At 34.8% G+C, this 72,089-nt stretch overlaps 1 protein-coding gene and 1 pseudogene across 2 annotated transcripts; both read left to right on the forward strand.

Moving 5' to 3' along the window:
* Positions 1 to 24,672: 24,672 nt before the first annotated feature.
* Positions 24,673 to 58,977, forward strand: LOC120071288 (callose synthase 3). 2 transcript variants are annotated; one of them, XM_039023480.2, is made up of 44 exons: positions 24,673 to 24,857; positions 24,955 to 24,992; positions 25,198 to 25,428; positions 27,407 to 27,507; positions 29,558 to 29,682; positions 30,364 to 30,457; positions 30,684 to 30,794; positions 30,887 to 31,003; positions 31,175 to 31,267; positions 34,064 to 34,155; positions 34,327 to 34,453; positions 35,442 to 35,579; positions 35,766 to 35,842; positions 35,940 to 36,033; positions 36,636 to 36,758; positions 36,848 to 36,965; positions 46,426 to 46,763; positions 46,847 to 46,899; positions 46,981 to 47,041; positions 47,235 to 47,316; positions 47,393 to 47,442; positions 47,538 to 47,624; positions 48,882 to 49,016; positions 49,132 to 49,226; positions 49,368 to 49,452; positions 49,549 to 49,709; positions 49,844 to 49,967; positions 50,055 to 50,155; positions 50,252 to 50,381; positions 51,018 to 51,169; positions 52,878 to 52,987; positions 53,093 to 53,218; positions 53,310 to 53,378; positions 53,490 to 53,679; positions 54,421 to 54,571; positions 54,833 to 54,952; positions 55,026 to 55,144; positions 55,254 to 55,337; positions 56,049 to 56,161; positions 56,238 to 56,467; positions 56,599 to 57,402; positions 57,507 to 57,557; positions 57,899 to 58,084; positions 58,455 to 58,977. In XM_039023480.2, the coding sequence occupies exons 3-44, from the start codon at positions 25,239 to 25,241 to the stop codon at positions 58,701 to 58,703; spliced, it is 5,856 nt and encodes a 1,951-aa protein (XP_038879408.1). In that variant the 5' UTR covers positions 24,673 to 24,857; positions 24,955 to 24,992; positions 25,198 to 25,238; the 3' UTR covers positions 58,704 to 58,977. The 2 variants fall into 2 exon arrangements, with proteins under 2 accessions (XP_038879408.1, XP_038879409.1); XM_039023481.2 differs by having other exon boundaries at positions 24,681 to 24,857; positions 25,205 to 25,428.
* LOC120071289 (choline/ethanolaminephosphotransferase 1 pseudogene) lies at positions 32,519 to 33,328 on the forward strand (annotated as a pseudogene).
* Positions 58,978 to 72,089: the final 13,112 nt, after the last annotated feature.

Raw genomic sequence — 72,089 nt, forward strand, 5'->3', positions numbered from 1 at the left:
AAAAACCCTTCAAAAGAACATCCAGAACCGAATTAAAACTCAAAATCACCACTATGACAAATGTGCAGCTACCATGGCCAGCAGACTAAAGGTTGAACTAGGTGGCATTCAAATGTAATGGCCCAAAGTCCACTTGAAAAACATCTATAAAGTGTTTTTATTACCTTCAAATTTAGAACTAATATTGCTAGTTTTGTTTAGTTTGACGTGGTTTATTGAGTAATTTCAGGAAACTGAGTATCATGAGTAATTTGTGTGAAAATGACAAAAAAAACTCGGGGCAAAACTCCAATTTTAAGCAGTTGTGGGTTGGATATAGAATTAGGAAGAAACATGGGACCCAAGATCAAGAAAAGAGGCAAATTTGCAAGGAAATTCAGGGGAGCCAACGTTGGAAGAATGTTGCAACGCTGCTCCTTGACGTTGTAGACCCGAGACCAATTGGAAATAAGGCAGCATTACATCGCTACGACTTTGATGCACGACTGGCATGACGTCAACTTTGCAAGCTGCGAGTATATTATAAATAACAGTGTTGCACCGCCAGGTCTGAAAGGGAGAAAATAGAGAGTTGACGTTGATCAATTTTACCTAAATTCTAGTCCGTACAAGATCCAAAACATAGCAATTTTGATCGTTTATTATTGAAGAAAGATTTTGATTGAGAGTTAACCTGAGAGCGTTTCTGGATTGATCATGACAGGAAGATTGATCGTGATCGTGATCGTGGTCATGTAGTTTTATTGAAGAACAATTCACTATTCCTGGCAAGAGTCAAGAAGATCATGATTGGGATTCAAACCTATCGAAGGGAGATCTTCTTCTTTGTTAATTTATTTTTCGCCATAATGATTGTTTGTTTGTTGAATACTATTATCGGAATCATACGTGGCTAAGCTCTGTTTCTAAGATGTTTATGGATCTTAGGGATGCTACTTTAAATATTGAATTTACAATTGATTGATTTTGTATGAATTTATAAATTATTTGTGTTTAATGCTTTTGATTAACTGACCACTAATTGAATGAACTTAAGTTAATTAGATGTCTCGAGCGAGAATTTAATTCGTTGGACCCAATAATTTAGATTGTTATTCGAAATTGCATGAAAGTGAATTTAGAATAATAAGGGGTACGATTGAAGGGTCTTAAAGTTGTAACTATTCAAGTGATAGAAGAGATTCGGGTCGATGGGTAGTTATTAGGATGGTTTGAGCTCAAGAGAGGATTTTCTTATTTTAGAACTTCTAGCATCAATCTATTAATTTCAATCAATTTCATGTCATATTCATTGTATTCCAAAAATGAAACAACACCCTGGAATTGTTTTGCTCTAAATTATTCTTGTGTGTGACTGAATTTTTGTTATCTGTAGTTATAGATAAAAATCATCTTTGGGTTATCTGGATAAAATTGACGAAGAATTGTGATAGCTAAGTTAGGAAAATTTTGCTCACGCTGGTTCTCCCGAAGTCTCGTTGTTTGTAATTATACACATTGTTTTATGAATAAAATAACTGTTATCTTCTTATGGCATTTACTCATATCTACTAAACAAAGCTTCGTGGTTATCTTATGTAAACTTAAGCATGTATATGTGACATACAAGTGGATCATGATTTAAGTGATAACCTAGATAGGTATGTAGTATAAGGATTAAGGTGGGATACCTGATCCTAGTGACACTACGGATACGACCCGCTTTGTAGAGGTTTGCAAGTATTGTGAACTACTACAGATGGTAGATCCTGACCATTTATGTGGAGACATGCAAGCGACAGTGTCCTATACAAAGAGTTTGTATAAGACCCAACCACGAGATAACTAGACTTTGTATATAATGTCGTTGTTACCAGAGGCTTACATCTCACCTAAATGGCCATAGGTGACACGACCTCAATCCTGAGTGTTTTGGTAACTCCTGCCTTTGAGAACGGTCCTTTGATTAGTATGGGTGAGAGTGGCCATATTGCCAACTCAACAAGCCTACCTTTTTTAGGACTTGTTTGATTTGGGAGTTGGGAACTCGATACACAATATGGAATTTATTCCTTCCCCGAAGCAAGGGTAAGTAGATAGATTGCTCCCTTAAGGGCTGATTCCGAGGCTTGAATATCGCGGCCACAACTTCTCTTTGGAAAAGAGGACTCAATCATAGTAGGATTATGACTTATGTTCATTAGAGAATTCAGTGGTACTTAAGGAGTTAGATGTAACTACAGAGGCATAACAGTTATTGGCCGAGTTGTACTTATGAGCAATTTGTGAAGGATTGTCGCACTATTGATTAAAGATGCACACATAATATATCTGCAGTAAGAAGAGTTCAACTGTCGATCTTTAGTGGAGTGTCTGGTAGTTACTAGATGGTGGATCCTGTAACTAAAGAGTTTAGTCAGTTATTCACGTACTGTTGGAGCTTCGAGCTACAGGTCTATAGGGTCCCCTTGATAGCTCAATGGATTCAAAGTTGAGGATCAGTTCTTGGTGTTGATCTGAAATGTTCAAATTGACAAAAGGTAATTCGATTATATATGATATGATCGATATGGTGTATGAGATACATCAAGCAGAGGATTAATGTAAATGAGATTTGCATTAAGTGTCATGGAATAGAAAAAGAGCTATGGTTTATATGTTCCATGAGATGAAATATTAAAACTATAGGTTATAAATATATTATAGTAAGTTAGTTATTATTTATATTTATAATAATATTAATTATTGGATAATTATCTCTTTTTCTTTAATAACCAATTAAGTGGGAAGTTATTGGTGGTTTCATGGTAATCGTGAGAAAAAGGAAAAATGTTTTCGTAATTTTAGTAAGAAAGGAATTTGTGTTTTTGAGAATTCCATTCTTGGAAAATTCTCACGGAGAAGTTGTCAAGTAAATCAGATTTACTAAGCGACAACTTAGAGGTAGCTAAACAATCATGGAGTATACTTACACGATAGACATTCAGCTAGACGATGAGCTAAACGATCGCATAGCTTTTGTTAGACGATCGTATAGCTTTTCCTAAACGATCGAGCATCAACCTATATGATAGGTTGTTCCATCTCCCACTTGCTCAATCGTTTACATGATTTTGGTTCCTCCCGTTTTTTGCCTCAAACCAAGTCCACATAAGGCCCACCCTCTGAATTCTCACACCGAGAATACCAAAGTAACCTTCTTGGTGGTGTCATACTCAACTCATATAGAATTGCAGATAACTCTTCAGAAGATATTCTAGAATAAAACCAACTTGGCTTCTCTCGTCCATCATAGCGTCGTTTACTTCTGCCACATTAAAGTGGACCATCATGTCCAGGACATGTTCACGAACTGAGATCCCTTTCTTTCATGCGACTGTTATAAACATATTTGATACAATAAAGCCTCAGGATGAATGACGGTTGTCTAAACCTCCCTCTCAGAGATTCCATAATCTCTTTGGCAGTACTCATATTCTCGTGTTTTTTCCACAAAACGTCATACAAGCTGGTAAGAATATGAGCACGGGCTTTATCATTCGCCCTGATCCATCTATCAAACACTTTCCAAACAGTTCAGTTGGAATTAAAGCTAGGAATGGGAGGAAATTCCTCCGTCAAGACAAATCTCAAATCATGTATCGTAAGTATCGTGTTCAAATTTGATTTCCATGTCACATAGTTATCCCTGATCAGTTTGTTTGAAGCCAACAATTGTATAATTGAACTCGTCATTCTGAAATTATAAAAAATTCTATAAGTGAATTACATTTAAATCCAATCAAGTTTTAGCAAAGTGATAATGTACCCATAATAATTATTTTTGCAACGATATTTAAGTGATTTAGAACAAATGCTACCGAGGGGCAATCAAGAATTCCTTCACAAAAGCAAGACAATTCTTAACCAAATACTATATCCAGAATAACTCATATTCTGATAGTCATTTAGTTATCGTTTTCGGTCAAGATCTTTACTAACGGTTAGTAATTCTTATAAGTGTAGACCCGCCATTTTCAGATCTTATAGAACGGTATGAGTATGCCTCCGAAATAGAAGACTAATGCCCAAGACGGAACTATAAGACTCTATTCATTTTACTGAAGCCTGGGTTGTTCTGGATCCTATGTTACAACCTTCCGAGGGGTTCGTCACGGTTAACGACTAGCTAATGCCGCCTAAAAACGACAGTAGGCGCAACATAGAAATCTGACGGTTCAAACTAATGGAGGAGACTGTAGGACAATGTTGACACGTTTCTTTCACCCACTTACTATGAACTACTTCCCTCATTCACCTTGTTATTGACCCATACAAACACTTTTCGAATGGAGCAGTCGAGGTAAAATCGACATGAAGCCGAGCATGAATCTCACGGTGTGAACTCTTGAGGACGTGAGAGCTAATAACTTTTATTCTCCCATTGAAGTGTTATAAATGTTTGGGTAAATTTATACTTAGGTTTTTTTTTTTTTTTTTTTTTTGCTAATAAAAACAACCCTAAGTCTAGGTGTTTATCCAAGCATAACACTTATACATGAATTTTAAACCTACGATGTCTAGGTGATAAACCGTTTTTATTACCCCACACCATTCACATATGCTCATAAAATCGATTACCAACGCTCAATTATTCAGCTATAATCCCCAGGAAGGAGGTGTTCCGTAGACCGTCAACTTAGGTACCCCCAACCTTAGATAGGATTATATACTGATTGAGTTTATAACCCTAGTTTTACAACTTTAACGACTTATTTTAACTATTAAAACAAGTGGTTAACCTAAGTGTGCATGCAGTTGTTCTTCGTTATTGATTTTAAACGTCTAACCCAATTTTATAACAGCTTACAAAATTTTAGACATGCTAAACATCCACGACAAACAATATAAGCATTCAATATCTAATATAACTATTATATTAAATAAAGAAACTCTAACATGCATACTATATATTATAACATTTTATAACATACTTTAATTGCATGTAACTGTTGAGGTTGATGCCCTAAAGTCTATGTTGTATTGTTCATTAGAGGAATTAGTAGTACTTAAGAAGTGAAATGTAACTACAAGGGCAAAACGATAAATTGGCCCAGGTGTATTTACGAGTATCTGTGAAGGGTCATCGTACTCATGATTGGTTATATGCGATGGACATAGAAATATATCTGTGGTAAGAAGAGTTCAACTAGTGGTCTTTAGTGAAATGCCTGGCAGTTAACGGATGGTGTTTCTCGTGGCTAAAGAATTTAGTCAGTTATTCACGTACCATTTGAGATTCGAGCCACAGGTCCAAAAGGTCCTCTTGGTAGCTTGGATAAAGTCGAGAATCAGTTTTTGGGTCAGTTTGAAATGTTCAAATCAACAAGAGAGAGTTCGATTATATATGATATAATTGAACTGGTTAATTATGTATGATATAATTGACTAAATGTATGAGATACATTATTTTGGAGGAAGTTAGATATAAATATGGTTTATATCAAATAGAGGAGAAGTTACTATAGTAGATATATGATATCAAACTATAGGTTAAGAATATAATATGATTATATTCATTATTTAATTAAAAAGACGGTTATAAAATAATTGTCGGAGAATTTCTTCTAAATCGTGCGAAAGTGGAAAGATCAATTTCGGTTATTGTAACTAAAGAATAAAATGAAAATTGTTTTCATTTTTGTAAAGAGTTCAAAAATTCGCTCACCGTGTGGAAATTTCACGATCGCTTAGTTGAGAGCCTATACGATAGCGCCCATTGCCTAAACGATCACAAACCCGCGTACTAAACGATCGCTTAGCACGTCGAGCTCATCTAAACGATCGCTTACTAATTACTAGACGATCTCTTAGTCTAACCTACACGATCGTGTACCTTTTCCTAAACGACAAGCACCCGACTATACGATAGTCATCTACTATCTCCCAGTTGCTTGTTCATACTACATGATTGTCCTTTCCTCCTCCCTCTACCAATTCCATCAAAGTCCACTCTTTGGATTCTCACTCCTAGAATACCAAGGGCTTCGAGTGGTGGTGTTGTCCCCAGTTGCTGCTTGTTCGTGCGCTGCCGTTCGTGTAGACGATTGTGATGCTGTTAGGCGACTGATTGCTGGGCTATAAGAACTGTAGAGGAGTGGCTTCCGTTTGATTAAGTTCGAGTAAAGATTGTCTTCAATTGGTATGATTACTCAATCTGTTGTATTTTAATTGTTAGAGCATGCCTATAATTAGTGTTATAATGCTTATCTGTTTGTTAAAATGTATGTGTTACAATGAAATAGGAAAGATCTGAACCCGTTCTGGATACTCTTGTTTAAGTGCTCATTCAATTGGTATCAGAGCCAACACCTCTACTTGGGAACTTACTTAGAAAAGTGAATTAGATAGATTTGATGCATGCATGCAAGTTAAGGATAGTCCATTAAAGTGTTTAAATGTGACTACATAAACCTGTTCATTTTTCATAAACAAAAGTTGTTTATGAGCAGACTTAAAAAGATGACTTAGACTAAAATCAGTAGTCGGATTGTCTAGGTTAATGAACCTCTAGGTAGAACATTCAGTGGGAGGTACTTGTGGCATATGATCGTTTAGTGCCAAAGGACGCTACACGATTGCTTAGTGTCCAATACTATCGTGTAGCTCCATCATTTAGCACGGACAATTACTACACGATCGCTTAGCGCCTTCGTCTAACACATGAGGTTGATCGTTTAACGTGCGCACGAGGTAAGTGATCGCTTAGTGCTATCGCATAGCTTCGCATCGCCTAGCTGTCGTATATAGGTAAACGATCGCGTTGTGTTATCGCTTAGTATCTCAACGCATCACTTAGCTGCCGTATAGAGGTAAACAATCGCTTAGCATATCAACGCATCGTTTAACTCCCGATCAAAGGTAAACGATCGTTGTAAGCGATCATGCAGTGCTATCGTATAGCTGTTCACCACATCGCTTAACTCCCACCCGAAGCTACACGATCGTGTGATGTCATCGCTTAGCTCCCATAGGTACACGATCGTCTAGCGCCTAACACCTCAACGATCAAAGCCCGGACCTACACGATCACTTAGCTTTTCTTCACATCGTCTAACGCATAAAGCTAAATGAACGTTTAGCTATTGAAGCTCAACTACGATATTAACAGAGGCTGATTTTCTAGAATCTGCAAGTCGGCCTATTCGTTTGTTTCTTCGATTTACAGCTTAATTTCAACTCTAATTACTCCAAATAAATTATAGACTATTGGGAACACATATAAGCTCATCAAACAAGAGCCAATTACAAATTTAATTGAGAAATTAAAAGCAAAAATTCAAAGAACCATATCAGTATAGTCGTTTTATATTTCTCATATAAAACACCCACCAAACCAAAATTAAACCGAATTGAATGCTTATATGAAGCTCTGATACCAGTTGTTGGATCATACCAATGCATAGCAGAAGTGACCAAGGTCCATAAGCACTCAAATTCATTAATTTTGGCATAAATAAAAGCATGTTTCAACATAAATAAATGAGTTTCATGACATACCTTTGAAGAACTTCCTCAAAGCTTGAATTCAGCTGCAAATCTCCTCTGAATCTTGTTATAGACCACCCCAAGATCATTCATACTATCCTCTTAGTGTTATAGATTGAGTAATGGGACTCGAAATAAGCCTGAATTAAGAGAATTCAAAGAATACTCACAACAACAACCCAACGTAAAGAACACCCTTCTTCTCTCGAATTTTTCAGAAAAATTTGATCGATTGCCATTAACTTATCACGCTTCTCTAGAGCTAATCCATTTACGAGTTAGTAGGGGGACCTCGCGGACCTACAGATGATGGGCTCCAACAATCTGAGATTAATCGGCTAAACTCATTAGACTGATCTAAACCTCATTCATTAACTAATGAGTGATTCCACTAAAGCCCATAGCCGAACTCCCTTCACTATAGATATATTATGTCCACTCGATATAACCATGATTAGTAAGTTAACCCTTCACAGGTTGGTCATAATAATGGTTGGGTCGAATATCTGTTTTACCTCTGAAATTACCTCTTGTTCCTTAAGTCCCACTGATCCCCTAATGAACAATTAATTTATGATTCAATCAACAAATTGAATCCCTCTCAGGGCAACGAGAGGGTGAGGCCTCTAATTTAGCACTTGAAGGGAATAACCTCTCTACTAACCCTAATCGGGTAGGAGTGAATTTCGTCTTGCACCCTTGTCCCCAACTATTCATCCGATTTTATCCCTAAAATGGGAGGCTTATTGAGTTGAGGTAGTTGGTCTACTCTCACCATTTGCAGATCAAATGATAATCCCGAGCAAACAGGAGTTCATAGTTAGCTCAAGATTAAGGTTAAGTTACCTAGGTCATCGCTTTAAAATAGTCAGTCTTAAACAGCAAACAACGTTATAAAGTAAGAGTGACTAGTTTCGTGGTCCGATCTTGCACAAAACTCATTTGCACAGGACACCCCCACTTCTCATGTCCCAACATGAATGAATTAGGATCACTTCGTTTGTAGCACTTTACAACACTTTGTAACAACTACAGAGTAGGTCACATCCAATAGTGTTACCAGAATAAGACACCCAAACTTATTCATATACTATAGATCATTTTGTCTATTAACTCGAACCCGATCCACTTGTATGTCTCCACATAATGTTCAAGTACTCATGTAATAGTCAAGGGACTTAGGTTTATTGGATTTCTAAAAAACAATATATTCAATAACAAATTTATCGAATTTTCAGCATAAATTCTATTGTTTACAAACCATGAGTTTTAGGATATAAAATCCAACAAGAATATCCTTCTCCATAGAGTTGGTAAATTCATTGTCCATGCAAGAGAAAACATACTAACTATAGCCCCTCAAGTCCAAGATTCGAAATTCGAATTCGGCACCTAACGACCCCGTTATCCCATGCGACCTAGCTACGCTACCATGTTCAACTCTCAAGATAGTTTATACATAAAAAAATGGATTTCAACTCTCTTCTTAACAAACAAAACTATTGTGTTCAACGACAAAACATTAGGGCTCTGAAAAGAAAGACTTCTATAAATAGTGCATGTATCTGTGACTTGCTATACACTCTCTAAGGAGCCTTAAAAATGAAAGTGCTTTATTCACAAGTTCATCTTGTGTGCCAGTGGTCATTCTAGAAGTTCTAGATTACTTACTTATCCTTAACTATCGCGATCATTACATAGAGCCATATTACTTTCACCTTTAAAACAAATTGATGGCTTCACTAGTTTCTTGTTCTAACTTGTGCCCAAAATCAAAATTTCTTAAACTTCACCTATACCTTTAATGATTTACCTTCTTTATAACAAAGCTTTGTCTTTCCGCATCAATAGTTTCTGACAGCTACTGTTACGAAACGCCCTCACATAAAATATCATTTTCTCCAACTCTCTTATAATCTAAGGAAGTTTATCAAGCACTATTCCAACGCTTGATTGCCTTGCTTAATCTTTCATTTTGAGAAGAAAATTCTCATGTTAATACTAAGTTCCATGATAAATAGCTTAAGTAAGCTATCCTTTAAACCAACACATGCTGGGATCCAAAGTTGTAAATAGTGACAAGATTGCTTATACCAGTTCTAAAGGCTCGTAAACATCCATTCCAAATTAGAAAGCCAAATCAAAGTTACATACCTGTAAACTTAAAACATTAATTTCCCTGATCTTCCCAAAATAATAAAATCTTTCCTATGTACTCTTATTTTCCCCGCACTTATCTTTGTTAGGACTAATATATTCAAGGTGCTTTCCTCTTTAGTGTGACATAAAATCCATACTAATTGGGACTATACTAAACTCCTCTATAAATCGTACCTTTTCAACTCAAATTTTCCATCTTGTGTAGAATTCGTCTTCACTACTTAGTTTTGCTTTAAACTTCAAAAGTTTTTCTCTCGATCCAATCGATCAGTTTCAAACCTTCTCACTCTAACAACAACGTGAGTAGGACCCATGATAATATGATGTAACTTCTCAATAAAAAGGCCACAATATTTTTCCACTTAAAGTCTTCGATACTTTGTTTAGTCCATCCACCTTAACTTCACAAGAGTGATTATAACCTATCAAAAGCTTTACTCAAAGGCCAACGACTTCAATAACTAGCAACCTAAAACTTGGTTCTCTTAAGACAATTTTTTCTTCTTTTCCCCATGATTAAGATAACTACCTTAGTTAAAATGTAAGCAGGTACTTCATTGTGACAAAGTTTCTATTAGCACCATCACTTCACTTTCTACTATAACATACCACAATTTCTTTAATCGATTCTCATATAGACATGTAACTTCGTTTTCTTGCATAAACAAGTACATCCTTTTCGATCTTCACTACCATACTGCCGCAGAGTTTTATTATACATTAAGATATTTGAACTAAAACATATGTTTCTTTCAAAAAGTCCTTCAATGAGATAAACTAGTGACTAGTGACCTTAGTTTTTTTTTTCCCATATTGTCATAGTTGAACAATAATCTCATACTAGTTTATTTCAAGTCATTAAACAATCAATAGAACATAATTAGTGTATAAACGAAACAAATATTTTTATGCACTACTTTTCATGAGAACTTTACTTACAAGACGTATCTGGCGATGATGAAAAATCCGTTAATGAGCCAGAAGGGACATATTGGACTTACAATATAAGTCAGTCTACAGAACCTAAAACTTAGGCTTTTATACTAACTATAACAACTCGACAATTCGAGATCTTATCTCGGTCATTATGACATGCATGTGTAAATTCAAAACAAAACTACTCTTAACACATTCAATCAAAATTCAACATTTTAAGCAAAAAAGATAATTTAAATAAAACATAAGTTCATTTTTAAAAAACCAGGTTGAGGGTACCACTAGGAAACAATAAACAAAACTTAGAAAAACACAAGTATGTCATTACATTCTCAGGTGCAAACACTAAAGAAATTTACAACATAAACATATTAAAACTAACTTTTAAACCACAAAGGAAAATATGTGCGGAAGTGTTGGTCTAGTCCCCTAGGCACGATCACAGATTCTTCCTGTCAGTCGCTAATGTATCCTTGCCTTTACCTGAAAAAACATAACATAAGAAATGATGAGTATGAAATACTCAATATGTGACTCACTATTGGGCTTACTAGGTAAATATGTTAACCTTTCTATCCAGGCATCAGTGTACATCCTATCGCATATCAATCATGGTGATCCCGAAGGATAACAAATAAAGCATGAACCCAAAGGAACACATGTCAGTCACATGTGTGAACTTGAAGAAACATAAATCAGTCATAGGTATGAACCTAAAGGAACACAAATTAGTCATAAGTGTGAACCCGAAGGAACACAAATTAGTCATAGGTATGAACCCGAAGGATCATAAATCAGTCACATGTGTGAACTCGAGGAACACAAATAAGTCATAGATGTGAACCCAAAGGATCACAAACATAAAATGTACACCGCTCGATAAGAAGGTTAACAATTACCATCTATTATAGCATGCATCAGTCAACCAATAAACCTCGTATTACAATCACAGTCACATCAACACAGTCATCATATTCAATGTGCAGAATGTAAACATAAGATCCTGTATCATGTTCAGGACAACATAATTTAAGAATTACCATAACGCCCACAATCGTTGCATAATCGAAGCGTAGCAAACCATTCCATAACATTCTATTTAAACGCACATTATTATCATCATCATTTTTGTTAGGACGACTGGTTCAAAGGCAAACTAGTAGTAAGACACTTACCTAGAAAACTTCCCGTGATCGAGCAAATTAGTCCAGTTTTGGCTTAGAGAAAACTTGACCCAAATCCTAAACAAGAACCAAAATTGAATCTGACCATTAAAGCCTAGATTTATTCTAAATAACTCCAAACACTTGGCCTAAAGTGTGGCTTGCTCCAAATTCACTTCAAAACTCCAAACCATACTTTCAAACTATGCAAAACCCACAATTAAGGGTTATAAACTCAAATGTACAACACCATTGAATCAATCTAAATGAATTAAAAACCTTAAACATTACCAAAAAGTCACTGGAAACACTTGAATCTTGATGAACAACATGCTAAGGGTCGAACTAGATGGCACAATCTACAAATAACGTCGGCAGTTGGAGCACCTTGATAGACAGTGAAGCGTTGTGGCTAGACGCGCGTGAGTTAAGCAGTGAAGCACAGATGGATGCGTGAACAGCAACCTAAAACCACAAATCAACGGCGAACGATAGATCTAAAACGACTCGATGGGCATGAAGAAATGGACGACATGAAGAATGTTAGGATTATTACCAACAAGGAAGAGTCAAAGAAGCCACGTCAGATTGAAGAAATCATGTCACAATCGAGTGCCACCCAAGAAGACTGATGAATAGGAATTAATTTCTGTTAGGCCTTCTCAATTGATTTTATTCTCCTGTAGCTTCATTTGGGCCATATGTCAAATGTAATTAAATTTATTCTTTTACACTTATTTTATTCAATCATTATTGTAACCCTAAATTGGGGAAAGTGTGTATAATTTGGGGCTGATTTCACCGTTACAATATATAGAAAACAGAGAAGAAAGGCATTCCAATCGTTTCATCATCTTCTTTTTTTTTTTTTAATTATGACTAACGACGTTGATGCTCGCACGGAGATGACGAACGATAAATGATCGTGAGTGACACGCGAGTAGAACGTGATGTGGCCCTGTGTTGGGGTCGTGCCAATGGAGATGAACACTGACATGGTGGCAGTCACACGCTTATGCTAGAATAGACATATACGTGATGGGGGAGGGATGGTGGCAGCTATCCTGTTATCCTTCTTTTACCTTTTTTTTTCAAACCTAATTCCTATATTAAAACAAATAACCTCTCAATAACCAAAACCCTTAATTTGACTAATTCGAGTCCGTATATAAATACTTATAGATATTCCTTTTCCTCCTTAATTTCTCAATCTTCCACATTTAAAGTCAAAATCTAAATCTTTTACCAAATTACCTCCAAAATTGGTGTCAAAGTAACTTAATTTGGCCCAAAAATCTTTTTAAAAAAAAATAAAAATAAATCCCAAATTCCTTAAAGTAATTCCAATATCTCAAATTGTTTAGCAAATTAACTCCAATAATTTCATGATGACAAATTAATCTAAATTAATTATCTTCTCAAAATTTGCTTCAAAACCCAAAATTAAAGAAAACATAACATCCAATAAATTCAGGATAATTAATTTAAATTCACCTGAAATTTTGGGATACTACATCTCTGGAGTTTTTTACTTTAAGAGTTTCAAAAAGTCTTATGATCTTCTGGAAGTCTTCAAATCTTTAGTCTTTAGATCTTAATGAGAGCAAAACTTGATATTTGAAGCTCTAGTCTTCATATCTTTGGACTTTCTTTTGATCTACAAAGTTTTGAGGGAGTTATGTTCTTCATATCTTTTGAGCTTCAACCTTTGGATCTTCGGAGATTTAAAGCTTTAGTCTTCAAAGCTTAAGAACTTCAACCTTCAGTTCTTCCCAGCTTTGGATACTTAGAGCTTTGAAGATTTAGAGATTCAGTCATTAGAGATTGTGGGCTTTACAACTTCAGTCTCTAGAGCTTGAGAAATTGGGAGTTTCAGTATTCATAACTTGAGAGCTCGGGAGTTTTTGTATTCAAAGCTTCATAATTTGAGAACTTTAGTCTTCGATTTCTTCTGAACTTGAGAGCTCCAATCTTTGGAGCTTGAGAACTTGGGAGCTTCATTCTTCGTAACTTTCCTTCTCCTCTTTCAAAATGAAGGGTAAGATTTCTATATGTAGAGTTTCCACATGCCTTAAGTGGGCTTAGTTGGTCAATGGGTCTGACCCTTGGGTCTAATTAATTAATTTTGGGTCAAATTAAATCTATTTTTAGGCTCAATTGAATTTGTACCCAAATATTAATATTTAATTGGACAAAATTAATTAATCTGATTCAATGGTTGAGACGAAAACACATAACATCATCGGGATCCACCAACTTTCTTTTTTTCTTTTATTTTAATTTGGGACATATGTTAACTTTTAATCAATGCCAAATTTGATAATTTATAATTTCATCATTAATTTGAGAAATGATGTGGCAATTTGTGATTGATCAAAGTTCTCATTCAACAAATGCCTTCCTTTCGAAACCTACCATTGAATTAAAATTAAATTGAAATTTCATGAGAATGGCTTACAAAAATTGTGTAATTAGATCAATTGAAATGATGAAGAGACTACGCCGAGAGCAGTTGGCTGTTGCTGGTGCCAAAGTTGCAAGCAAGGGAGTGGTTGGCTGTCACACCTCGCCCCGAGCCTGCCTCTTGAGCCCGAGGGGAGGTGTGAGGACGGCAGATACCACCCTTTTGTGATACCTACTGCCCACCTCTACCTTACTACACTCAATAAACTTTAAGCTAAAGATATAATCAACAATTGTTTCACCAACCTCCTTTTATTACCAACAGTACAACGTTTGCACAACTCTCAGGCTTAACTACAAAGTTTACACCAACAACTTTAAAAACCGAAAGTGTGATTGTGGTATGGCGGACTTTGACCTTAGCAACATCCTGAAACTCTTCAACCTCAACTACCTGGGGGGAGGGGGGATAAAACATGGAAAACGTGAGCTACAAAGCTCAGTAGTGGTAGCTTTATACGAAAATAGGTTTGATTTCAGAAATTCATTTTTGGGAAAACAATTCCACAATCAAACAATGATCGTATAATAAATTGTAACCTTTCCAGCCTGTCAGCTAGACAACCCTAGCATAGTCATGTATTTTCTCCAGGTACTCTCTGCGAATAACCCGCAATGACTAACGTGGACACAATCTTATAATCCACCGAATATATCAATAATGCTACACATGATTGGGTATGTTGACAATCCCAGTCAAGTACCTTGATAATCTCAGCCAAGCGTCCACAAGGCATGCTAACAGTATCCCAGGTACAAATCCCGTTCCAACACAATGACACACACATTATGACAACAAACAACAACAATCAAATCCAAACAAGACACATTTTTCGATCATGCAAATATTTCAAATCCAACATATATATATATATATATAATCATACACATATATATAAGTCAATCATACAAGAAATAGAATAACCACTCATCTTGGTTGGGTAGGAACTTTCCTTTCCGACTCGAACTTTTTGAATTACATACTCAATTGCAAAGTTAATTTCACCCAAAAACACAGGGACCCTTACAATTAACACTTTGTAATAACGAAAGTTTTAACAAAAAGGTAATTTAAACCCGAAACATTCGTCACATTCGTCCACAAATGCAGAAAACGGTTAACTACAAATGCAGGAATCCACCACGACTGTAAAAGCGTTTAATTCAGATCTGTAATTTGGAATATCGGATAACCTGGCTTTGATACCAATTGAAGGAAATTGAACTCGAGATTTCCATGAGTAGCAGAACAAGACTATTCCAAATTACAATCATGAATCAAAAAATCATTTACAGTCGATTTCAACGGTTATGTAAATATACAAAGAAATTACAGCATGAACAAATACCAAATGTATAGAGGGAAACTCTACACACATATGCAAAAGCGTCTCCACGCTTCGATGCGCACTCTAATAGAACACAGCAACCACGAGCGCCTGATCTACACGACCGCAACATTGCACGAACACTTCGCACTCGCCCTCAACGATCTCCTCAGTCACGATCTCCCCCACAACACAACGGACTCCTCCGCAACACCATGAACGGCCTCTAGAAAACCTCGACAGTGTCGAGTTGAGTGTGACACCACCAACAAAGGCGACCTTGGTATTCTCGGTGTGAGAATTCAGAGGGTGAACTCTGTTCGAACTTGGTATGAGGCAAACAAACGGAGGAAAGAACGATCGCGTATACGACTGGGCAAGTGGGAGAAGTCGGAGACCTATCGTATAGATCGATGCCCAATCGTTTAGATAAAACTATGCGATCGTCTAGCAAAAGCTATGTGATCGCTTAGCTCTATCGTCTAGCTCGGTCTATCGCCTACAGACTCAACACGATCGTTTACCTTGGGCCAGCGATCGTCTAGCCTATGCGATCGTTTAGTAAACATTGCACGATCGTTTAGCTCGCTCAGCCGTCGTTTAGTAAATTTGTATTTACTTGACAACTTCCGTGAGTTTCTTTTCGCCAGAGAGAAAACTCAAATTCCTTTTCAAACTTTTGTAAAAACCTCATTTCAAAAATAGGAAACCACTTTCCTTTCTACTCACGGTTACCATGATCTAATAAACACCCACTACTTTGATTATTTAAAAGAAGAAATATTAATTATCTAATAATTAATATTATTATAAATATAAATGATAACCAAGTTATCATACTATATTTATAACCTATAGTTTTAATATTTCATATCATGAAACATATAAACCATAGTTCTTTTTCTATTCCATGGTACTTAATATAAATCTCATTTACATCAATCCTCCACTAGATGTGTCTTATACATCATACCGATTATATCATATATAATCAAAATACCTCTTGTCAATTTAAACATTTGAAATCAACATTAAGAACTGATCCTCAACATGAATCCAAGCTACCAAGGGGACCTCATGGACCTGTAGATCTGAAGCTCCAACGGTACGTGAATAACTGACTAAACTCTTTAGTCACGGGATCCACCATTTGTTAATTGCCAGACACTTCACTGAAGACCGACAGTTGAACTCTCCTCACTACAGATATATTATGTGTCCATCTTAACCAATGAGCAGTGCGAAAATCCTTCACAAATCGCTCGTAAGTATAACTGGACCAATAACCGTTATGCCCCTGTACTTACATCTGTCTCCTTAAGTATTACTGATCCCTTTAATGAACATAAATCATAGTTCTACTATGACTGAGTCTTCTCTTCCAAAGAGAAGTTGTGGCCACTATGTTCAAGCCCCAGAATAAGCCCTTAAAGGAGCAATCTCTTTACTTATCCCTGCTTCGGGAAATAAGTGAATTCCATATTGTGGATTGAGTTCTCAGCTCCCAGATCAGACAAGTCCCCAAAAAGGTAGGTATGTTAAGTTGGCAATCTGGTCATTCTCACCCATACTAATCAAAGGACCGTCTTCAAAGGCAGAATTCACAAAACACTCAAGATTGAGGTCGTGTCACCTATGGTCGTTTAGGTGAGATGTAAGTCTCTAGTATCAACGACGTTATTACAAAGTCTAGTCATCTCGTGGTCCAGGTCTTATACAAATTCTTTGTATATGACACCCTCGCTCCACGTCTCCACACGAATGGTCAGGATCTACCATCTGTAGTAGTTTACAACACTTGCAAACCTCTACAAAGCAAGCCGTATCCGTAGTGTCACCAAGATCAGGTATCTCACCTTAATCCTTATACTATAGGCCGATTTAGGTTATCACTTAAGGCATGATCCACTTGTATATCACATATACATGCTTAAGTTCACATAAGATAACCAATGAGGTTTGTTTATTGGATATGAGTAAATGCCAAAATTAAATGACACTTATTTTATTCATTGAATAATGTGCATCTTTACAAAACAACGAGACTCCGGGAGAATTAGGACACCAATCCCAACAGTTTCCTCACATCAAACATATGGTTTCCTTTTTAGTTCACATTTAGCCAAATTTTCACTAATTAAGGCTCAACTCAAAGCTACTAAACAAATCTATTTAAACACTTAGAATTTTCATTCTCTTCGACACAAGATTTAACTTATACTTAGTTAATTTCCTTAACTACCTGCTTAAGTAGGGAAATTGAAGTCTGGGTTTCACACTGGTAGTGAAAGCGACAAGTTTAGAATACCAGTCGGTAGGGCAAGATAATGAGGTATTTGAGGTGTTCAGTTGGTTATTATAAACAGTGAGTTATTATAATAGTTTGTAAGTTATAATAGCTGTGTTTGGGGTGCAAACTATTTTAGTCTGAGTAAGAAATAGTAAATATTGTGACAAATAGGAAAAAAAAAAGATGAGTAGGAAATAGTAAATACCATAACAAGTAGATATTTAAAATAGTAATATCGTAGTTAATTGTCGGTTATGATAGTTGGTGTTATAATTTGTGCCCCAAACATAGAGTGAGATATAATAGCACACTTCATCCACTGAAAGTTGGGGTCCAAACACCCCCTAATGAGCTACTTGGCCTACCAACTTCTTATGCTCGCGTAAACAACTTAACATCAATAGTGCACTATTATGAAGCTTGCACATTTATCGAGTAACTCTATCTTCCCATATTTGTCTACTTTTCCCATTTAGTGAGTAACTTCAACTTATCCTCTTAATCAATTTTTCATATTCATCGAGGATCTCCATCTTACAACTCTACAACAAAAATGTATAAAGATTATTTTTAAACATACTGTAAACTCCAAAAATTTAAATGACACTTCTCAAAGTTTGAGGATATGATAAAAAAAAAGTTAATCATCAGAAATAGCACTATTTTCGGACAATTGTTTTAATAGGCCACCCTGGTGCATCTCGGCCTGGATCATTAACGAGACTAAAAAAAAAAAATCTTTTAATGGCACGTCCAGACTATCAATTTTTTAGCTTTCTTGATGGAATCTCGACCATATGAAAATCATGTACATTTATTATTATTTACATGTTCCCCATATTTTATGTAATCCTTCCCATAAATCGTGTACATAATATTATTCAAATTCCCTATTTCAATATTCCTTCGAGTTTAATTAGAGAAGGAAGTAAAAAAAAAAAAAAAAGAGGAGTCGAATGGATATTGAAATGTAAAAATTGGAAAGAGTATGTGACAATGAGAGAAACAAAATTTGAATTTGAGATTTGGATTATGAATAGAGATTTTGAAGAAGGTTACGTACTTAATGAAGGATCCCTTAACTAAGAGTTTCATGAGCGCATTATGATCGCTCTAATTTCACAGTGATCGACATACACAATATACATCCAAACGCACAGTTATGCAAACAAACATTAATTAACGACATGCTTTGAACAAAAAATAACAAAGGATAGAGTTCACATATAGTTGAAGACGGTCTTCAAACTTTGGAACTCAACGCAGCGGATGACCTCTACCCAATTAACCAACACCCAGCAGATGCGTCGACTACAGCAGCACGAACAACCGTAAAAACACGAACGCATCGGGGACGACACCACCAGAAAAGAGCCCCAGGTATTATCAGATTGAGAACCCAAAGCGTGGTCTTTGGTGAGTTTGGTAGAGGAAGGAGGAAGCACGGATCGTGTAAGCGATAAGCAAGTGGGAGGGAATAAAAAGCTATCGTATAGCAATATGCTTATTGTTTAGGAGAAACTACATGATTGTGTAGATTTTACTGAACGATCGTTTAGAAAACAGAAGGCAATCGTTTAGCAAACACGACACACTATATGATCGTTTAGGAAAGCTAATTGATCGTTTAGGACTTAGTGTGCGATTGTTTAGGCGCTAGGTAGACGATTGTTTAGGCACATAGTGACTATTGTATAGGCTCTCGAGATTAAGCGACTGATTATGTTTTTAGACCAACGCGTTCTTTGATCTTTTTCCGGACGGACGATTCAAAATGGAACAAATTTAATTTTAATTCATCGGCTACAATAACCGATGCAGTTCCCACTAGTGCACGTCCGAACGTGATTTTTGGTTAATTATCATATAATTAACCAATTAAAATATTAATAAATATAATCATATTATATTTTTAACCTATAGTTTGATATCACATATCTACTATAGTAATTTCTCCTTTACTTGATATAAATCATATTTATATCTAATTTCCTCCAAAATAATGTATCTCGTACATTTAGCCAATTATATCATATATAATTAACCAGTCCAATTATATCATATATAATCGAACTTCATCTTGTCAATTTGAACATTTCAAATTAACCCAAACACTGATTTTCGACTTTATCCAAGCTACCCACGGGACCCGATGAACCTGTGACTTGAAGCTCCAACGGTCCATGAATAGCTGATTAAACTCTTTATCCACGAGATCCACCATCCGTTAACTGTTAGACATTCTACTAAAGACTAACAACTGAACTCTTCTTACCACATATATATTCCCGTGTCCATCAGATATAACCAATCATGAATACGATGATCCTTTACAGATGCTTGTAAGTACAATTGAGCCATATTATCGTTTTGCCTCTGTAGTTACATTTCACTCCTTAAGTACCACTGATTTCTCTAATGAACAATACAACATAGTCCAACTACGTGTGAACACCTCTCAGGCCAAGAAAATGTGTGTGGCGCCACATCGTTCAAGCTTCGAAATTAACCCTTAAGGGAGCTATCTATCTACTTACCCCTGACTCGGGGAAATAATGAATTCCATCTTGTGTAGCTGAGTTCCCAGCTCCCAAATTAGACAAATCCCCAAAATGGTAGGTTTGAATCGGCGACCTGGCCACTTGCACTTATACAAATCAAAAGACCGCCCTCAATGACAGAAGTTTCCAACTCACTCATGATTGAGGTCATGTTACCTATGGTCATCCTAGTGAAGTGAAGTTCTGTCATGAACGGTGTTATATAACGAAACGTTAACACTTCGTGGTCAGGTCTTATATAAACTCTTTGTATAGGACGCTTCCGCTCGCATGTCCCCAACACGAATGATCAGGATTAGACCATCTGTGACAAGTCACAACATTTGTGACCATTCCACAAAGCGGGCCGCATCCGTAGCGTTACCGGGATAAAGTTTCCCTCTTATATCCATATACTACAGACCATTTTGGTTATCACTCAATACATGATCCACTTGTATGTCACCACATACATGCTTGAGTCACATACAGATAACCAGAGATTTTATGTTTATTGGTTTATGGTAAAGCAAATAAAACAAACAACTGAGCAAAATACAAGATGTGAAGTAAATATCATATATTATACAACACAAGTTTTCGTACAAATTGTTTACAAACTATAGGACACGAGACTTTAAGGCATTAACCCAAACACTTAATATATGGGAAATTGTATAATTTGTTGGATTTTATATATTTAAAAAAGTTGGGAAAGAAAGTGATACATTCATGGATTGATATATTATTTGTTGTTTAATGTCATAACATTTGAATTTGAATGAAAAATCAAATTGGATGATGTTTCATTTATAAATTTAACTTTCATATGTTAAATTTAAAGTTAAATTTATAGTTTATTCCATTCGATGAGTCATGTTTGAATTTGGTCAAATAACAACTCAATTGACTTATGTTTAGCAAACGTTTCAATTTAGTATTTAGTATTTTTTATTTTGTAGTGTGAAGAGTTACCAAGTTGCTAGCCTATAAATAACAACTCGTTTATTCATTTGAAGTATCCCATTATAAATTGAAAAGTTTTTTCTCTCGTTTATTTTCTTATGTTTGATATTGATTTAAGAGCAAGTGTCAACGTGTTATGCCATATCCGAGTATTTTGACGATACTGTTATATTAAAATTATTCGTTGTATCCGACTGAGACGATGGTTGTAATCTGCTTGTAGGGTATGTAAAGAGAATAATAGTTTTTCGAACATCGCTTATCAACTGTGCCTTACCTACCTTTTGACATTTCTACAACATCTTGAGATTTTTTGTTATTTCAATTTATAAGTATTGTTATTCCACCTAACTTGTTTTTCAATTTCAACATTATTATGGTATACAATTAACGTGTATTTTAATTTTTATATCCAGTCGAGGTGTCATTAGTCAGTTGGTGTTTAGTTTATACATCGTTACCCAACATAATAATAGTTATCTTCATCTTTACCAAGGTTCCACCAAGGAAGCAACAAAAAAAATGAAAAAAAAAAAGTTGATTTCGACGTGCCATTTAAATAAGTTAAATGTTTGTTTTGATCTCAGTTTCGACGTTGGTCGAGATGCACTGAAATAAACTATTAAAACAATGGGACAAATGTATTAGAAAATCTATCTTATCAATACTTATATATATATAGTCCCTTTTAATAACTATTTTGTCTTCTATTTTTCCACCTCTATTACTGATGTGTTATTTATTCAACCTCTAAATTATCATGTTATTTACTTTTTATCGATATTTTTAAAAATTAAACTAAAATTAAAAATTTTAAAAGATAATTATTAAAAACTTATTTTTATACTTAAAATTTAGTTAAAAGATTCAACTTTCCTTCCTATAAAAAAAACAACTTTCTAATTTATTTCTTACCCATAAAAATACGACTTTTTAATTTTAAAAAACCACCTCAAACCATCCTAAAAATATCGCGGGTGTGGAAGATAAGCGAAGTATAGAAGAAAGAAGAACGAAAGAAACTCCAACGTGAGCAGATCGTTCCCACAGTCTCTCCATCCAAAAAGTTACAAAAAAAGAAGAGGAAAAAAAAAAGGAAAAAAACGCATAAAGTGAATAAAAGGCAAAGACAAATCAAACCGACACCATCAAGATTCCCTTATCCCAATAAACACAAATTTACTTCTCTCTATTTATTTATTCACTTCTATTATTTCCCCCTCTTTTTCTCTTTCCAAAATTATTGCCTCAATTGAAATGATCTCAAATCGTAATAGTAGAATCAGAATAAAATTTAATTGATAGATCGATGGTAATAAATTTAAATTATAAATGTAAATAGATTGATTTTGATCGTATTTATTTTGTTAAATTTACTGTTACCATTTTCTCTATTTCTAAAGATCTAACGATAATGGTAATGATAACAATAAAGATGTCAAAATTGATAAATTTTCAACGATAATATTAACAATAATGATAACGATAAGTATAAGATGTAATTTTTAGATTATAAGCAAATGTAGAACACGAGTAAAAGTAATGGACTCATTTCGCTCACTTTTTTACCGTTGAAAACATGACCTTAATAACTAAAAAAAGAAAACCAGAAAAAATTCCGATCTGCTCAAGTGATTTTACCATTTTACCATTTGATTCTTGCTTCTTCGTCTTTACCTTAGGAGGGTATGATTGTCCGCTCGGTGTTTAAGAATGGCTGCTTTTGCTTTTTCTTCTCCGATTTCCATGTCCTTCCGTTTCTTTTTCTTACGACGCGGCTTTTTTGAATTTTGAATTTTTCTGACCGAAATACCCTTCTCGTTTTCCGCTTATTACTCTACTTTGCCATTCTAGAGCTTGTGTTCCCTTGCAGCGATTTGACGGAATTGCCCCTAATGGTTTGGTTATAATATTTCTCCGTCAATCAGAATTTATAAATCAATTAATGCTCTATAGATTAGGAGTCATACTTGTTTTCAATACGAGTATAATTTAATTAATGTTCTAAATATCTTGAGTTGTAATTATAGCTTACCAACACTTGAGAGCTATATATTTTTTGAGATTATCGGTATCTTCATTTACCTAAAATCATAATATCAAACACTTTTTTAAACGATTGTGTTTGTTTTGAGGAAATGATTTCTAAGAAAATTCTGGAATATTCAAATAGTGCTCTTGAAAGGAATAGTAGGGGAAGAATGAGAGAGAATTTATTATCTTTTAACTATTATCGTTATTTATTACTGTTTTTCTTTTCTCGATATACTATATCCCATCTAACCTGTATAAGTTTATAACTACATCAAGGGACAATAATAAAACAAACGACTCTAAGAATAGAGAAATAACATGTCTAACATTTAAAATAATAAAAAAGTATACTATATATAAAGTGGAGCTATGACTGGAAAATATTTACATCCTTTTTATGCCTTTGCAACTTTTCATAACTTCTATTTTGTCATTCGTCACAACTATTTGAGTTAAGGTAGTTACACGCGAAGTGGTGTATTCTTTTATGTATATGTGTGATCTGTGCCATGAATATGAAACATCAAGATCTAATGTTAGACATGTTTAAAGAACAATCACATTTCTCTATTGCAATTATTTAGGTCGAAGTGCTATATCTCTTTGTATCGAGTGTGATGTTAAACCACGTATATGAAAAATCACGATCAAACGTGGAGATATGCTTGAATGCAATCACATATTTTGCCACGTTACAACTATTCAGGTTGAAATGATATATCTTATACATGAATGTGATTTAAACCATATTTATGAAACATAGAAAAACTAATGGTAAAGATATGTTTGAATGGATAAAAATCTCATATTTTTATGTTGCCTTTTATTTTTAAATTTTTGATACCACATTGGTAAAACAATGTAAAAACTTAATTATTATAATATTTTAAAACATGTTTCTTCTTTATGTACTAAAATAAATTATAAATTTAACTTGCATTGTAGATTTATATTATTAAATATAACAAAAACTCAAAATATATTTTTAAAAGATTAGAGACAAAAAAATAAAGTTAAAAAAATTTCGAGACAAATCAACTTCTCACTAAAAATTAGAGGATCAAAAAGATATTTTTTCAAATATACTTTTAAAAAGTGCTTGAATTAAAAGCATTTAGAACCCAACCTGAATTTCAACACAAATTCTCAATTATCGGACAAGCGTGAAACAAATGAGTGGCACTGTCGTAATTACGTGAAACAAATACTACCCTTTTGGTAAAATAGACTCAAAAAGAATAAAATTGGACCCCACAGAAGCAGTAATTCTTTCCCTCTCTGGTATTGTAGTGTAGAAGCACGAGCAGAGAGCTACTGACACCTAAAAGAAAAGTTGCTCTTTTTTTTCTTGGCTCCATCTTCATCTTTGCTTTTGTTTTCTTTCCTTTTCTCTGAAGTAGCTTAAACTTTCAGCTCTCTCTCTCTCTCTGTTTAGGGTTTGCCCTTTCTTCTGCAATCTCCATTACCACAGGTGATTAATCTCTATGCTTCTTAATCTCATCTACATTTTGTATATCTTTGAAATGCATCAATGTTTCTGATACCCCTTTTCTGTTTTTGTGTTCTAGATGCTTGAATTTTGCGTTTAAGTTGTCACATTCAGCAGGTAACTATTGTACTTTTGTGTGGATTGGGTTTGCTTTAAGTTTTAGTGGTCTGTGTTTTCTGCTTGCTCGTTTTTTGTGTTCTTTTTTACTGTTTGTTGTTTTGAAATGTGCTACTTTTTTTAGGGTTTCTTGTTTATTGTCTTGTTGGTTGTTGTTCTTTTTTTTTTCTGTGTCTCTAAGTTTGTTCTTTGAAATTTTGCGAAGGGAACAGGGAGATTTGGAGTTTGAGAGTTTGAAGGGACGAAATGTCGTCGAGAGGGGGGTCCGATCAGCCTCCTCCATTGCAGAGGAGGATCACGAGGACACAGACGACGGGGAATATAGGTGAGTCGGTGTTCGACAGTGAAGTTGTACCGTCGTCACTGAAGGAGATCGCGCCAATCCTGCGTGTGGCTAATGAGGTTGAGTCTAGCAATCCCAGAGTGGCATATCTGTGTAAGTTTGAAACAATGCTGTACTGTTAATAGGTCATTATTTTAGTGGATGCAGAACTTGAGTATCATAGATAAGTACTTCAATGCTTATATCGAAAAATATCTATTTTTCTTCTCGATTTCTTTTTGATAACAAACTCCAGCACTATCCAATTGTTTGATTAATTTTGGGTGCCAGTTCCAGTCAAGTGCTTAGTTATATCCGTACCGAAAAACTGCTGGTCTGTTTTATCCAGTGCTTACTGGCACAGTGCCATCTTACACTAAGGAGGCTGCACAAGCAAGTTTACTATGTACTTTTACCTTGTGCTAGTGTCACCTTCGTGCAAGCGAATTCTGATTCTGGGTTTCTGTCAGTTTGCCCATTTGGATTTGCAAACTTCACCATACTTCAAAGTGAAAATTGTTGACGTTTTCCATTATGTTTGCTTGCTAGCTTTATTAGTTGAAACTATGAGGTATTGACTTGACTTCAAGTCAATGAATTGATTCATATAGTGTGCAACTAAACCTGCTTTTTGGTTCTAGTGAATGTACTACAAGTAATCTAACTGGTTTTAGACAATGATACTATTCTGGTTTACGGTGGTTGATTTAGATGTCTGTTCCTTTTGGGATGAGAATGGATTGTATTTTGAAGAAGCCACAATGAGTGACATCTATGCTAGATGTAGATGTCAACATTCGTTATTGAACCCTCGATCCTCAATATATGCATCGAAACTTTCCAAGCATGAGGGTCTCATATCAAATGTATGGACGATTGAGTATTGGGATACTTTTTTCGTTGCTTGATCGATCCTTCTCCTGTTGGCGAGTCGTTCTTTTTTGTCCTTTGAAGAATTATGATTTTGAGGGAAATGTACTCTTTTACTTGGAAAACATCACATGATCATGTGAACATGTTGGATCGGCTTGTGAGGAAGATGCCCTCGCTAGTTCGGCCGGTTCGTTGTATTTTTTGTTGGAAGGGGGAGGAATACTTCAACCACATTCTCTGAAGTTGTGAGTTTATGAGATCCATACGGGATTATTTCAAACGTTTGGTTTCTTGCTTGCTCCGCCCGAGGACACCAGTGTTATAATTTGGAAGTTCTTTCCTCCATTTTTCCTTTCGTGAGAAGGGTTGTTTTCTGTGGCTTGTTGGGTGTGTGCTATTTTTTGGATTCCTTGTGGGGAGTGAAATAATAGTGTGTTTAGAGGGCTAGAGGGAGATCCCAGTGATGATTTGTCCCTTGCTAAGTACTATATTTCCCTCTAGATTGATATTCAAAGACTTTTTGTAACTATGCTATAGATTCTATAGTTGGAGTCCCTTTCTTTGGTAGGCCTCTTCTTTTGTGGGCTTGGTTTCTTGTGCACTTGTGTATTCTTTCATATTTTCTCAATGAAAATTGTTGTTTCTATTAAAAAGTTGAGTATGGAGATATTTTTGTTTTCAATTTGGAAGGGAATGAGTATTGAATTGCTAGCCTTTTCAAATTGACAATAATTCTTACTTTTGATCAATTGGAAATGTTTGTCGTAATTTCATTCTCTCTCTCTGACTCTCACTCTCGCTCGCGCGTGCGCTCGTAAATTCGTACATCAATAAAATTGTTTCTTATAAAAGAGGAAAAAAGTTAGAAAAGAAAATGAAAAAGAAAATATCTCAATGCTTCCGAAGTTGATTATTTTATATTTTGTTCGTGGACATGGTGCATTGTGTACAATATTTAGATCTATATCTTCCTGCAACTTTATTAATAAAAAATATTTCTCAAAATCGTATATAGTGACCGGAAATAACTGTACTTATAGTGGTATCAATCAGTACTTTTTGAATTTTTTGGGTTGTTTCCATTCATTAGCCTTTCTGTTTTTCCCGCATTTGTGATATGAGATACTTTTTATTGATTATCTATCCATTCATTGTAACTTTTCTAGATTCTCGAAGTTGTTGGGTTATATTTTTAATAAATGTATCTTGTTAATTGTAGGTCGGTTCTATGCATTTGAGAAAGCTCATAGGTTAGATCCAACATCTAGCGGGCGTGGTGTTCGGCAATTTAAAACTGCTCTACTTCAAAGGCTTGAAAGGGTTAGCGCTCTCTGCATCTGATTTTTTCTTTTAAATAAAAAACTTCATATGAGTAGTTTGGATCTATATGCTCGTTTTCATTTCTTTTGGAGTTGGATGATTATTTTCCTGATTTGAATTCTACTGTTTTTCAGAGGACTACTTTGACTCTCAACTACCTAGAGACATCATCTCGAGTTTGTATGCTAGTTGTGTTTATTTTGGTTAGATCATTAGTACTATTTTGAAACCCAAAATTGGAATACGTTTTCTTGGAGCTTTTAGGACTAGTTTGGCTGAGCCTGAACCTGAACCTGGGATTATGGACTATGCCAAAAGAGAGGTCCTTTTTTCTGGTTTTCGATAAAAACTTTAACTTCAATCAAAAGGGGAGTGACAGCCTAAGGGCGAAGGGAGCGGGAACCCCTGCCGAAGAACTAAACGATGAGTGCCTCCCAATCATAATAATCATCAAAATGTTGTTGTTATAAAATAATTTTGAATGCAAAGAACACCACCGAGAGGTCTAATTCTGCACACAATTTGAGGTGCAAAAGGTCGATTTGACTCCAAGATTGTAAATAAGAAGTAGTATTCACATCATTGGGCCATGAACTCAACTCTGAGGTCCTATTTTAGTGAAGTTATTATTTTCGGTTAGAAGAAGAATAAAAAAATCTCTAGAACTTGGAGGTTGGTCAGGAGTAAATCTGGAGTATTGTTAGACGCCGGTCTTATTTCTCTTGATTGGAGGCCCTTTTTAGTTTGTCTCACTTTTTTTGGGTTCTCTTTCTTTGCATGCCCTTGTATTCCTTTATTTCTTCTAAATGAAAGCTCAAACTATCCGTAAAAAATGGATTAGACTTGGAGTTCGGCTCTGGCTCATTGTTATAGCTCCTCTTAGCTTCCAGTACATTTTTTTGTGCAAGTATATTTCGACGTTAATTCTTAATGGTTGGAGTTTCTTTTTGTATCTTTGGCTCCTTATTTTGCAGTTGTGTCTTTCTATATGGCACTTGCTTTTGTGCTCTCTTTATTTTCCGTGAAAGTTGGTTTTTGAGTGGAAAAAAAAGTAGAAAAAAGTTAGGGCCGGTTTAGATTGATTAGAGAAAGCAACAAGCAGAGCACCATCCATGAAGAAAATAAGCCAAGAATATAAGCATTAATAGAACAAAGAGCTGTTTCAGTACCTTCGCCAGAAAGACTTGGAGAAATTGCAAACAAAAACTGCATCTAAGAAAACAACCTCCTCCAAACACGAAATCAAAAGCTGCTTTCCCTGGGAGTTAATGAGAATTGGCCATGAGTATGTTTGAAGATACTTCTCAAGGTTCTAAGTCCAAACTTCTAAAAAGGAAACTTGATAATTCAAATCTCCTGGAGCTGGCTTTTGGGATGGCAAAGTGTCCCTAGGGATTAACGAGGATTGGCCATGAGGGAAGAAAGGGAAGTTAGTTTTTCTTTACGAACAAATAAAATGGACTATTTGTAGATTTTCAGGTATCCCGATGATATCCTTTCAAACAAATTCTTAAAACCAGCATCTTTTATCCTTTATTTTAAGGCAGTTGTATTTTAGACTTTCTGTTTTTCTCAAGCATTGGGTATGCCATAAGGAAACAGCCTGCTACCTTTAGGGATACGCGATTTACCATTTGTAGAAAATAATAATGACTTTCTTTCAATTGACTAGTTTACATCTTAGAATAGTTGATCATGCACTATGTATTTTCCATTCGGAAATGGTTATGTTAACATTTCTTCTTCTTTTTCTCTTTTCTAATGTTTTTCTAAACATGCATAGACTATCTATGTGTATTCACTAAGGTTTTTCTGGAAACATTTTATTTCTTTGTCACAATTCTTATTTTCGGGTTTTGTCAAATGTTCGTTTTTGGTAACATTTATAAATTTTCATAAATTTATTTTTAGGAAATTTCAATTGTTGCGGTCCTCATTTCTTCATATAAAAATTTTCATATGTTTCTTTTTGTGTGCAGTTCATTGTTGCTATATCTTTTTTGGTTGCTAATTCTATTTGTTGATCCACTTTATTATTCTCTGACTGCAGGAGAATGATCCAACCTTAATGGGAAGAGTAAAGAAAAGTGATGCCCGTGAAATGCAGAGCTTCTATCAACATTATTATAAGAAGTATATCCAAGCTTTGCAAAGTGCTGCTGATAAAGCTGATCGGTATGTCTTTTTTTTTTGTTAGCTTGTGATATTTTAGCTAACTATTGCAGTTTAATTCATCTTGATTATCTACTGCATGAGAAGTTTAGATGCTGAGGAACAGAGGTTTTTGAATAGGAAAAAGAGAATTTGTAGGCATTGTTTGGGATTGCATATAATTTTGGTCCTGTTTAGGTTTAAGTTATTATTGTTACTTAGGGTGTTCATCGGTTGGTTGGTGTCAGTTTCGAGCAAGGCGGCCGTCGGTTTGGTCGGTTTTCGGTTTAACTTTATTCACACTTACTGTTATTTTTTTCTTATGTTTTGATGAAGAGATTCTTAGATGACTCTTAAAATTTGGTCTCTTTCAGATTGTTTTATGGAATATCTGTGCAAATTGTAGTAGTTATCATTCATATTGGAAATTGCAATTTCTTATGTGTTCACTGATATCGCATTCTAAAAATATTTCCTCGAAACAACTTTTACGAATTAGCTATTATAGTGGAAATACTCCAAACAGCCCTTTTATCTTGCTTGTGTATAATCCCCTAGGCCTCTTGGTCTTAAACGCTGGTGTATCTTTCTTGTTCTCAACTTTACTCTCTCCTACCTTTACAAACACTGCCTCCCTCTTTCCTCTATTTCCTCTATTTGCATGTTTGAATGGAGAACTAACCTTTCCTTTTTCTGTATATTCAGTGCTCAGCTTACCAAGGCTTATCAAACTGCTAATGTGCTCTTTGAAGTTTTGAAGGCTGTTAACATGACCCAATCCATCGAAGTTGATCGTGAGGTGAAACTGAGAAATATTGTCTACCACCATTTTGTTGGTTCTTATGAGAATCTTATTGGTTGTTTTTTGCCCTCCTGAAATAACCTAAAATTTATTGGGAAAGAGGCAAACTTGAAACTTGTAGGACAGTGATGTGTGTGAACTTTGTAGTCAATACCTGCATCTCAGCATCATCTTCTGGTATCCGCTGTGGCTGATATAATTGAAATCCTTTTTCTTTTAATAGATTCTGGAAGCACAAGATAAAGTTGCTCAGAAAACACAGATCTTTCTTCCCTATAATATTCTTCCTCTTGATCCTGATAGTGCAAATCAGACGATTATGAGATATCATGAGGTTTGGTATTAGTTTTCTATTATCTGCTCTGGTGGTTTTATTGGTATACTGAAATTCTTTTCTGATTAAATGTTTCTGAAAAATTACTGCAGATTCAAGCTGCAGTTATTGCTCTTCGTAACACTAGGGGCCTTCTTTGGCCAACTGATCACAAGAGGAAAGATGGTGAAGATATCTTGGATTGGCTCCAAGCAATGTTTGGGTTTCAGGTAACAGAATGAGCTGAATTCTGTCCTCTGTATTTGATGTTGCATTAGGGATTTGCTGACTCTTGTGGTGTTTCTTTTTTATGCAATCATTAATTGAAATCCGATTGAATTGCATATTTCCTTTGAAACAAATTGAGCCATATATGTTGATTATTGTTGACACGAATGCAGGAAGGCAATGTGGCAAATCAAAGGGAGCACCTTATTCTATTACTTGCAAATGTACACATTCGGCAGTTTCCAAAGTCTGATCAACAGCCCAAGGTAGTAATTTACTGCAAATACATAGAGTAGATGTTGTGGCGTTATAAAACCTATGTACATGTGTGTGAATGTATTTTAAGATTTGCAGTGGTAAAACCATATTTTTCATTTTTTTCTTTTTCCCCCTTCAAGAAAATTGCTTTCCTTAAGAAGAAAGGAAGTGAAGCTGAAACTGGATGCCATGCCAAAAAGGCAGGTCGATCCCACAAACTGAAGCCACCAGAATTAAATTTCCAAGAGAAGGCTCCAAGAATTAATGTGGATAATGTGGGTTATGTACTCCATACCCTTTCTCGAGAACCTTAAGTGCTCTATAAATTTTCCTTTCCTCCCTCTAACGGAATGTTATAAAGAGTAGTAAAAGAAATACATCATGCATGGAAGTGTGGTAGATGAATTATGCCCTATGCTACTTCCTCCATCACACTACATCTTTTAGTCAAAGTCAACATCATAAAGAATGTGGCTCTACTGAATGGCAAAAGCGTACCTTCAGAGGAGATGTGAACCATACCCTTAGTCTCTTACTTAGAAAGATGACTAGCACCTTAAGATGACAGCAGTGTTCAACAATATTGTCTTCCAAGTGCAACCAAACTAGAAAAGAACCTGAGCTTTTTTGGGATGCTAACCTTCTAAAGCTTAGTAAAGTGGAAGGAAGGCAGAAGAATTAAATAAGACAGGTAAAGCAAGATGTACCGGAGGAAGTCCAAAAGACCAAACTTGGCTATTCCTCACCCCGGTGACCAACAAAAGGAAGAACACTCAAACATCTTTGTGTTCAATAGGGCATCCTAAATGTAGACAAAAGAGGAGATCGATAAATTTTGAGAGAGACCAAGAAAAAGCTTTGTGGGATGCCCAAGAATCTGCTTTCCATCATGGAGATGGTGGTCAAGTAAGATTAAGGATAGCATTGGGTGAGTATATCTGGGAAGAGCCAGGGGCATCCAAATGTTGAGATGGCTGCCTCCCAATTTTGTATGTGTACAGAGCAAGTACTGAAAATTTGGGTTGATCGGGATATTTCTGCAAAAAGTCTAGAAGAAAGAAGGCTTTGGCAAGGAATGGATCAGCTGAATCATGGGGTGCATCTGAACAACCAAAACTTCAGTCTTCATAAATGAAAGGCCAAGTAGAGGAATTCCATAACAAAGATTGATAAAAGAAATGTTTTGGATTTGGGGTTTAGAAGAAGCCTCTTCGATAGAGAGATGGGAAGCTCCATCGCTCTTGGTCAATTGTTGAACTCTTGGGTGGTGGACAAAAACGAGGACAGTTTCCATTGGAAGGTTGATTTCTTGGTGGGTTCTCTACCAAGTCCATGTTCTTAAACTTAACAAAGAGGGCCATGAGTGGACTCAGCTGTTCGGGAAGTCCATACCAATTTTTAATTGGGTTCCTATTTTCCATGATATCCCTACATTCATGGCTGCACTAATTTTATTGGCTGCTTTTGGTGTCATTCCAACAGTTGCATTCAATGTGTACAATGTTTACAAGGTTGTGCAGGCAAGAAAAGGAAACATGCTATTAGCATTAGCGATGCTTTACCCATTTGTAGTACTTGTCGGAGGATTCTTAGCATGGGATTATTTGTCACCTTCTGACATTATTGGAAGCTATCCGCATCTGGTTATAACTGGAACTGGACTTGCTTTTGGATTCTTAGCGGGTAGAATGATTCTAGCCCACCTTTGTGATGAACCCAAGGGCTTGAAAACTGGAATGTGAATGTCACTATCATTTCTTCCTCTTGCCATTGCAAATGCTCTCACAGCAAGGCTTAATGATGGGGAACCTTTAGTTGATGAGAATCTGGTTGTTCTTGGTTATTGTCTTTTTACTAATGCTCTATATTTGCACTTTGCAACTTCATTCATTCTTGAGATCGCCACTGCCTCGGGAATCTATTGCTTCAGGATAACTAGGAAAGAGGCTTAAAGTTGGCTGCAGTTTTCTTTAGGGCCAACTGGAAGTCAAATGATGCAGCTGCTGCAAGTGTTCCTTATTATGAAGAGAGACAATTCTGCATTATTGGGATTTTTTATTGATATCATTTTTGGATGAAATTGATGAGGATAGTTTTGAATCCATTGATTGTTATTCAATTGATCCCATGCTCTGATTGATGACTTATCAGATCGGTATAGGGTTATTTTAGGTAATGTGACATTCTGGATTTTAACTCTAGAAAGAGAAACTTATAAAAAAAATATACTAGTATTCATGTCCTCTTCTTAAATGGTTCAGTTAATAATGCTCTAAACCTGTCCATGAGAGTGTGGAGACTTGTAGCAACGCTATATAGGTGCAGCACCCTTCGTTTTTTAGAAAATAACTGGTCATTTGACAATGATATGGTTCCCAGCCAACAATTCATTTCTCAACCAAACAATATTCCTCAGCTTACATCAGTAGATGAATTAAACCTACGCTTCTCAGCTTACAACAACAGAGATGATGAATCAAACCTATGGTTCTCATAGATTCCGTTTGTACTATCTACTGTCATCTACTCTCAGACGGAAACATCTTCAACTCCAATGTCAGTAATGTTCACCATGTTACCAAACACGTTACCATACTAATCTGTACCGGCTACTGGAAGCCAAAAGTGGCAAAGTTTTGGAATATGGACACTACAGCAATTGTGTTAGTTTGCTTGCAGCATAAAGTTTATTGTGTGGGTATTTCGTAATAGTTTGTTACGGAAAGTGAATGTAAAGAAAGTAATGGTTAATGTCAAATTAGATCCTTTTCATCTCTTATATGTTGTTCATTATTCTTATATAGCTGGATGAACGTGCTGTGACTGAAGTAATGAAGAAGCTTTTCAAGAACTACAAAAAATGGTGCAAGTATTTGGATCGTAAAAGTAGTCTTTGGTATGTTTTTACTTTTTGCATTAAAAAATTATTTGGATTTTTGAATCCTATTTCTAAATTCTGGTCTGTAAGTACTTAATCTTGTGACTTCTGTTACATTTCTTAAGTTAGTAATAATATCACGAAATTGGCCATACATCATTTCATATGTTTGAGCTTCTGACACTTCAGGTTACCTACCATACAGCAGGAAGTGCAACAGCGGAAACTTCTATACATGGCGTTGTATCTTCTAATTTGGGGAGAAGCGGCAAATTTGAGATTCATGCCCGAGTGTCTTTGTTATATATACCATCATGTATGCCTCATTACTCCATTCTTTTACTTTTTCAGTAGAAGATCTCTTATACATGGTGTTGATGAGATTGATATTTTGATGATTTTCCTCCTAATGCATCTAGGAAATTGGATGGGTTGCCAAATTATGGTCATTTTTATTTTAAGTTTCTATATTTTTGGAGCTTAATTATAGGGATCGGTCCCAAGTTATTTTTTGTAAACTCAAGAAGCTTTCACCAAATTCTTGAACTGGATTTGAGGATTGTTTTGATGATTTTTTTCTTTATATTTTTTATGGCACAAATATTGTTTTCATATTTATTCTATTCAAAATCCTTTTTGTACTACTTTTATGGGGATATGGAGGCTAAAAGTTCCCTTTTTTGGTTTTGAAATGATTTAGTGCTGCAAAGTTTCTTTTCGAAGGAAGATAAATTTCTTTTCTAAAAATGATTTAGTACAAAGTTGCTGTTGAGTTGAATAATCTAGAGAGGAGGTACCCTCACGTTTGGTTCTTACCTGATCCTTACAATTTTTGCTTAGGGTTTATGAAAGCTAGTTTTTCTTTGCTGTTTTGTTCTGGGGGAAGCTACTGAATGGTGAATACAAGTCATCGATTTTTCGATCAGGACTGGAACTATTTTTTCTGGCTAAGTTTTTTCAATGAGTTTTTAATAAAACTCTTAGATGCCAACCATTCAGAGGGATAATCAACACATTGAATGTGTGGGATCTTCTAGAAGCCTGTTTGGAAGAAGTGGAATTTGAAATACACGAGAATGAGTTTTTAGAAAGATACTCTACATCAGATGTTTGGTTGTGAACTGCAGTAGTATGTACTAAAAGTTGTATATGACGTTTCTTTACGTAAGTTCAGGGAGTTGGAAGCTTGAACTCCCTTGCATAGATGTTTGGTGCAAGAGCTTATATACCGTCATAAAAACTATGAACAATGTTTATTAATAGTATGCCTCTTTGTTGTAAAATTAATTGTTTGTTTCTTGAAGATGGCGTTTGAATTATATGGCATGCTAGCTGGGAATATCAGCCCTATGACAGGAGAAAATGTCAAGCCAGCCTATGGTGGTGAAAATGAAGCTTTCTTGCGTAAAGTTGTGACTCCTATTTATGAAGTGATTGCAAAGGTTTTTGTGCCATTAATTTATGTTTATTTATTTTTATGCTTGTTCTAATTGACATATTAGTTTGGCTTTTTTCAATTTGGTAATATTGTTATTATTATTATTTTTTGATAAGAAACAAATTTTGTTGATAAGAGACAAATTTCGTCGATAAGAACCAAATAATATTGTTATTTTTCAATTTTCTAGGAAGCTGCAAGGAGCAAACAAGGGAAATCAAAACATTCCCAATGGAGGAATTACGATGATTTAAATGAATATTTCTGGTAACTTTTCGTTGTGGTATCTTTCTTTCAAGGCTCAAGTAATTGGGCTGCATATTTTTTCTGATTAGGCTATATGATATCTGTTCTATAACTGTAGGTCAGTTGATTGTTTCTGTCTAGGGTGGCCAATGCGTGCAGATGCAGACTTCTTTTGCCTTCCTCATGATCAAATTCATGCAGACAGAAGTGGGGTGAGTTATTTCCATTTTGAACTGAGATTTCCTTTTATGTATTTGTAACATTTTTCTTGTTCCCTGCTACACCCTGGTAAATATTTGCTGCAAGCTTTTGTGAAAATTATATCTACTGGATCATTTTTCTCTCATTCAATTAAATAAGTCGTATTATTCTAGGGATAATTTCCATATAGTTGTAATCCCATATATGGTTTTACCTTTTACTTTACAGAACTGTTTCTGTCCATTCTAATCTTTATGTTGATGTAGTAGGAAGCATGTTTTGTAATTCCCGTTGGGACTTTCTATAATTGTTTGTATCGAAATGTAAAGTATTGGTAATTCTACTTGTTAATATTTAAGATACTGGAATGTGCTTTGAATGGGTTAGTGTGAGAACCAGTGGAAAAATCAATTGTAGACAAGAAGTTTGTACTTGATAATGTTTCAAAAATCCAGATAGCATGGATGAAAAAATGAAGCCTGTTCTTCACCTACGGTTTTATTTTTCTACTCTTTCAACTGAATACTGCTAGGGCTGCACTTTTGATATTTTATGATATACTGCAACTATTTTACAATTAATGAGCTCAATTTATTTTTACTGTGATATCCAGGAGAACAAGCCTCTTTCAAAAGATCGATGGGTGGGGAAAGTTAATTTTGTTGAAATAAGGTCATATTGGCATCTATTCAGAAGCTTTGATCGTATGTGGAGCTTTTTTATACTTTGCTTGCAGGTTGGATAGTATTTTTATTTTATGTTTACACACTTGGATGTTGTCAAAAAAATATAAATTACTTTGTACTTTTAACTTCTTACTTTCAGGCAATGATAATTGTAGCCTGGAATGGCTCTGGGCAACCAAGTGCGATCTTTAATGTTGATGTGTTCATGAAAGTTTTAAGTGTCTTCATTACTGCAGCCATATTGAAGCTTTGTCAAGGTTGGTAAACTTTCTGTCTTTCTTTGCTTGGATTCCCCACGATAAAGGGCTAAGAGGTCATGGGTTTAATCCATGGTGGTCACCTACTTAGGATTTAAAATCTTACGAGTTTCCTTGACACCCAAATATTGTAGGGTTAGATGGATTGTCCCTAAAAAATACATAGAAGAAAAGAATTAGAACAAGAATAAAATAAAATCATTAATGATTACTCCTAACTACATTACCATATTTACAACCAACACTCCTCCTCAGGTTGGTTTAAAATTTGAATATAACTTCTATTGCCAGCTTGCTTGCCACCCTCAATCTGTCTTTTTTTAAAACAAGATAAGGAACTTCTCATTAGCTCTCAATATTTCGAATTTTACTTTTGGAAGTCCTTTGGTCAACATATTAATCATTTGCTCCCACACTTGGGAGATAGGGGATTCTTATCACACTAGTTCCAATTTTTCCTCATGATGTATTTTTTGACCTCGATATGCTTCGTGTTATCATGTTGAATTGGATTATAGAGATAACAATTTTGTTTTCGCCATACACACGCTTAGGTGACTTTTGAAAAAAATTCAATCCTTCAAGTCTTGTCCAAACCTATTGATTCAGACGAGGGATCAATTATAAGCTTGAATCGTGTGGAAGAAGATCAGTTTATTAAAGAGACGAATCAGTTTGAAACCAAGATTAATGGATTACTTATCGAGGATTATTTCTTTGAAGCCATTGGTGATCTGTTCATGGATAACGAAAATGGACTTCTTGGAAGGATCTAAAAAAGGAAGGGGAATTCACTCCTTCAGTTCGTGGAAAATTTGTCTCTTGTAAAGATTTGTTTGTGGTATTCAACTTCGAGCAATCCCTCTATCATCCCCTCCATTATGAGTTTTAATTTATGAAGATAATTTCCTGGAACATTAGAGACCTCGAGACAACTTTTTTTTTGAAAAGGAAATGAAACTTTTCATTAATGTAATGAAAAGGGACTAATGCTCAAATACAAAGAGACATCAAATAATAGGAATTTAAGAAACAAACTAAACGTTTAACTAAAAAATCCTAGGATCAGTAGATGTACCCGGTGATCTCAACTAGGTTGACAAAATCATAGCACCCTCATCATGTCAAACCAAGAGTACATGACTACATCGAAGAAATAAAAGCGTTCCAATTAAGACTAATGTCTTGAATAGAATAATCAGCACAAAACTTCGATTGGGTACACGCTAATAAACAAGTAGAACCAATATGTACCGTCCAATTCAAAGGTTTATCATGAGAAACTATTTCAAAATGCTTTAACCGCATTCGACCGAAAGATCTGAGCTTTAGGTGAGAGGCTAGGGCCAACCAAGATTTGCTGCATGTTCTCTTTAGTTGTTTTCCCAAGAACCCAAGATACATTGAAGAAAGAAAAAATCTTCCACCAACGTTTCCTTGAGTAAGAACACTCAAACAAAAGATGCTGAAGGTCTTCTCCATTTTCTAGACACAAGGGACATATGGAAGGAGATAAAAATTGGTCCCGGAGCTTGTGCTGTAAAGTGTTCGAGCAATTTAATGTCCCAAAAAATAAAATCCAAATTAACACATTAATTCTTTTGGGACTCTTGGATTTCCAAATGCCTATGTAAATTCCCTTGTCCAAAGGGGTAGAAGAGCTTAAAAACTTGGAGAAGGATTTGACTGAATACCTACCAAAAGACTCTAGAGCCCAGACCCAAGAATCTGAAATTTGGTTGACCTTCTGCTGTCAAGTTGAGACAAACGCTGCTGGAGTTCAAAGAGCTCTTTATCTTTGAGCTGCCTTCTGAGTAATAAACTCCAAGAATTCGTATTAAAATCCCAACGATCATATATACTACCTTTAGGAACCTGAACACCAAACATCCATCCAGAAATAAATATTCCTACCATTTCCAAGTTTAAAATGTGCTAAGGATCCAAAATTGTCCCAAAGCTTTGATATGCCGATCCAAGGATTTCTCAAACTCAATCCATGCTTACTAGACGTATGCCAATTGTGAGGATCTGAACAATGAATGCTTTTAACCACCCTACACCAAAGCGAATCTGGCTCTTTGATGAATCTCCACTTCCATTTGAAAAGAAGAGCTGTATTTCTGTTTTTTAAATTGCCCACTCCAATGCCACCAAAATTGTCCCAAAGCTTTGATATGCCGATCCAAGGATTTCTCAAACTCAATCCATGCTTACTAGACGTATGCCAATTCTGAGGATCTGAACAATGAATGCTTTTGATGAATCTCCACTTCCATTTGAAAAGAAGAGCTGTATTTCTGTATTTTAGATTGCCCACTCCAATGCCACCATCCCGAACAACCTTTGTAGCAATTTCCCATCTTGACCTTACTAAATGATTGAGCTTGCTGCCTTTTTGGCCTTCCCACAGAAATCTACACATTATCCTCTCAATCTCTGAAGCAACTGAAATGGGCATTTTGAAATTTGACATATAATAGGTTGGAAGGTTTTCAAAACCGAATTACAAAGAGTTAATCTGCCTCCTCTAGATTTACCTTTTCATCTGTCAATCTTCATATGCACTTTGTCAATAATTGGTTGCCAAAAAGGGTGTTGTTTTGGGTATCCTCCAAGTGATAATCTCAAATAAAGAAAGGGAAATTTACCAGCTTTGCAGCCCAATCTGTCCGTTGTGAGATTTAAAGTATCATCATCAATATTTACCCCATATAATGCTGATTTCTCCCAATTAACCTTTTGGTCCGAGCACCATTCATACAAACCAACTGTTTGAATTAAAGTATCCAACATAGTCTCATCATGTTTGCAGAAAAGGAGTGTATCATCCACAAATTGCAAGATGGACAAATGGTCTTTGTCCTTACCCACCAGAAATCCTTCAAATTAACCAAGATCATGAATCCGAGATATTAAAACTCCAGCCAATTCACTGATATTGAGGAAGAGAAAAGGTGAGAAGGGGTCCTCTTGACGAATACCTTGGGTGGCTTTGATACCCCTCTCGGTCTACCATTGATCAGAACACCGAATATTTTGGATTTTGAACACATCCGTTGATCCATTCAACCCACTTAGGATGAAACCCCTTAAGTTTGAGGATTTTTTCCAGAAAACTCCAATCCACTCAATCAAATGCCTTCTCCATATCTAATTTCAGCACCCACCCTTGTTTCTTTTTTTCCTGTAGTCTTCAACAGCTTTGTTGGCAGTGAGGACCAGATCTAGAATCTGTCTTCCTCCAATAAAAGCGCTTTGTGTATTAGATATAGTGCTTGGCATAACTCTCCTTAGTCTTTCTACAAGAACCTCAAAGAGTATTTTGTATGTTGTGTGAGGCTTATGGGGCCTTTGGAATTAAACAAATAAAATTCTTTCTAATACAAGCGTTTATCTTCCCATTCAAGTAGAACTCCTCAAACACTTTTTGGAAAATATTTTTGAATTTTGCCCCGTATTCAATAAGAAACTCTACCGTAAATCCATCGGGGCCTGGAGCTTTACTCTTCTCAAGTGACTTAACTGCTTGAAAAATTTCTTCACTGCGGAGAGGAGCTATTAATGACAGATTCAGAGAAGAAGAAACCTTCAGCCATGGTAAATCCATTGGTATGGATCTTGAGCCTGGTATTTTAGTAGTGTATCAAAAGTAACCCAAAATTTCAGACTCAATATCACGAAAAAAATGAAGCACCATGCCTCCACATGATGATAATTTTGTGATCAAATTTTTTCTTTTCTTTGCTGAAAAAATCTATGAAAAATTTTGTATTCTTATCTCCCAACTTCAACCAATTCAACTTTCTTTTTTGAATAAAATTCCTCTCCTCTAAAATATATAGATTTATTAGGTCCCTCTTAATTGCCAAGCGGATATCCATCTCAATTGTGGATAGATCTTCCTTTTCACACCTTTAATTTTTTCCTTCACCTTACGCAGCTTTAGATCAATGATAAAACCTGCCCAACCATTTGAAAGATCAACACTCAAGGCTTGCTTAATGAGATTTGAGCACTCCTTAATTAACATCCAGCTGTTGCAAAAACGGAATGAAGAAGGACCACAGGTAACCACACCAACTTCTAGTAATAAAGGAAATTGGTCAGAGAAGATTCTTGCTTTCCTACTAACTCTTGAATCAGTCCACTCTTTATTGATTAAGAAACGATCAATAAGAGAATGAGATCTCGTGTTGCCCGCCCTCCCTTGACCAAGTGTAGCTTCCATTGGATAACAACACTTTTAACAAACCAGCTTCTTCAATAAATTTATTAAATTTTTTCATCCCTCTAGTAACTCTACCGATGGGAAATCTTTCATGTATCCATATTGTGATATTGAAGTCCCCTCCTAAACACCAAGCTTCCACACAATAATGAGATAAGGATGTAAGCTCCAGCCAAAGATATCTTCTTTTCTTGTAATCTGTTGCACCATAAACGTTTGTCACTGACAAATGTTCCTACAATGTGTCCGTATTTTAACTGAAAGTGAATAGCCACCTTTAAGAAATTCCAAAGGTGTAACTTTACTTTCATCCCACATGATTAATAAACCTCTTGATTTTCCAAAAGCCTCCAGAAATTTCCAGCCAACATCATTTGAACTCCAAACTGATTTAATAAATCGTTGGGCATATGGAAGATTGACATATAATATGTTGGAAGGTTTGGCAATACATCATTTACAAAATCAACATCCACATTTAGTGATGTTACAAGAAACCCAGAAACCAGATTTTGATCATCAGTTTAACAAATCAGTTTGAAGCTCAAATGGCGTTGGCTGGACCTTTGTGGAGGCATATGGAAAATCATGAGATCTAACAATCATGTGGGATGAAAGTAAAGTCACACCCTTGGAATTCCTTTAAGGTGGCCACTCTCTGTTAAACTCTGGACACAGTGTAGGAACATTTGTTGGGTGACAAACGTTTAGAAAGCAACAGACTATAGAGAAAGAAGATTTTTTGGGCCAGAACTTACATCATTATCACATTATTGTGTGGAAGCATGGTGCATAGGAGGAGATTTCAATTACTAGATGGATTCATGAACGATTTTCCGTGGAAAGAGTCACTAGAGGAATGACAAAATTTAACAAATTTATTTAAAAAGCTGGTTTGCTTGAAGTACCGTTATCTAATAGAAGTTACACTTGGTCGTGGGAAGGAACTACAAGATCACATTCTCTTATTGATCGATTCTTAATCAATAAGGAGTGGGATGAGTTGTTCACTGATTTAAGAGTAGATTTTGAGGGAAGATCAACCACATGGTTGCGCAAGGTGAAGGAAAAAATTAAAGCCTGGTTCAAGGAGTATGAATTTGAAAGAAAGAGAAAGGAGAATGATTTATTATCGGAGTTGGAATTCTTTGATACAAAGGTTGAAATGGAAGAACTCTCAATAGCTGAAATAGATATAAGACTGGCCATCAAAGGGGATTTATTGAATTTATACTATTCAGAGGAAAGAAATTTGATTCAAAAGAGTAAGTTGAAATGGTTGAAGTTGGGAGATGAGAGTACCAAATTTTTTCACAGATTTCTTTCAGCCAAAAGGAGATAAAACATGCTTGTGGAATTACTTTCTAATGGAGATGTGGTGCTTCAATCATTACGAGAAATTGAATCTGAAATTTTGGGATACTTTGCTGCTTTGTACACTAAAATTTGAGGCTCTAGATTCATTCCAATAGGAATCCCTTGGCAGTAGGTTTTAATTGCTCAGAATTTGTCCCTATAGCCCCATTCAGTAGTGATGAAATTTTACATGCACTCAAGTCACTTGGGAAGAACAAAACACCCGACCTGGATGGTTTCACAATTGGGTTCTTTATTGAATATTGGCCGAACATCAAGAATATTTTTCAGAAAATGTTGGATGAGTTACATACAAATGGGAAGCTAAATGCTTGTGTAAAGGAGAATTTTATTTGACTAATTCCGAAGATTGATGACTCGACTTATGTTAAAGAATTTCGACCACTAACTCTTACAACATCTATGTATAAAATTCTCTCTAAGGTCCTAGCCAAAAGGATAAGAAGAGCAATGGCAAGTATTATAGCCGATACACAAAGTGCTTTTATTGGGGGAAAACAGATTTTGGATCCGGTCCTAATTGCCAATGAAGTTGTGGAGGATTATAGGGCTAAAAAGAAGAAAGGGTGGCTTCTGAAATTAGATATGGAGAAGGTTTTTGATCGAGTTGATTGAAGTTTTTTGGAGAAAATTCTTACACTTATGGGATTTCATCCTAAATGGGTTGAATGGATCAATGGATGTGTTCGAAATCTGAAATATTTGGTGTACATTAATGGTAGGCCAAGAGGGCGTATTAAAGCCATCCGAGGAATTCGCCAAGGGAATTCATTATCTCCTATTCTTTTCCTCATTATTAGTGAGGTGCTTGGAGTTTTGATAAACTGAATTCTTGCCAATGGTTTGTTCGAAGAATTTTTGGTAGGAAAGAACAAGGTACATTCGTCCTTTCTGCAATTTGCAGTTGATACACTTCTTTTTTGCAAATATGATGTGGCTATGCTAGACATCTTTATTTAAACAATTGGCTTTTATGAATGGTGTTCAGGTCAGAAAATTAATTGGGAAAAATCAACACTATTTAGAGTGAATATTGATGAAGACACAGTGAAATTTACAGTGGATAGGTTGAAGTGCAGAGCTGGCAAACTACCCTTTATATATTTGGGTTTACCTCTCGGAGGCTACCTAAAAAAGCACTCATTCTGTCAACCAATTATTGACAAGGTAAACTTGAAATTAGACAGATGGAAAGGCAGTGTTTTTAAATGCCCAAGGCGCACTAAGGCATAATGGCTCCCTGGAGATGCAAAGCGTACAAAATTCCGCGAGCTTTTTTTTTTATGTGAGGCACACTATATAAAAATATTACATTAAAAAGAGAAAGCATAGGCGAGGTGGAAATATAAAAAAAAAAACACTAAACACAAGAAATTTTGCATTTAGCCTTAGTAAACTCGATTATTTTAGTTAATAAAGGAGGAAAATCCTTAATTATTAGTATTTTCTAAAAATAATGAAAAAGCCCCAAGGTCCACAACTTTGAGCCTTGAGGCTTCACAAAAGGCGCGCGCCTCCCAGTAGGGCTTTTTAAAATACTGGATAAAGGTACAATTTGTCTCGAGGTGGTAGATTAACTCTTTGTAATTCTGTCTCGGCAAATCTTCCTACCTATTATATGTCAATTTTCCATATTCCTAATTCGGTTGTAGCAGAAAGTGAGAGAATCATGTTTGCAGATTTTTGTGGGAAGGAAAATATGGTAGTAGATCAAATCATTTGGTGAAGGAAATTGCTTCAAAGTCTATTCAAGATGGTGGAGTAGGGATTGGAATTGGAGATTCATGAATGAGCAAGATTCGCTTTGGTGTAGGGTGGTTAAAAGTATACATGATGCTTTGGTTGAAATATATATTTCTGGTATGATGCTTGGTGCTCGGACTTCACATTTCAGGAGAGATTTTCAAGATTATTTCTAGTGGCTAAGTCTCCATAAGGTAGCAAATTAAGAAAACTTACAGCATATTTTGTTTTAATTTTCATATACAACCAAAGGCTGCTGGAAGATTTTTTCCTTCTTCAATTTATCTTGGATTTTGCGGAAGTCTACTGAGAAAAGCATGCATCAAATTTTTGTTGGTCCTCTCCTATCTTCTAAAGCTCAAATTCTTTGGTCTAATGCGGTTAAAGCCCTAATTTCAGAAATTTGGTTTGAACATAATTAGAGAGGATTTCATGATAAGACCTTGGATTGGACGGATCGTCTTGGATCTACTTGTTTACTAGCTTCGTCTTGGAGTTCCTAATCGAAGTTTTTTTCGATTACTCTATTCAAGACATTTGTCTTCATTGGAACACTTTTGTCTCTTCTATGTAATCACGTACTCTTTAGTTTTATTAGGCATTATTTAGTTTTATCAAGTGAAATTCTTTTGTATAAGAATATGATGAGGGTGCTAAGGTTGTGTCAACCTAGTTGAGATAGTCGGGTGTGCCTGTTGATCCTAGATCTCTTTGGTTCTTTGTACTTTTGTTCTTCTGTTTCTTGTACTTTGAGCATTAGACTCTTTTCATTGATATTTTGTTTACGTTTTAAAAAAAAAGCATTACACAATATTAGCCGGCCCCCTTGAGATAGATTGCATCTCTTCCAATGCTCAAGCTTCAAATGAATTTTGTCTATTATAGGCTGCCAAAATGAATGTCTTTTTGGGTAATCCTCTAGAGGTAGCCCCAAATAGATAAATGGAAACATCCCAGCCTTACAACCTATACGGGCAGCAGTAGAAAACAGAGTGGGTTCATCAATGTTGTCTCCATAAAGAGCTGGTTTCTCCCGATTAACTTTCTGCTCGGAACACCATTCACAAAAGCCAACTCTTTGTATAAGCAAATCCAACATTGTATCAATAAAAAGAGTTTTTATGCCCAAATTCCATTTGATTTAGATTTGGAATAGAATTCTCAGATAGACTCTGGAATTTTATTTGGGATGAAGATTTTATCATGCCCAAATTCAATAGAATTCCTTGTCTTTTGATTTAAATTTGACTAATATGTGGATTGTGATTTGAATCAAACTTCCTAATTTGATTAGGATTCACAAGTTTGTTTTAATATTTAATTATTTAACTTTGAAAATTTTTTTAAAATTTCTTTTAATGGGGTTATTGAAAACATATGGGAGGGAAGGAGAGAGGCAGATGGACTTCCTCCATAAATGTGCAATCTTCAATAGTGAACACGGTTTAAATTGGCAGAGTGGAGTTTAACACTGGTGTGAAGTATGTGGGCCAGACAAGGAGTAGGTTATTAAGCAACTCCACCCAACTCAAGTTGGTTGGACAAACATCCCCTAAAAGTATGGGAGCCAAAAATGTTCTTTAACCTTGTTTAAAATCTAAGTATTTCAGAAAGAGTCATACTTATTTGAATATTTTTAAACCACTTCTAGATTTTGCTACCGAATTCAATTTTGGATTTTAAGGTCTTACACCTTAAATCTTTTGATTCTTGGATTGCAAAATAGACCATTTTTCCTTTTTTTTTTTTTTTTTAAAATGATTTATATATATATTTTTTCTCCCGCTTTTTCTTCTGTTTTTTTCCCATGCAGAAAATAAATGATTGTCCTCAATGTACCTGAAGCAGGTAGTCTACCTATATGTTAATAACTACTGCACGATTGACCAACTTGATCTCCTAGAATTGATGTTCTATCTTTGATTCATGGGAGTGGTTTGTTTGTGTATTCCTAGTTATTTCAACATGTTATTTATCTTTTTGATATACTGAGGACTTGTTTCCTCTCCTCGTTGGTCTAGTAATGGGCTATTTATATTGATTCCTGATATGCAGCTTTTCAGTCGAACAGAATACTTATTTCTTGGTGTCTTTTTCGTGTTTCTACAGCTCTCCTTGATGTGATTCTTAGTTGGAAAGCCCACCGGAGTATGTCATTTTATGTTAAGTTGAGATATATCTTGAAGGTGATTTCAGCTGCTGCGTGGGTGGTAATTCTTCCCGTGACTTATGCTTATAGCTGGGAAAATCCATCTGGGTTTGCCCAAACTATCAAAGGCTGGTTTGGTGGCAACACTTCAAATTCACCCTCCTTGTTTATCTTGGCTATTGTGATCTATTTGTCTCCAAATATGCTAGCTGGTGTATTCTTTTTATTCCCTTTTATTCGTCGGTTTCTTGAGAGATCCAACTACAGAATTGTGATGCTCATGATGTGGTGGTCACAGGTAGAGTGATATCTACTGTATTATGTTCCATTTTCCTGTTCTGCAATATCAGTTTCTCATGGTATTTGCATTGAAATTTGCAGCCTCGACTTTATGTTGGCAGAGGAATGCATGAAAGTACATTTTCTCTTGTCAAGTAAGAATTCATTATTATAATGATTCTTGCTTTAACTATTATCTTTCTCCATCTCTAATCAATCTCATTTCAAACTCTTAGGTACACATTGTTCTGGGTGCTTCTTATTGCAACAAAGTTGGCATTCAGTTATTATATAGAGGTGTTTCTCCTGTACCGCTTGTGTTGCTTATGAACTGTCAGCTCATTATTAAATTATACACGCCAAATTTTGTTGACCGCTCCCTCTTTGATTTACTACTTTACTTGGATGTGTTATTTTTGGCTTATTTCCTTGTAGCACAAACAACAATGCCTTTGCTTATTTTCACTTATTCTGATGCTTCTCTTGACAGATAAAGCCTCTAGTAGGTCCAACAAAAGCAATTATGAATGTTCGAATAACTGTCTTCCAATGGCACGAGTTCTTTCCTCGGGGTGAGTGATTGAATTATATGTAAAGGAGTTGTTCTCTTTAACTTTGATGCTCTAATGTCTTTTTGTTTCTCTGCAGCAAAAAACAATATTGGCGTTGTCATTGCACTTTGGGCTCCTATTATTCTTGTATGCATTTTGTCCATTCTCAATAACGCATTTTCTTTTTCACTTTTTGCTTCGTCTAAATTTGTGTTCTGTCCTAATGAGTTCGATTTTTTCAGGTTTACTTTATGGATGCCCAGATTTGGTATGCCATATTTTCCACATTATTTGGTGGTATTTATGGTGCATTTCGTCGCCTGGGAGAGGTTTGTATGGCTTTTTAAGATTTATTTTTTATCCTTTTCTTATAGAAAAATAAGAAACCTGATATACTGAAACAAAAAGGAAGCAACAGCCTAAGGACTGGATAGAAAAAACTGCGTCCTACAAAGCTAACAAAGAAGAGTTCTCCAATTTCAAGTGATCATTGAGATATTGTAATTACATAAAATCTTCTATGTCTGTTGGGCCACCACCTGGGTAATTTGTACACTATTACAAAAAACATCAATGGGTGCTTCTTTGTCTTTGAATGCCTTTTGATTCCTTTCCATCCAAATGTTGCAGAAAGGTGCCTTAGCTGCACAGTTCTACAAAATATTAGGTTTTTTTTTCACGTACCAACCCTTCAGCGCCTGTAGTAGCCCACCTTGTGCAGAATACTGACAAAACATATTCCTTCAGGATAAAACCCATGGCTTTGTTTTTTTGGTGATCCTGCTCCTCCACCTTCTTGTTTTGTTTTTCGCTTTGGATTTTATAAACTTTGCACATTTTTTAGTTTTTAAAACTAGATGGAGAAAGAGCCCCAAGGCTACGTTCTTTTTGGAGTTTCTGCACCTTCACTCTCTTGTTTTATTTTTCATTTCAGATTCTATCACATTTTCACATATTTTTTTTTTTTTTCAAAAAAAACAGATGGAGAAAGGGCAGTTTTATCAAATTCTCACAATTTTTCAGTAAAGTTGAATCTCCTCTTTTGTGATTAAATAAACTTGAGGACAGCTTCGTTTCTTTGGTTAAAATGATCTATCTTCCTTCTCTATATGCTTTTATTTTCTTAGTGCTCCGTGTCTGATCTAAAACAAAAAAATCCTATCCTTCAGTATCCTGTTTATGTTATTCTTTGGCCGATTAATTTATTTAAACTTTAAAGTTAACATCAACCTTTGGCTTTGTCATGCTTTTCCAATGTCTATACGTTTGTATTGTTAAATCACCGCTAATCTCAAAGGCCTAAGTCGATGAGTTGCGCTGAATTTAATTATATCAATTCTTTAACACTCACCTCACTTGTGGGCTTGAAAATCAATATTAATTATAAATATTATGGCACGGTAAAAGTTTGAACATAAGACCTCATGCTCTCATATTACGTTAAATCACCACTAAACTCAAAAACTTAAATTGATGGGAAATGCTAAATTTCTTTAACATCATTCCTAAGTATAAAATGTGATACACTGCCTTTTGCTTTGTTCTTTCCTTCCCACTCTTTAAGGAGAATGTTATTATTCTTTCAGATTCGTACATTGGGAATGCTTAGGTCTCGTTTTGAGTCATTGCCGGGAGCTTTTAATGCCTGTTTGATTCCAGAGGAACAGGGTGAACCCAAGAAGAAAGGACTGAAGGCCACTCTTTCCCGAAACTTTTCAGTAGTTAGTTTTTTCTGCCTTAAACTTCCTAGTTTTCTGATTCTTTTCTTTGTCCCAAACTTTGGCATGCCAATTCTTTTCTTTTTTCTTTTTCCTGAAAATTTTGGTCATCCTGCAGATTTCATCTAATAAAGAGAAAGAGGGTGCAAGGTTTGCTCAACTGTGGAATAAAATAATCAGCAGTTTTAGGGAGGAAGATCTTATAAGTGATAGGTAAACTTGTAAGATTAAACCCATAATGGGTTTGGGTTGTCCTTATTTTCCTTCGGTCCTTTGCTATTGCGAGTGATTTTATGCAATTCTTTGAATTTTCTCGGTGAGCATGTCATTGGCTTAAGTTGTTAAATATCACAGGGAAATGGACCTTTTGCTCGTCCCTTATTGGGCAGACACTGAATTAGGCCTCATGCAGTGGCCTCCATTTCTTCTTGCTAGTAAGGTCTGTGCTGCTTTTCAATCCATTTTGTAGACCTTGGTTGTTGGAAAAATATATTTGGCTTTAATGACCATGCAGTGTTGATTATTCTTTGTTTAGATTCCAATAGCATTAGACATGGCTAAAGATAGCAATGGAAAGGACCGGGAGCTGAAAAAGCGAATCGATGCTGATAGCTACATGTCCAGTGCTATTCGTGAATGTTATGCCTCATTCAAGAAGATAATCAAGCATTTAGTTCAAGGTGCTCGTGAGAAAGAGTAAGTCTTCAGTCCAACATATGATGTTGTTAAGTAACATATTGAATATACAAGTAGATATCAACTGGTTTTTAATTAGTAATTAGCCCCTTCTTGGTATCGTATTTTTAACTTCAGCATTTGAATTTTACCAGGGTTATAAATTATATATTTACTGAGGTGGACAAACACATAGAAGAGAATACCTTAATAAGCGAGTTCAAGATGAGTGCTCTTCCAAAGCTCTATCATCGCTTTGTCAAACTTACGAAGTATTTGGTAATATTTAATAATTAGCCCTGTTTATCCATTTTGATTCATTGAGGTCTGTGCAGTCTAACTGTGAAAAATATCGTAAAATCTCAGTTGGATAACAAGCAAGAGGACAAGGATGCTGTTGTGATTTTATTTCAGGACATGCTTGAAGATGTAACAAGAGATATCATGAATGAGGATCATATATCCAGGTGTTGATCTAAATGTTGTGATGTCCCAGAAAAATAAAGCCTCTAAATACTTTTTTCCCCCTTATATCAAGTATCTGACATGAAAAATTTAAATAGTTTGCTTGAAACACTCCATGGAGGATCTTGGCATGAAGGAATGACTTCTTTGGATCAACAATATCAACTATTTGCATCCACTGGAGCCATAAAGTTTCCTGTTGACCAGACAGAAGCATGGAAGGAAAAGGTTGGTGCTTGATTAAGAAATATTCACACCTCTTTTTTTTTCCTAGTAGAAGGAGCATTTGAGGCGTGCCTCCTTGCCTTCATATGTATGCAATTGCATGAGAAATGATTGTGTACTTTTACGATAAGGGATTTCCTAAAATTGAAGAATATACTATGACAAGAAAATGGAAAAAATCAACATCGAAAAGCCTAGTGTGTATCTCCTAAAGTTTTGGTGTTAATTACTGGGAAAAGAATAAGAAGTCAGGTGTCAAAAGTTTTGATGTTAATGGCAAAATGTCCATGTTCTACTAATTAAAGTAAATGCTATCGACGAAAAGCCTAGTGGGTATCTCCTAAAGTTTTGGTGTTAATTGCCGGGAAAAGAATAAGAAGTCAGGTCAAAAGTTTTGATGTTAATTGCAATATGTCCATGGTTCTACTAATTAAAGTATATGCCATCGATGAAGAGGTAGAAGGTTTAAATCACCCCTCCCCATCATGATGTTGAACAAAAAAAAAAAAAAAAAAATGAATAAAGCAGCTGGACAGGGTTCACAGGTACATAGTTAAGACTTACTAGAGAATTTTAACAGTTTATTTTCTGTGGACTAGTCTATGCCATGAAGTGTAATGGGTATACTTCTATGTTCAGATCAAACGACTCTATCTACTGCTTATAACCAAGGAATCTGCCATGGATGTACCGTCCAACTTAGAAGCAAGAAGGCGCATCTCTTTCTTTTCTAATTCATTATTTATGGACATGCCTACGGCGCCTAAAGTCCGGAACATGCTTTCTTTCTCGTAAGCCTTATTCAGTTTTTCATTTGTGACCATGGTTATTTTATTCTTTATTCGGTTGCATTTCCTTTGATTTTTTTCCTTTTGAAATGTTATATATCTATTTAGAAACATAAAATTCATTCGCGACCATGGTTATTTTATTCTTTATTTAGTTGCATTTCCTTTTGAAATGTTATACATCTATTTAGAAACACAACTTTTTATTGAAGAAATGAAAAGAGATTCTTTCCAATTCAGGAAGGGAGTGAAAGAAAAAAAGAACAATGAAACACAATTACAAAGTAAATATAAATGCTTTCCAATTCAAACATATGCCTTGCAAAGAGAAGGCAAAAAAGAGATCAGAAAGAGAATACCATAGAGGGAAGCCTTGAGCCTAGCAGCTTCAAATCAATCTTGCCAATGAATTTGCTTTCGTTCAAAGATCCTCTGATTGCCAATATCCGCTCCAGGAAATTAAGAACACATGATGGAATAATGTAGTTTGAATAGTAAAGTATTGGGCTTATGAGTACATGTGTTGAGCTACCAAGGAAATAATAACCCCTGAAGAAGCTATAGCAAAGCCTCAATGAATAAACTAAAAGTCCTTTAAATATCAAATTGCAGTTAAAATTCAAATTGGTTTCTTTATTTGGGAAATAAGGTTTTGGTTTTTCTAGCTTTCTCCAATTTATGGACACATTGGGTTGTGGTCCTAGCTGTAGTATGCTCAGCCTGGACTGTATTCTGTTTTGGTCCTAGCTTGAGGGGTTTTCCTAGTTACTCCTTTTCTTTTTGGGGTCTTGGCTATGCTTGTGTATTCTTTTATTTGATCTATGAATTTATGATTTTTTATTAGAAAAGAAGTTTTTGTTTTACAGCTGTCCAATTTATGGTCAACATTGTGTTGGTCCTAGTTCTAGTCTATTGAGCAGTGAGCACTGGAAACTTTCACCCCTAATCTGTAGATGTTGCATTTAAAAGAGGAGACATATTAGGCCCAACAAGTTATAGTTAAGTGAATGAGTTGAGTTGGCTTGTATTCCGTCAGGCAAACTATCTTTGCCAGTGAGGATTTGAGAGTCGGACATAGGGGGAGGGAGATATTAAATCCCCCTGATATTGTGCTTTCAGGGAAGGACGAGTTGTGGCTTAACGTTATTTGATGGTCAAGGAGGATGGTCTTGGTCTTGATGTATAATCTGTGCATAAGCGGGTCAATAGTACTTGGTGGAATTTCAACCCTCTGTGTAAATTTAGTGATGATTCATCATATGCTTTATAAAGGGAAATTATTCCTAAGCCACATAAATGTGGACCTTTCAATTTCTTGACGAGTTTTTGATGGCACTGCCCGAATATTGGTTGCCGTGATAACTGAATTTGTACCGTGATCAACTCTTGAGTTCATTTCAAGTCAGTTCATCTCAGTTTGTACCCACATAAATGAGTTGGAATACGAGCTTTTGATGGCACTGCCCGAATATACTGCTACTGTGAAGTGGAATGTTCATTTCAATTGGGGAAAAAATTAGGAAAAATTTCTTCCCTTAGTCTGGACTTTTTCTTTTAATATTACTTTCACATGCTCCCTTTTTTCAATTACTGATGTATAGGTGGGGAGTTTTTCTTTTTTAAGTTAGGCAGATTTCTTACCTTTTATCCATTGGACCTTTAGTTTCATTTTCTCCTTATTTGTTTTCTGACACTGTAACGTTAAATTTAGTGTTCTAACTCCATACTACACGGAGGAGGTTCTCTTTTCATTGCATGATCTAGAAGAGCCAAATGAGGACGGGGTTTCAATTCTCTTCTACCTACAAAAGATATATCCAGGTCTTATTTTTGTTTTGTTTTGTTTTTGTGTTGTTTTACCGGTACTTCTGTTGTTTTACCCATGTTCAATTTTCTTCAATGAACAAATTGTTTGTATATCTTTAGATGAATGGAAAAACTTTCTTGAAAGAGTGAAGTGCACTAGTGAAGAGGAATTAAAAGGAGTGAGTGAGCTTGAGGAAGAACTTCGACTTTGGGCATCCTATAGAGGCCAAACATTAACAAAAACAGGTTCTTCCTCTCTCTTTTTGTCAGTTGCATTCCATTTTAACTCTCTTTATGAAATGTTCTTCATCTAACACCGTGTTTAATCGATACCCAGTAAGAGGAATGATGTATTACCGAAAGGCTTTAGAGCTTCAAGCTTTTCTTGATACTGCTGAGGATCAAGGTACTCTTTTCAAACACATCTTTTTTTTATCTGAAGTTTGGAAGTTTGCATTTTTATTTGTTTCAAGCTTCTCTTCTGTTTTCTTCTAACTTCGATTTTATGTTTTTGAAGACCTAATGGAGGGTTACAAGGCGGTGGAGTTGAACTCAGAAGAAAATTCTAAGGGTGATAGGTCATTATGGGCACATTGTCAGGCAATATCTGACATGAAATTTACCTATGTGGTGTCATGTCAGCAGTATGGGATTCAAAAGCAATCTGGTGATGCTCGCGCCCAGGACATTTTGAAACTAATGACAAAGTATGTGAAGGACTGTTTCCATACAACTACTTTAAAAAACTGTGTTTAGAAACCATTACTACTTGTTCAACAAGCGTATTTTGTTTTTTTATTTTTTATTTTATTTTTGACTTCATGTCTTTGTTTACTTTTTATTCATTTATTGGTATACCGGCCGAGATTTGTTTTGGGGCAGCCTCAAGGTTTTGCATGGTTCTCATTCATGCTCTATTTCAGGGAACTGCCCTAAATTCCTTCTCTTCAATATTCATTCGTTGGTATAAGAAACTTTAGACACATTAAGAAGATAGAAGAAATAAAGAGACTTAAAAGAAAAAAACTGAAAGGAGAGGTTTCCAAATGCTTTGAATCATGGACATGCAATAATTACAAAAGACTTTCTTGTGTCTAACCCACTCTTAATTTATTTTAAAGTTTCAATTAATGCACTCTTATTATTATATTTATTATTTTAAAGTTTTAAATGTAATTGAGTTAAACATTCCATTATGAAAAGGGAAGTTAATTGCTTACAGGTTCATATGTTATTATCCATAAAGAAAACACATGAAAATTTGAGATGTCTCCATTTTCTCATGCTGAATCATCGCCACTACCATTTTCTGTTTTGTATACTATTTTGAAGAATGAAGCATCGAGTGTATTTATGTTCGACAACTTTGAAGTATAGCCTCTAGGCAATATCACCCGGTATACTTCTAGATATGGATTGTAGTTAATGGGCAAATATATTTGTTGCAGGTACCCATCCCTTCGAGTGGCATACATTGATGAGGTAGAAGAACCTAGTAAAGATAAATCCAAGAAAAACCAGAAGACATATTATTCATCTCTTGTGAAGGCTGCTTCACCGAAATCTATTAATGCTTCTGAGCATGTGCAATTGGATGAGGTATTGGTTATCATAAGTGATTGCATGCTTGGGTTCAGTTTGACATGGTTAGAGTTACTGATGTTGATCTTGTATGGCCTAGTTCCATGCTCAAATAATTGGTACTGTTATTTTGTTCAATGTTAATTACAAACCATTAGTGCTCTACAAAATTGGCATACAGATTATTTATAAAATATATATATATATTTATATATTTATTAAAATGGAAATAATACTTCTTCAAATTATTGATCAAAAGTAGTTTGTTGCTTTGTACAGATTATTTATCAAATAAAGCTCCCGGGTCCTGCTATTTTGGGTGAGGGAAAGCCAGAAAATCAGAACCATGCGATAATATTTACACGTGGTGAGGGCTTGCAAACAATCGACATGAATCAGGTATATTCAGTTAAATGTAATGGATTTTCTTCTTACCATGTTATTTCTGGATTATTTATATTGTTGTTTGTAGGATAACTACATGGAAGAAGCAATGAAGATGAGGAACTTGTTGCAAGAGTTTCTCAAAAAGCATGATGGTATAAGACACCCCTCTATTCTTGGACTTAGAGAGCATATATTTACTGGAAGGCAAATTCTCTTCCTCTCTCCTGATCCATCATTATTTATTTATTTATTTTCATTTTTCCTCTCACGGCCAGTTTTGTGCTTTCTTCATTGTTCTTGTTTCTGAATGCAGTGTTTCATCGCTTGCTTGGTTCATGTCTAATCAAGAAACTAGTTTTGTTACCATTGGTCAGAGACTTCTAGCCAACCCTCTGAAGTAAGTTGTCCTCTTCTTTTTTAAATCTTTAGTTTGATAATATACTGCTTGATCAGATTTTGAATTGCCTATATCTATCTATATATATATATATTAAAAGGAAACATAACTTTTCATTGGCAGAATGAAAAGGGACTAATGTTCTAAGATACAATAGTCTTCAAGAGGTTAGAGAAAATGCAAAAAAAAAACAAAAGGAGAAAAAAATACTATTGAGATAAAAGAGGAGAAGACAACAAAAAGCAAACTTTTAAAATCTAACAAACCAGTTGAAAAAAATCTAGTTATTTCTAGCCAGCTGAACAGAATCTAGTACTGATGTCAATTGAGATCGAGAAGTTGTGTACAGTTTTGGCGCTACAATCTGATAATACTTGATCTCTCAATATAAGGGTAATATAAAATAGGACCAAATAGTTTCTGGGGGGAATTACGGTACTCAATAGTCAAGACTTTTGAGGGTAAAAGTTTTAGTTAAGAATTTAGCGTTGTGACACTAGGTTGTATGATGGGTATTTGTTGGAAGTTGATGAAGCCAAACACATGAATTCCCTGATATGGTTGTCTCGATTCAGTTATATGTTTTGACAATTATAAAGATGTTTATGAATTAGGTCTGTTAACTGTCCACTGAACTTCATATTTTGATTGGATTTTTAAATCAAGTTTTATGACATTTTTTAACTGTGTTTATATTTTTGTTCTGTCTAGAGTTCGTTTCCACTACGGACATCCAGATGTGTTTGATAGGCTCTTCCACCTAACTAGAGGGGGCGTCAGTAAAGCTTCCAAGGTTATCAATTTGAGCGAAGACATATTTGCTGGTATGCAATGACTTTTCTTAAAACTATTTTGATTGATTTGGCTTTACCAAGCTATTAATGTATCTATAAATTTCAGGTTTTAATTCAACTCTTCGTGAAGGCAATGTCACTCATCATGAGTACATACAAGTTGGAAAAGGGAGAGATGTGGGCCTTAATCAGATTTCAATGTTTGAAGCAAAAATAGCAAATGGGAATGGGGAGCAGACATTAAGTCGTGATATATACCGTCTTGGACACCGATTTGACTTCTTTCGAATGTTATCTTGTTATTTTACGACTATTGGGTTCTATTTTAGTACTCTGGTATGGGCTCTTTATCCTTTCGCTCTATTTAAATGTACATTAATTCTCTGATACATATTTATATGTGGTAATATTTCTACTTTTCCTTCACTTCACTTTCTGCTTCATCTTTATGATTTCTCTTCTTGCAGATAACTGTACTCACAGTATATGTGTTCCTTTATGGTCGCCTTTATCTTGTTCTTAGTGGACTTGAAAAAGGTTTGAGCACCCAACCAGCAATTCGAGACAATAAACCTCTGCAAGTTGCCCTTGCTTCTCAATCCTTTGTCCAAATTGGATTCTTGATGGCCTTGCCTATGCTGATGGAAATTGGTTTGGAAAGGGGATTCCGCACAGCATTGAGTGAATTTGTATTGATGCAATTACAACTAGCTCCCGTCTTTTTTACTTTCTCTCTTGGGACAAAGACCCACTATTATGGGAGAACTTTACTTCACGGAGGCGCCAAATACAGGCCTACAGGTCGTGGATTTGTGGTGTTTCATGCCAAGTTTGCTGATAACTACAGGCTCTATTCCCGTAGCCACTTCGTCAAAGGTCTTGAGCTCATGATTCTACTTCTTGTGTACCAGATATTTGGTCACACTTACAGAAGTGCAGTTGCTTATGTGTTGATTACTGTATCTATGTGGTTTATGGTCGGCACATGGTTGTTTGCTCCCTTCCTATTCAATCCTTCTGGTTTTGAGTGGCAGAAGATTGTCGATGATTGGACGGATTGGAATAAATGGATAAGTAATCGTGGTGGAATTGGTGTTCCGCCAGAAAAAAGTTGGGAGTCATGGTGGGAGGAAGAACAAGAGCATTTACGCCACTCTGGAAAGCGAGGTCTAGTAGCTGAAATATTATTAGCTTCTCGGTTCTTTATCTATCAGTATGGTTTGGTCTATCATCTTAGCATTACTCAGCGCACAAATACTAAAAGTTTCCTGGTAAATCAACCCTTCATGTTCTATCCACCTTATTTATGTTTAAACCTTTAGGAATATCATCATTAATTATCTCGTCCTTTCTTCTTTTCCTTATTTGATCACAGGTATATGGCATTTCATGGCTGGTGATCTTTCTAATACTGTTTGTAATGAAGGTGAGTTGCTGAAGGTTTGGCACAGTAGAACATGATTTATCTGATCTGGCTTCACTTTTTGCCCTCGGAAAGGGGGGAACAAAATATAAACTAAAGCTGTCTATACTAAATTGTGGTGAAATCATGAATTTACCATTGAAGAAAAAGGGAATTTAGCATTTCACATGGTTCATAACAAATATGCAAGCATCTAATGCTACCACATGATTTTGTCAGATTATATATATGTATCCTACATGGTAACTAGTTTTTGCTATTTTAAGGGTAATTCGGATAAAATAACTTCCTCTTATTTTGAATTCAATATTAACCTGATATATTTTTTTCCCTTTTTTCCCCAGACTGTATCGGTTGGAAGGCGAAAGTTTAGTGCAGATTTCCAACTTGTGTTCCGTTTGATCAAGGGTCTAATTTTTCTAACGTTCGTCTCAATTCTCGTCACCTTGATTGCTCTTCCTCATATGACCGTGCAGGATATCATTGTTTGCATCCTTGCTTTCATGCCAACTGGTTGGGGCATGCTTTTGGTAAGTCTATTAGAACATTGATTTTCTCTTTATTTCCTAATTTCATTTTTGAATCCATGCTTTTAAGTTCTATCAATTGGTATCTCTGTTTCAATTTTATTTTTCCCCATTACTGTTAGAGGTTGAAATAAGCAATTGTAGGAGTGTTTGACCAAGAGTGGAGTTGTGAACTCCATTCCTTATATGGCCAAGGAGTTCGTACGCTCCACGACTAGAAAACATCAATTTTATGCTTTGTCTAACTCTTTACAACGTGGTTCCCAAGAGTTCACAACTCCTTAGGCTTTACAACTTCACTTCTTGTCCCAAATAGCCCCTTAGTATCAAGCAAGAATGCCTACATCTCATCTTCCCTCTCTTTTGTTTCCAGATCGCACAAGCATTGAAACCACTTGTTCAGCGAGCTGGCTTTTGGGGATCCGTAAGGACACTTGCTCGGGGCTACGAGATCATCATGGGGTTGCTTCTCTTCACTCCTGTCGCATTCCTTGCCTGGTTTCCATTTGTTTCAGAATTCCAGACTCGTATGCTTTTCAACCAAGCATTCAGCAGAGGTTTACAGATTTCTCGTATTCTTGGTGGTCATCGGAAGGATCGGTCGTCCCGAAACAAAGATTAGTAACACTGTAAGACAACAATCACCTTTTTTCAGTTCCTTGATTGCATATGATGTTGCATCGAGAGGCTTGTTTATATTATATTAGGAGTTGTAATCAATGGGTAGGTAGTAGAGTGCACTACTAATATTTAATGGCTGCAAATTTTGGTTTTGTTGATATTTTATATTTACATGACCTGCACCTGAAAATTTCGGATCATCAGGTTTCTTTTTGTATTTAAAGATGATTGTTAACATTATTGAATCGTTTAATTTATCAGCCAAGATTACTGCACCTGTTCTTATGATTCTTTTTCACTAACACCAACAACCCCCCCCCCCCCTGATTTTTAATGTAATCAAATTACTATGTTCATCACCTTGATCGAGTAGATGGTTAATGTGATGATTAATATTGGGAAAATAGATAATTTACTAGCTTGTAGTTGAGTTTGTTAAGATATTAGTAACATTATTCAAAACTCCACTCCGTTTTAGGGATTGCAACAAAAATGGCCTTTAATGTGAACCTACTTTTTATTTTTGTCCAAATCCACCAAAATTTACATAAATGTCTGAAAAATCTTTATGAATTACTTATACCCTCCCTTGTAATCTAAAGTGTATATATACCGTGTGTTTCAAAATTTATACTATAAATTTTTTTTGGAAAAGATCCCCCGTAGGTATTAAATTTATTTTATTTTTATTTAAAGTATGAAGACTAAAATTGGACATTTAAAAATCTTTTTGTTTTAAAAAAAAGAAAAGAAAAGAAAACTAGATAAAGAAAAATATCCAAAATCACATTGTTTTTAATAGAGATGTCCACGGGAAATGGATGGGAAGACTTCTCCGCCCTTTGTTTCAATCTCCATTAATTTACTTTTTTAACAAATTTTTAATTTATGTACAACCAATATATTAAATGAGTCATTTCTCATATAACGTTTAATTTAATGGACAAAAGATATGATTAAAATGTATACTTTGCAGCAAAACTTGAACAAGTTTTTATAACATGACTCATAAATGTTATGATTCTTTCAATGACATCTGTAACATAAAAGACATAGGTACTATAGAAGGCTTTTTTCTTATCTGTCAGCAAGATTTTTTAAATTTCATTGTCTATTGTTTTTTTTTTCTTGCATGGTTGATTTATTCTTTCTAAAAAATATTCTCAAAGTTTGTGTTTTGTTCAATTTTAGGATTTGAAGAATATTTGTGCTGTTGTGTTGTGTTTGTGCCGAAAACACAAGTATGTCAATCCGTGAGATTGTGAGGCTTTTGCCATTTCGACCTTGAGTGTTTCTCTAGATCTTATTGATTTGTTCTTCATTATTTTAAGAAGGAATTCTCAAACTTAGAAGGAGCCTAAGGTATTGTTGTAGAGAAATGATTCTCGATCTTAAAAGGAGCCTAAGACTTCGTTTCGAGAAGGAGGTTCTCCATCTTAGGGAGTACCTAAGATTCGTCGGTGAAGGGAGTTCATTGAGTAAGAGGGAAGATAATATAGTTGGAGTGGAGTCTCACACACTGTTGGAAGCTGAAGTGTTCAACATTAATACTATCATACTTAGGGGAGCCTAAGTTCTTTTGAGGGGGAGTCTCACATCTAGGAGTAGCCTAGATGATCTGTGAGTTGGGCTCTACGTGAGTTGCTGTAGTAGTCGATGTATTGCAGATAAGTATTACGTGTGATTACTTGACTCTTTAATATTAGTGGATTATCTTTCTTGAGTATATTGCCCCCAGAAGTAGGTGGATTTTTAACGAACTGGGTTACCAACTTTTGTGTGTCTTTACTTGATCTCCTGTTGTTGGTATTTTGTCATTTTAGTGCTTGTCTGTACTTTCTGTTTAACATTCGTATTCGAGTGACGAGTCATCTTATCACTTTTTCAATTGGTATTAGCGCAGGTCACCTTTATCTCGGGTGCCTCGATCATGGATGGAATCAAAGAAGGTGACTCCACCATTCGCCTCCTGTTTGAGATGGAACAAACTATTCATACTAGAAAGCTCGAATGACTGCCTTTTTGAAGTCTATTGATCATATAATTTGGAAAGCAATGATAATTGGATGGACTCCTTAGATTATTGTTCCTAATGTTGGGAACACTCCTAAGCCTGAAGTCGAATAGATTGATGCTGGGAACAAAGCATCCACAGGGAATTCTCATGTCCTTAATGCTATATTTAACGGTGTGGATAAAATTATCTTTCGTCTGATTAACACATGTGTCTCTGCGATAGAAACTTGGGACATTTTGGTTGTTGCTCATGAGGGAACATCAAGAGTCAAGATGTCTAGACTTTAGTTGTTGACCACTAATTTTGAAAGTTTGAAAATGCTTGAAGTGAAACACTTATTGAATCTAATATTTGCTTACTTGACATTGCTAATGAATCAAGCCTTAGGTGAGATCTCTGAAGAGAAATTGGTTAGAAAAGTTTTCAAACTTTTGCCTAAAAGATTTGATATGAAAGTAAAACCTACCGAAAAAGCTCAATATATTGCCAATGTGAAACTTAGGAACTCATGGGATCTTTAGTTACTTTTGAGATGAATTTTGAAAGGAAACATGTCAAAAGAAACCAAGGTATTGCCCCACAATCCCCTGTAAAAGATCAATTTGAAGGGGAAATTGTAGAACTAGAATAATCTTTTGCAGACTCTATATCTTTGCTATATGAACAGTTTAACAAGGTTCCAAAGCACTTTGAAAATAAATCCGAGAATTATGTGCCTCAACATGTTAAAGAAAATGGAAGCAAATATTCAAATCCGTATAGATCTCAGAATCAGAAGAAGAATGTTGATAATTCAAGCAGTATTGATCAAAATAAAAGAGAATCCTTCTGGTGTAGGAAATGTGAAGGATATGGTCATTATTGGTCTAAATGTCCAAATTACCTTAGATAGCAGAACAAGAGCTATGTGTTAATTTTATTTGATAAATACTCTAAAGATACAAGTGAATTTGAAGAAGATGTCAAAGCCCTTGTTAGTAACATTTCCGAGGACATTCATAGGGGTAAAGATCAAGAAAAGTTTTGTAAGGGCAGTAGTAATCAAGAAGATGAAGATTCTCGTGAACCAATTTAAACTTTTTATCATACTTTACATCAATAATGCTTAGATGATGTAAAAGTCGTGGGTATTCAGAAAGAAAGAATTAAGTCACTTATTTCTAATAATCATAGATTGATGATCACTGTCTCTAAACTTAAACGTGAGTTGAATCAAGCCAAGATTGAGTTGGAATCTATGTATAAGTGCATAAAGATGTTGAACTGAGAAACGAATGATCTTGATAAGATCTTGTGTCAAGAGAAAAAAGTTGGTGGAAAGGTCTTGGAAACTCTGAAACAAAGAGAAGATTTGATGATAAGCTATTTCTAAGGGAAAATAAAAGATTACTGCTGGTTGTGACTAGAAGCAGATGTTAGCACATGTGTCCTCAACATTTGCTCTTGCATTCTCTCTGAAGTTTGTAAAACATGCCAAGAGGGTGTGGATATATCATCACTATGGTGAAAAAAAAGTCACAATAGACCTTATTGTTTTAAGTTGCAGGATTTTAATAACAATTTATCTTGGTTATCCTCTACATAGGCCATCAAAAGTGTAGGATCGCTATGGCAACCCTAGAGGGGGTTAATAGGGTTTAATCAAACTAATTAAAACTTTTTACTAATGTGAGCCCAATTAAACAAATTAACAAACTTTTTACTAAAGAGTAATTTAAACAGTATATTTATACAAATAATTTCACTTTGAATTAAATAAGAAATTAACCATCACACTTTAAAGCACAATTTTTAAATTTGATAAAAGGATTGATAAATGATATATAAATTTACGAACTACCAATCAAAATAAACATATATGAGCAATTAAATTAAAGAACAAAAATTTCAAATATTTCAAGCAATAAAATTTAAGAATAAATTAATTGCAAAATTTAATAGTTGGATAGAGTAATTGTCACCGAGAATTTTATAGTGGTTCGACACAACCGATCTACATTCATTTCTCAAGCTCCTCTTCGTTTGTCAATCAAAATTTACTCTTTCCACGACTTAGAGTCGACAGTTACAACATTCCTTTTTCAGACACAAAAACAAACCCGATCATTTCTATGGTTGAGGACAAACGGTTACAACTATTTTTCTGGGATCAAGAGCAAACCTTACAATAGATTTGAAATAAAGCACAATATTAGGAAAACTCTCTCAAAGAGTAGATTTACAAATTAAAATGTTCAATAAATCAATCCTCACAACTTAAAATAGAAGATGAAAAGAAGAAAATTGAAGCTTGGAGAGAGCAACAATAGAAGTTTTATATTTTTAGAGAGAATTGAAAATTATAAAAATTGTTCTAAACATTTGGAGAAGAATATGAGTCTAAATAAAGAGGAAAAATTGTTGGAAACCACATCTAAATTGGACCATTGGGTCTTGGAAAAGAAAATTGAATGGTACATATTTAAACACAACTAACCGTTAAATACAAACATAATATAATATAATATAATATATATATATATATATTTTAAATCATTTCTTTTAAAACTCAACCAAAAGTAAAAGTTCAATATGTGTCTAACTAGCCGTTAGCCACAAACATAAAATAATATTAATTTTATTTTCATTTTAAAATAAATCCAAAAATCAAAAGCCTACCATGTGTTACTTCTCCCATGCTCTAAGTAACACCTTTCAATTAGTCCAAAAAAAAAAATGTCAAATTTTTTTTTTTCTGTTAAGCTTGTTTCATCTATATCTTCTTTGTTTGAGCTTCGATTTGGGCGATTCAAATTGTGATAGAATCGTTGTTTCGAACCCTAAGCAACAGACACTTCAAAACACCCAAACTGTTAATAAACTAATTTAAGTTTGTTATCATCAAAGTATTAATTAATTAATTAGAATTGATTAACCTGAGATAAGGGCCAAAAAGCCAACAATCTTCCATTTTTATGATGACAAATAAGTCAAGAAAAATGAAATTCAAATAGGTGTGTGATATGAAATATGTTCTTGATGCATAATTGACACATATATAATTTCAATTCACTTGAACACAAAGAATATATTCAATAACACCATGCTTTCATTTTTCTTATTACCTCTCCCCCTTTTGGAATCAATAAAAAAAAGATAATTAAGACGAATAAATAATAACATGAAAGTTCTCTGTAAAACACGAACACATACTTTGCATTTCTCTCCTGTTTACATGCCTTCTAAAAAAAATAACAAGCAACAACATTATAAATTTTAGAGGCACCATAAAGACTCAACAAAGTTTTGGTTAATTCTATTTAAAATTAATTTCACAAAATTCTTCCCTTTTGAAATCTATAGAACACTCCCCTTAATGAGGGACAAAAGACATTAACACATAATTCAATTTGAGAGTATAAATATCAAATAAATTTTCAAAACATAATTTTACTGGAAATACAATAATTCCCCCTAAAAGGATAAACAATAAGAATAAGAGAGTAACACAACAATAAAGTAATATAAGAATCAATTTCATTCATACATGAAATTCATATATAAAAAGAGATAAATATGTATAACTCCCCCAAAATCAAGGATTCTTCTTTTAATAAGAAATCAATAAGAACCAAGGAGATAAAATCATTCAAGTAAAATTCAAGCAATTGAGATACCAAAATGTCAAATATTATAAAATAAACTCTAATTATTGAAAAACAAATGATATCAAATAATAGCAAATCAACATTATCACCTATTGTGTCACAAAGAGATCATTACAGATCAAATATAGGCATGGTATAGCATTAAAAATATATTTATAATAATTTTGAACCAAATGCTTACATAGATCAAGAAAGTAAATCAATTCAAATACTCACCTTATGAAAAGGAATTTAACAACCCTTCCAAACAACATTGCAACATCCCATACCTTTTCAACATAGGATAGACAACATAACTCAAACTAATTTTCATCCAACAAGAAAGTCATAGTAAAATTCAACTCATGCTCAAAAGAACATCTAATGAAAATCTAATCAATTTCATCTCAAGGATAAACAACATATTTCAAACTCGATATCCTTTTGATAAAAACTTTCCAAAAAAAAAAACATAAGCATAAAGAAAACATCTAATTGGCCAAAATATAATAAATAAAGATAAGTGCAACATAGATAGATATATAACCATTTTTCATGGCATTAAATCCCTTAATTGATGCGATTCAATAAGTCAATTAAGACATTCAATAAATTACATTTTCACAAAAGAAACCAATATAAATACTTATCTCTACAATTCAATAAAACATATAAAGTTACCAAATACGCCGTTTCCTTTGTTGGATTCAAACAAGCCATAAAAGTTGCTCCAATTTGAATTAATTGCTCATTTGGAGTCAAAGCAACCAATTGCTTCTTAAAATCGCACCTATAAAGAAAGCTCAACTAAAAGATTTTCGTACCCATTTCTTGGGTTCTTAATTGTTAGTTAACAAAAATTTTGGAATCTATTTAAGTTTAGTTCTAATATTACTAGTATTCATTTTTGAAAAATAAGAGTATCAAATTTATGTCCAACTTTGCCACATGAATAACATACAAAACTGGACAAAATTTTCTTTTTAACTAATTGATTTTGCACCTTATTTCTATTCAAGTAATTTTTGTTAGGAGCATTTTTTAGTTTAAAACAATTTGGTTTAATATGACTTTTAGCTCAACAAAAATGACATGTAGGCACAAACTTTAGTTTCCCATGTATATCTCTTACATCTCTATGATTTGACACAAATTTAGCACTATTCTTGCAATTGTTAGAGTATATTAACATGCAACGGAGAAAAACAGAATCGATAAACACTCTAATTTACTTAATTTGAGTTTAAAACATGCTTCTAAGTAACTTTTACATGAGAGGGTTTGCTGAACACAATACCTTTGAAGAATCCTCTTCAATACCAGTAGAGTTCCACATGAAAGAGCTTCAATTTTTAAGTAGACCACCACCAAGTTCTTCTCTACTATTCTCTTACAAGGATTGTGTGGTAGAAACACTAAATTGAGCTGGATGTATTTAAGATATGAAGAGGGTTTGGAGGTTTCTACAGAGTTCTTCAAGAAGTTCTTGTGAGCATGAATCATTAATTCAACTCACACTTCAATTTATAGAGCTTTCATCATGCAAATTCATAACTTGCATGAAGACCAACTCCTACTTCATGGAGAAAAAAGTGAATAAGGTGGCTTATTACATAGTGGCTTTTGGAAATCTCCACTTTGAATTTTGATTCTCAAATTTTTTTTCAAAAATGATTTCCAAAATCATTTTTTAAATTAAACTTATTTATTTTGATTTATTAGTTTTATAAAAAATTAATTCAATTAATTAATTTTTAAATAAAATTAATTAATTAAATATTTTTAAATAATTTTGTTAATTTAATATCTCATATTAAATTAATAAAAAAATCCATCATAATTAAATTAATATTTAAATCATAATTTAAACATTAATCGTATCTCCAATTTTGTTTAATTTCGATAAAATTAAATATTTCAATTGTATCGAATACGATAAATAGAAACCCTAATTGAATTTGAACATTTCAAATTCTAAACCTTAATTTCAAATCTTATCAAGATTACTCAATTTACTAATCCAAATTATGAGCAAGTAGAGGGACTTTATGGACCTACAGATCATGAGCTCCAACGACTTGTAATTAATTAGTTAAACTCTTTAAACTGAATTAATTACTATTCTTAACCAATTAATTACTATTCGTTAACTACCAAGACATTCTACAATAGCTTGATAGTTGCACTCTTCTCACTGTCCATTTTAATCATAATTGGTAAGTCAATCCTTCACAGGTCGTCCGTATTTACAGTTGGGTCAAAGATTACCGTTTTACCGCTTAAGCTCCCACTGATCCTCCATCGAATAATTGATTTATGGTTCAACTTATAAATCATAGCCATCTCTTCCATGAGAGGGCAATGCACCATTATTCAAGACAAGGTATCAGCGTTTAAGAAAACAACCCATCCGCTAACCCTAAATTGGTTAGGAGTGAATTCTATATTGCAAAGCTATGTCCCCAGCTATTTATTCGATCTTATTTCTAAAATGGGAGGCTTATTAAGCAGTATTGTTGGACTAATCTCACCTATGCAGATCAAAGAATAATTCAGAATAAATAGGAGTTCATAGTTAGCTCAGGATTAAGATCGAGTTATCATAGGTCATTGAGTTTGAGATAATCGGTTTTAACAGCAAACAAATGTTATAAAGAAAAGTGACTATTCGAGGTCCGGTCTTATGCAAACTCATTGCACAAGATGCCCCACTCACATGTCTCTACATAAATGATTTTTGGATCACATCATTTGTATCACTATACAAAATGAGTAGCATCCAATAGTGTTACCAGGATGAGGTATCCAATCTCATCCGTATACTTATAGACTATTTTGGTTATATACTAAAACTTGATCCATTTTTATGTCACCACATAAAGTTAAAGTATTCATGTTATAGCCATGGATCCATTTATTGGATTTTTATAAAAGGATGCAATATCAATAGTAATTTATTGAATAAAAAACTCAACAACATTTTTATTGATAAATAGAATATGTTAACAATATTTATAAACTGCGAGTTTAGGCCATTCTCAACATTCTCCCACTTGGATTAACACTCCAGTGAGATAAATATATAAACATATAGTGTTTATAAAGTTGAGAAATAAAGAGAGAAAAATACAATAAATTAGGGCATCCAAAATACCCTTTGACATTCCCCCACTTACCCTAGATTATGTTGCTCGGAGTCCTAGTCCAACCAAGTGGCCTTCGAACACTATAGTCGAGAGGGCTTTCATAAACGGATCAACAAGGTTGTCTTCTGAGGCTATTTGTGTGACTATCATGTCTCCTCGATGTACAATCTCTCTGATGATAGGGTACTTTCTTTCGATATGTTTTCCACGTTTGTGACTTCTAGGTTCTTTGGAATTAGCAACTGCACCATTATTGTCACAATACAGAGTAATGGGCAGATGCATATTTGGAATGACTTTCAAATTTGTCAGGAACTTGCGCAACCACATTGCTTTTTTAGCTGCTTCGCATGCAACTGCATATTCCGCTTCCATCGTGGAGTCAGCTATACAACTATGTTTAATGTTTCTCCACAATATAGCTCCTCTATTAAGAGTGAAAATTGATCCTTAGGTAGATTTCCTGGAATCAACATCAGTCTAAAAATCATAATCAGTGTATCCTGTAAGGATCAAATCCTTAGGTCCATACACAAACGTATAGTTCCTTGTTCTCCTAAGATACTTGAGGATGCTTTTGACAACCGTCCAATGACTGTGGTCTGGGTTAGATTGGAACCTGCTGACGATTCCAACTGCAAAGCATATGTCAGGACGTGTACATAACATAGCGTACATCAGACTCCCAACTATTGATGCATATAGAGTTCTTTTCATTTCCTCGACTTCTTGAGGTGTCTTAGGAGATGTGATTGTCATGCAGATAACTTCGCAAGACAACTTAGCTGATCTATTTACAAAGGCCTTCTCGGCTAAAGTGTTTGAGGATTACCTAATGGGACTAGGTCTACAAGATATTTATCACTAGGTCAAGTGGGAGAATTTATGGGTATCTAATACCCTAGTTTATTATATTTATATTTTTTGTTCTCTCAGTGTAACTCAACATTGTACTTTTGTATATATTGATCCATTGGAGTTTTAGTCCAAGTGGGAGTATTGTTGGGTTTTATGTTCTAAAACTCACAATTTGTAAAAGTTAAACATATTCTATTATCAAGAAAAGATGTTATTCAACATTTCTTCAATAAATTTATAAATTGCATTCATAGAGACTAAATCCAATAAACTAAGATCCATGGCTATTACATGAATACTTGAACTTTATGTAGAGATATAAAGATGGATCAAGTTCGAGTAAATAGCCAAAACGGTCTATAGTACATGATTAAGGATGGATGCGTTATTCTGGTAATACTATTGGATGCGGCCTACTCTGTAGTTGTTACAAGTTGTTATAAAAAATATTACAAACGAAGTGATCCAGATTCATTATGTATTGACATGAGAAGTAGGGGGCATCCTATGCAATGAGTTTGCATAAGATCGAACCAAGAAATAAGTCACTTTAGCTTATATTATAACGTTGTTTACTGTTTAAGACTGACTATTTCACTTAGATGACCTAGGTGACTCGATCTTAATCCCAAGCTAACTATGAACTCCTGTTTATTCGAGATTATCCTTAGATTTGCGTAGGTGAGGGTTGACTTAATAGCGCCGACTCAATAAACTTCCCATTTCAGGGGTAACACGGGTAGATAGCTGGGGACATAGGGTCAAGACAGAATTCACGCCTACCCGATTTAGGGATAGTAAAAAGGTTGTTCTCTTAAGTACTGTATCCAGGTCTTGAATAAGAAGCCCCCACCCTCTCATTGGCTCGAGAGGGATCCGATTTAGTGATTGGATCATAAACCAATTGCTCATTAGAGGATCAGTTGGAACTTAAGAAACAAGACATAATATCGAGGGTAAAACAACACATTGACCCAGTCGGTATTACGAACAACCTGTGAAGAATTGACTTACTGGTGATGGTTAAATCATGTGGACACAAATATATTTACAGTGAGGAGAGTGCAACTATCGAGCTATAGTGGTGTGACTCGATAGTTAACGAATACTGATTAATTAAGAGTTTAGCCAATTAATTTTAATCGTTGGAGCTCATGATCTGTAGGTCCATAAGGTCCCTCTACTAGCTCGTAAAACATGAACACCTTGAATTATTAAATTGAGTGAATTTAGAATAATATCAATTTGAATTGTTCAAATAAAATTTCAATTTGAAAATGTTCAAATTGAAAATAGGGTTTTTTTGAGTTTGAATTAGTTCAAATTTAAATTAGGGTTTGCATAATCATATTTGATATAATTAAAGTTTAATTTGTTGAAATTAAATAAAATTGGAGAGTTAATAATATTTTAATGTTGATTTAAATATTAATTACATGAATTAGATTCATGTTTTAAATTAAATGTGTGATTAATTTGATATTTGATATTAAATTAGTTAATTAATTAAAAATAAAATTAATTTCTAATTTTAAAATTCAATTTAAGAAACTTGATTGTTAAATTTAGATTTGATTAATTAAGAATTAATTAAATCAAATTTAGATTAATTGTAGAATTAATTGAAAGAAAAAAATTGGAAATTGGAAAAACATGAAAATGGGTTTTCCCCACTTTTATCTTGAAGCATGAGGTGCAACTCATGCATCTTCACACAAATTCACTCTCCAATTGAAGTAGCTACTGGTGAATTCCATTATTGAGGTTACCTGCATGTAGCTGAGTAATAAAGCACTTCAAAAAATTGGTTGAGAGGAAAGGAAGGGACTGCGAATTGAAGGCTGAAAGTGAGTTTCTGCTTCAGCTTCTTTTTCCTCTTCAAACTCACAAAAACACTCATCAAATTCTCTCAAATCCAAGTTCCACCACTCAAATTCAAGGCTGAGAATAGTAGAGAAGATCTCTTGGTGGTTCACTGTCGATTTAGAGTTGATTTAACGTGAAGAGCAGCTTGGAATTTGATGTATTCATCAAAAGGTATGTAACTTGGAACCCACTTGAATATGCATGCTTTAGAACTCAAATTAAATATAATTAGAGTGCTTATTGATTATGTTTGCTTCCGTTGCATACTTGTGTATTTCTTCAATTTTATAGCCTCGTTTCGAACAGAAGATAACAGTTGCCCGAACATATCCTGTAATGACTTCATAATTTCAGGGGTTATGGGCATGGGTTCATGATTCTTGTTGAGCATATTAGATATGCTCGCTAAGATATAGGCCCTAGCCTTTTCGTTCAACCTCACCCATCTAACATATGCATCCTGAACTCTTCAGTTTGCTATCGAACTGGGAATAGGAGAACATTCCTCCGTTAACACAAACCTCAGATCATCAACTACTAATATGATGTTTAAATTTGACTTCCAGTTGGAATAACTCACTCCGTTAAATTTGTCAGAAGCTTGAAGTTGTATAATTGAGTTTGACATGCTGAAAAATAAACAAATTCCATTATTAAAGTGCACCCAAATCCAATATTTAGCAAAAACTAATAAAGTGCTCATAGATTTGTATTATTTGCAACGATAGTATAGTGATTTACAATAAGTGCTACTTGAGGTAGTCAAATATCCCTTCACTAAAGCAGACATTCTTGACTAAACACTGTCTCTCATTTAGTTACCATTTTTCGGTCAAGAACTTTCTAACACTTAGTAATTCTGTAAGTTTGACCTACTATTTTCAGACCTTATAGAACAGTATGAACTTGCCCCTTAATTGGAAGTCAGTGTGCAAGATGGAACTATAAAACCCTATTCATTTCTGAAGCTTGGATTGTTCCGAATCCTATGTTACAACCCTCCGAAGGGATCACCGCTGTTAACGACTAGCTAGTGGCACCTAAAAACGACAGCAGACGCAATATAGGAATCTCGCGATTCAAACTAATGGAGGAGACTGTAGGATATGTTGACACATTTCCTTCACCCACTTATTATGAACTACTTCCCTCATTTACCTTGTTATTACCCCATGCAAACACTTTGCGAATGGAGCAGTCGAGGTAAAATCGACACGAAGCCGAGCATGGATCTCACGGTGTGAACTCTTGAGGACGTGAGAGTTAAAAACGATATATCATATATATTGTTAATCTTCCACTGAAGTATTCTAAATGTATGGTATGTGTTTATCACAGCTTTATGGATATTGACAGGAGATTGCGTAAGTTCCTTTTAAATGTTACACTTGAACCAATTCTTGATTCACCCAATGTTTTTAGTCATGTGCTAGATACATGTATCTTCGAGTGGAGATTGGAAAAGTTGTTGTCTCACTTTTAATGAAGCATTTAATGATGCTATTAGTCTATCACTAATAATATGAGACACTTGCTTTCTCAGATAGTCCAATATTATTCAATGGTCCTTTTTGTTCGACGTTGTATTCTTGAACATCGATTTAGATTGGAGAAGACTCATTATCCATCGAGGAGAGTGCAATAACCAAAGCCCGACACATAGTAGGTAACACAAATACTCCAAGATGCTCGTAAGAAAATATTTCAACTCCTCGTGCAAATTAAAAACAACCTTCAATTGAAATTGATATTAATGATTGAACATAGTGGAATACCACCACAGGATGTTGATGGTCCCTTAGAAATGAGGGAATGCTTGGAAAAATGTTACTGTAAGACCTATCATAGGATATTTGGAAGGAAGTTGAAGTTCT

Source organism: Benincasa hispida, chromosome 2, assembly GCF_027475165.1.
Source record: "Benincasa hispida cultivar pf3 chromosome 2, pf3_genome.v1.1, whole genome shotgun sequence".
NCBI classification, from domain to species: Eukaryota; Viridiplantae; Streptophyta; class Magnoliopsida; order Cucurbitales; family Cucurbitaceae; genus Benincasa; species Benincasa hispida.

Coding starts and splice junctions, on each gene's coding strand:
- LOC120071288 (XM_039023480.2), top strand. CDS start 25,239: ATGTCGTCGAGAGGGGGGTCCGATCAGCCTCCTCCATTGCAGAGGAGG. Junction 49,017..49,131: donor TTTCCCGAAACTTTTCAGTA/GTTAGTTTTTTC, acceptor GTCATCCTGCAG/ATTTCATCTAATAAAGAGAA. Junction 57,558..57,898: donor TAATACTGTTTGTAATGAAG/GTGAGTTGCTGA, acceptor TTTTTTCCCCAG/ACTGTATCGGTTGGAAGGCG.